Consider the following 72089-nt stretch of genomic DNA (forward strand, 5'->3'; position numbering starts at 1 on the left):
AGCACAGGGGCAGTCACTGATGGGCACTATCCACACTGGTTCCAGCAGAAATCTGGCCGAGCTCCTAGGAGGCTCATCTACAACACCAACAATCTTGAATCAGGTGTCCCTGCCCGGTCCTCAGGGTCCCTCCTTGGGGACAAACCTGCCCTCGCCCAGCCAGAGGATGAGGCTGACTGTTACTGTATCTTGTGGTACAGCAGTGCAGCTCAGAATCACGGTGATAGATACAGATGAGGAACTGAGACAAAAACTTAGTGCCCCAAACTTGCCAATGCTGTAGACCTTACCCTTTTAGAACTGAGGGGAGTGGACAAGGAAGGAACTGGGTTGTTTATTAGGTGTCCCTGGCTCCATTAGTAAAAAATGGTGTGTTAAGTCCAAATTACTTTATAATGCAATATATCAAGTTCCATAACACTCACCTGTGGGAATTTGTAGAGGTCAAGCAGGGTCCCCATCTGAGCAGAGTTGAGGTGACTCCTCCAATGACAGCCACAGACTTGTCCTGCTCCCAGCAGCTGTAGTTAGGGATGAACTGGCCCTGCCCAGACAGCCACCACAGGGAGCTCTCCAAGGTCCTCTCATCACTGTGGTAGGTGTTGTAGAGATGGAATCCCACAGGAATGTTTGGCAACAGATTGGGATCCCTGTTAACCTCCTCTACAGCAAACTCTAGAGCCAGGGCCTGCTGGTAATTTTTGTGCAGCCACCTGTGGGGTGGGGAAGGGTCATAGAACATTAACACAACCTTCGACTAGAATACTTTTCAGAAGAATCGACTCCCCAGCCATGGGAGTCAAAACTAAGGACACCAACAGTCCTTTAGCTTATTTCATCTGTATTTAAAATGAACCTTGTTCTTGTATTCTTCTCTTCTAGTGATTCCTGAGATTGGAATGACCATTGACTTTAGGTTATTATGTTATTTTGCTTTACTGAGTCACTCACTCATACCACAAATAGGTATTGAACATCCAGTATGGACTAGATATGGTAGAGAATCTGCATTGTCCTTGACCCCAGAAGGACTATGGTTTAGTGAGAAAGAAAGAACAGATACACCAATAACTATAATACAAGGTGGCATGGGATATGTTCAAGGTGAATGTCCCTGAGATCTAAAAAAAGCTGAGCAGAGGGAGGCCCCATCCTCCTAAAGAAATAAAGGGAAGGCTTCATGGAGGGCATCATGGCCCATGAAAACTCAAGATAATTTTGATATTAGGGTATTTGGGGAAGAGGCCATTCCAAGAGGAGGAAATTACACAAACAAGCTCACACAGCTTGTTCACACAATGGAAAAGGAGATCCTGCACATTTAGGCCCCCAGTATCTCACTCAGTTCCTGTCTGATATCTCCAATGAAAGGTGAGATCCTGACTCAGCCTTCCTTCCCTCCTCACTACCTTCCTTTTCCATACAGCGACTGTAGGGATTGTGAAGAATAGAAAACAAGTCATTTCCAAAATTCTGACTTTGTACCAGGAAGTACTCTGTACTTTTAACCAGGAAGCCAATAACAAAGAAAATTTTCTTTCTTGTTCTTGGCAATATTTTGAAAAGATACATAACCTAGGAAGATTTTTTCCAGCACTTACCACCTCTCAGACAAACTGGGATTGTTTTAATGGAGGCAGAAAGCGACCATGACAGAATCCCAACTCCTGGTTACTTCAATTAGTGTGATAGGTTCCACAGAATTTTTAATTCTGTCTTCAGACATCTTTTGCTACTGAGAATTGAAGACTCTACTTCCATTCTTTCCTTCACTCATTTTCCATTGAACTAGAATCAGACAAGACAGGATGATTCCCTCTGTGCACACCAAGGAGTGCTATTATCAAGATAAAAAGCAAAGACTGCATAGATTTTATGAGGATATTTGAAGTAAAACAAGGTTCTTGTTTAAAGTTTCACCAACGGATGGTAGGACCTTCTTTTCTCTGTAAGTAAAACCACTAATTCTGCTTGGTTGGTGAATAATAAAAAAAGAAAAGAAAATATGAAAAAGTCCATTAAAGCATTAAAAAGACAATCAATGATAAAATGATTTGTTAATTTGTTACTTTAGATGAAAAAGAGAGAGAAATACTTTGTATTTATAAGATATAAAAGGAATTAAAACAAATGAGAGAGATATATAAAATGAAATATAAGATAGAGAGAAGGTAGAAAATATAAAATAGATATAGAAAAGCATTTGGCTACAAATTTGGCTATAAATGAAGTTAGAATGTTCATCTACCAAAGACATAGCCAATGAATCTCATAGTCTGTTTCTCAAACCAGAAACAGACTCAGCTGCTAAACCTGTTACTGCTCAGCTCTCACCAAGGGAAACTGTTCAGGAGTTGGTATATTTTAGTCTGAATCCTGTTTCCACAGAGCAGACTAACAGAGGCTTATGGTGAGTGTTGCATTGCTATACACAGAGCTCCTGCTGTGTAAACCTGGGTTTCTGTAAAGGGAATTGTTAGAGAACAAAACACAAAATAAGGCCTGGCCAGCAGCACGAATGTCAGTCCAGCTTCTCTTGGATACCTCCAGTTCAACAAAACTGATTTAGAGAAAAAGCAAGCCCTCCCATGTCACCTGGATACTCCAGACATCACCAAGCAATACCACGCATTGCATAAAGACATTTGTAAATCTCACCAAGCACTTGGCACACCTGCAGCCTTGAAAAACATCTTTCTGCCCAATAAACTCAAATCTCCTGAGTCCAGGCTGGTCTAGCCAGCTTTGTGGGGTTTCCTGGGTTGGACTCCTCTGACTATCATGACCATGTAACTTTTGACAAGAATAGAGGAAAATGATAAGTTCCCACACGCATGAGAGGGAGGAGGTATAACAATATATTTTCCACTCACAGGGAAAGGGAGAGGAATATAAAATCTTCACTGAAGAAGGAGGTCCTGTGACTCCCTAAATGGTTGTGCTCACTTTTTGTCAGATGGGCAAATGTAGAGAGGAAATATGGGAGCTTTCATTCCTGTGGATGGGATAGAGTATTGCTTGCCCTGTATCAGTACACTCAATAGCAATAACTTTATCTCAGGATGGAAGAAGGTCACAGGTTTCAAGAATTTCTGCTTCTTCAAAGTATTAACTGAATTCCAGGGGGCCTGGCAGCTAAGGACCCTCATTACTTCCACTGTTTAAATATCAACATGAGGTCAGGGCAGGGAAGAAATGTGATAAAAGACTGAACCTGCTCAGGACCGAAGCTTGCTGGGTATGCACTTTTTAGAGAGGAGTACGAATGGGGACATAGAGGGTAGAAGTTCACTCTGTTTAAATTTGAAAGTCAATCACACACAAGGTTAACTGACAAGGATGGGGAAAAATTCAGAAATGAGAAAGTGGGACAGCACCCATTGCCTCATGCTGCCTGGGCCTTCCTTTCAGCTCCATCTATAAGGACCTCTTTTTAATCATCACAATGAAAACAAGCCCAGACAGACAGAGAGACACTTGCTTATAAGATTTACAAGCCTTGTTAGGTGGACTTCCAAACAGTTCTCCTCCTGTTATGCAATTCACTTCAACTGAGAACAAGGACAAAAAGATACCAATCAGCAGGTCTCCATCTTTGGAAACTATAGGGTTAATCTGGTGGAAGCAGGAGAGCTTCTCTGTCCTGCATCCAGAGCCTGGAAACTGCAGCATAAATGAAATGAGAAGGGAAGAAAGCAGCTGAGAAACACTTTGCTCAATATGGGGCATTATTTCTCAGAAAATTAGCCTAAGTTCCAAGCCTGGGGAAACCAAGAAGCCAGTCAGACCAGAGCCAAGTCAGATGCCTCAATAATGGACTGATGAGGAACTGTCCAGCATCAGAAATGACCTCTCCTTCTGGAGATGCCCAGGCTCTGGTCTGCCTGCCACACCTGAGGAAGCACAGTTGGACGTTACTTAAGCCCATGTCCAAGACAAGGACAATCGTGCAAGATGAATGGATCATTTATAGTTTCATGAGTGTTTGGAGTGAAGTCTGTCTCCCAGCACCCATATTGTTAAATAGTGACAGGGCCAACTCCTCCTTCTCCAGCTTCCACAGAGAAGTCTTGGCTGATGAAAAGCTCTGGGGACCAGACTGCCTGGGGGACCTCCAGCTGAGCCTCTGCATCCAAGGGAAAAACGTGAGTGCAAAATTGTGTTTGGGAATCTCTTTCCTTTGATCCCAGCAGGGGTTATAGTACAGAAGTGCCTTCCTGGGAAAGTAATTTCTGTGACCTGGGTTCAGTAAATGGCCAATGTGGACTGAACCTCATGGAAAATTCCCCAGTAGGAGATAAAGTTAAAAAAAACTTCCATGACAGCAGTTTCCCCCATAGCCTTACACCCTTAACATCCCCCCACTTCCCTATGCTAGGCATAATGTAAGCGTCATACTCAGGACTCAGTGTAATCTATTCTGAAGTTCTGTTATAGTATGTTGGTTGGTTGGTTGGTGTCCTTCACTCTCAAAGAGGACCAAAATGACATCATGTTGGAGTCAAATTGCAGGTGTCCTGCTGTGGCCGATCAGCTGAATATGAGCTTGGAAGGCTCTACTACAAGTCAGATACAAAGAGTCCATACAAACATTTGGAGTGGAGATGTCTCTAAATTTGAGAATCTCACGTTTCTTTTGAGCTACTACAATGCACATAAATCCGCTCTCCTACTTCTCTATTCGCTCTTTGGACAGGATCATAGTATTGCAGCCTCAGAGATTAAAAAAGGGCCCCAAAGGTTACTTTGTCCAATAGGTTTGTGATAGAATTCCGCTCTCCGATGACTGGCATTTCAGACACATGCAGACTCATATTCCCTACCTGAGTAAGGCTATGATGACACTATCTAGGAATGCACATTTTGGTCTTTTGATGATGGGAATGAAGAATTTAGAGTTGTTAGAGACCCTGGAGGTAATCTGGTTTAATGCCTTTATTTTAGAAATGAGGAAACTGATAACCAGGAAAGTAAAATGACTTGTCTGCATTTACATAATATAGAGCAGATGAATTCTGGTCTTTTGATTCCAAAGCTAATACTCTTTCTATGACCCACTACTGCCCCCTAGAGAAGTGCACAAGCCTAGCTCATCCACTCAGAATTCAAGTGGACCTGCATCTGTCTATGAATCCCCATTACAAGTATTCCATCGTTTGGGATCACCAGAGTTAGAAGGCACCTCAGAAGTTATTAAGCACAAGACAGCATAACTATAGCATAACTATAACTAGGATTTGGGTATAAATTCAGCAGAGGAGGAGAAGGAATACAAACCTTGGGATAGCCTGAAATCACTGGTTGGGGGACCAGGCTATCTCAATATTGCCACTGATCATAGGCATTCCACATGGCCTGAGGGAGGAAGAACAAGGACAGTGGTGTGGGGGGCAGCGAGGTGGCGCAGTGAGTAGAGCACTGGCCCTGGAGTCAGGAGGACCTGAGTTCAAATCTGGCCTCAGACAAATGACACATGTACTAGCTGTGTGGCCTTGGGCAAGTCACTTAACCCCAATTGCCCTGCCTTCCCCCCTCCAAAAAAAAGACAGTGATGTGATTGAATGACTGGATGAATGGAATGAATGAATGAAAATGAATTTTATTATTCACTGTGCTACATGCTGGTGACATAAATACTAAAGTAAAGACAATCTTTGATTTCAAGATGTTTACATTCTAATAGGGAGAGACAACACATGTAGAGGAATAGAGGCCAGGGAAGCATATTTTACCATGGACAGTGAAAGGGATGGTAAGTTGGAAATGAGTGGCAGGTAAAGTGAAGCATGACTGTATACGAGCCTAAACACAGTAAGTGACTTAAGCCATCTCCAACCTGGAGAGCAGCTCTGCAGGACTGGAGTGAAGATGTGAAGTGGTTAATCTTCTGGCACAATTTTCAAGGAGACCAATAATTGAAGCAGTTTTCCACGAATAAGTGCAGTTGAGCCTGAGTTGTAAAGAAGCCCAAAACTCCACTTTCTCCTCTTCAAGGAAATCCACAGGCATACTATGGTCATCACATATGGTAAACATGTTAGTGATCCTGACACCTGTGTAATTGAATCAGTGGTTCGAGTCTGTAATTTTTCTACTTCATGTGTATGACTGTATATTCTGTGATTTGCAGTGACAGAAATCTTTTTACCCTAAAAGAGAATGAGGAATAAAAGATGGCTAGGAAGGTGGGAAGATGTGCAAATATGTGTGTGTAGACATTTATGTGTGAAAGTGTGTGTTGTTGTCCTTGGTTCTCAAAGAGGACCAAAATGATATCACTGTGCTAGAGTCAAGTTTCAAAGTGTCTGACTGTGGCTGATCAGACCAATATGAGATTGGAATGCTCCACCACAGGTTCTGGCACAAATAATCCATATGAATATTTGGGGTGGATTCTCTAAATTTGCACATCCTGTGGTTCTTTCAAGCTATTTCAATTCTGCTTTGCTCATAGAGCACAGTACCTTCTCTGATGTGGGCATGCCATACTGAGTGGTCCTGTGCCAGTGTCTCCCATGTTACACACAGGCAATTCCAAAGTTCTTAAGAGAGACCTTGAGAGTGTCCTTGTAACACTTCTTCTGACCACCATGTGAACACTTGCCCTGTGTGAGTTCTCCATAAAACAGTCTTTTTGGCAAGTGTACATTTTACATTCAAACAACATTGCCAACCCATCAGAGTTGTGCTCTCTGAAGCAGAGTTGGAATGCTTGGCAGTTTAGCTCAAGAAAGAACCTCAGTATCTGGTACCTTATACTGCCAGGTGATCTTCAGAATCTTCCCAAGACAATTCAAATAGAAGTGATTTGGTTTTCCATCATGGAGCTGGTAGACTGTCCAGGTTTCACAGGTATACACCAATGAAGTCAGCACCATAGCCCTGTAGACCTTCAGTTTGATAATCATTCCAAAACCTCTTCTCTCCAATACCTTCCTTCAGAGGCTCCCAAACACTGAGCTAGCTCTGGCAATGCATGTGTCAATGTCATTATCAAGGTGTACATCCCTGGAAAGTATACTACCAAGGTAAGTGAACTTATCCACAGTTTTTGAAACTTCTCCATTTGCTGTAACTGAGCGTTCCACATATAGATGGTGTGGTGGTGTCTGATGGAGCCCCTGTGTTTTCTTGGTGTTAATTGTAAGGCCAAAGTTAGCACAAGCAACAGAGAAGTGATCCATACTTTGATGCATTTCAGCTTCAGAGGCTGCATTGAGTGCACAATCATATGCAAACAGAAAATCATGCACCAACACTCCCTCCACTTTGGTCTTGGCTTGTAGCCTTTTCAAGTTGAAGAATTTACCATCAGTGTGGTAGCTGACCTTGATGCCATGTTCATCCTCACTGAAAGCATTTCACAACATGGCTAGAAATATCATTCCACTAGGTGGTGCAGTGGATAGAGTGCCATGCCTAGAGTCAAGAAGAGGCATCTTTCTGAGTTCAAATCCAGCCTCAGACACTTCCTAACTGGGTGACTCTGGACAAGTCACTTCACCCTGTTTGCCTCATCTGTCAGATGAGCTGGAGAAGGAAACAGCAAACTGCTCCATCAACAGTAAAGTGCAAGTCAATCTTAGAGAGATGCAGAATTCTTGGCTCAGTAAAAAAAAAAAAAACCTGATAAGATTCAGTTTTAGGCTGCTAGTAACAATCCAAAGGTTTTTATGATGGCTCGAAGGCTATTTATGGGCCAAAGATCTTTGGTGAATCTCAATTATTCAGCATTGCTGGCCACGGCTCAGTAATAAGAACGTGATCCTGGAAAGACAGGCTGAACACTTCCATTGTATTCTCAACAAACAGTCACCAACCAACCAAGAAGAGAGTTTGAATGCCATTAGACTCCTCTCATGTGGCGAAGCACTTGCTGCTCATTTCATTCCAGCAGAGATCTACAAGGCTGAAGGTCCACTGCTCAAACAAAAGCTGATTTAAATCTTCCAGCTTATGTGGCAAGAGGAAGTTATCCCCCAGGAAATGGGGACACCTCCTTTGTCCATCTATATAATGAAAAAGGGAACAGGTTGCCCTGTGACAAGTGCAGGGGAGTCTTTCTCTTAGTCTATTCCCAGCAAAATTTCTCTTAGTCTCACTTAATAGGCTCGTTCTTCACCTGGACGATGGTCATCTACCCAAGAGCAAGGGTGGCTTCAGAAAGGACAAAGGAACAGTCCATGTGCTGTTTGCTGCCTGACAACTCCAGGAGAAATGCCTAGAGCAGATCAGAGGTATGTACACAATATTTGTTGATTTGACCAAGGACTTTGATACTGTCAGTCATGAGGGCTATGAAAGATCATGATGAAATTTGGTTGCCTGAAGAATTCCATCAGCACTGTGTGCCAGTTTTATAATGGCATGCTAGCATGGGTTCTGCTTAATGGAGGACATTCTCTCACTTTCTCAGACATCAATGTAGTGAAGCAGAGTTGTGTATTTTCTCCCATGCTGTTCAGCATGATGTTTTCAGCCTTCATACCTTCAGTCACACACCTTCCACAAGGATGAAAATAGCCTCAAAGTCAGCTACAGCACTGATGGTAAATTATTCAACTTGAAAAGGCTACAAGCCAAGACTAAAGTAGAAGAATTGGTATGTGACTTCTTGTTTGCAGATGAGGAGGCATTCAATGCAGCCTCTGAAGCTGAGATGCTACAAAATATGCGTTGATTCTCTTCTACTTATGCTAATTTTGGCCTAACAATTAGAGATTGTTAGAAAATAGAGATTCTCCACCTGCCTGTACCACAACATCCATCAATTAAAGCAAGTGGGGAAATTTTGAATGTTGTGGACAAGTGGCAGTCTACTCTCCAGGAATGTCCACATAGATAACGAACCTGAAGATAAGGCGCCGTGCACTGAGGTTTGTTTTTGTTTTTTTTTGGGAGCCGAACTGCCTATCATTCAAACACTACTGCAAAGAGTGAAACTCTGATGGGCCAGTCACAGAGTTCTAATGCCAAACATACATGTACCTAAAATACCATTTTATGGAGAACTCACACAAGGCAAATGCTCACATGGAGGTCAGAAGAAGTGATACAAAGACACTCTCAAGGTCTCTCTGAAGAACTTTAGAATAGATTGTGACACATGGGAATGCAGTGGCATAGGCTGCTTAGCATGCTGAGCCCACATCAGAGGAGGTCCTGTGTTCTATGAGCAAAGCAGAATAAAAGCTTAAAAGAAATGTGTGATGTGTAAATTTAGAGACATCTCCATTTCAAATGTTCATGCAGGTACTATTGTACCTGCCCTATATGGTGTGTGTGTGTGTGTGTGTGTGTGTGTGTGTGTGTGTGTAGGGAGGAGGGAGGAGAGACTGAAACAAGGTGGGGATTGAGGGGGCCTAAGTCTAAAGACCCCTAGAGTTATATTTCTCTTCAAACTAGGGAAAAGAAGTAGCTAATGTGAGGTCCTGATGAGAGCTGGAATCTTTCAGATGAAGCTTTATTGACCTCTTGGGGGGAAGGAGATGGTGTGCGTCATGCTCCCGAGTGGATCGATAAACTGCAGTAACCCTGTGTGTCTGTAACCTGTGCTGGTTGATTTGTGAAATGGCTAGCAAGGACCCTGAGCTTCCTGAAGCAGAGTGAAGGTGTAATTCACCTGAAGCCTGGGCTCCCTTCCCAAAGTGAGGAAGAGTCACTGTGTCCCTAGTGCTGCCAGAGTGTCTGCTGCCCACGCCTGCCACACCTGCGATAATTGGTAAGTACAACAAGCCTGATTTCTGTTTAAAATGTGACACAAGGTTTGTTCTTTTAATTGATGCACTGGGAAATTTGCAGGAAAAAAAACTACTAATTTTAAGGAAAAATTCAATAGTTTGGTACCTTGAGGGCAGAAATCACTTCTTCCCTGGTGCCCTCATCAATCATGTCAGTACTTGGACAAGTCTCGGGGTTACATTAGTGGCATGGCCACAAGGGGGCAGTGTGGGACTGCTCTTTGGGCTTCACCAGCCCCCATCAGCCATTCCACATTCTTTAGTACTTAACCCATCTTTCATGCCTGCACCAGCCTCAGGGAGACATCTTAGAGTGAGCCACCAGGTGGCAGTGTGGCACTGGGTTTGGGATCCAATAAGTTTTTTGCTAACCATCCAAGGGGCTGTCAAGACCCTGTCATTGGGTCACTGGGCTATATGACGGTCCATCAGCTGCTTCAACCCACTGCTGTGTCCCTCCCATGGCGAGAGAGGCTTTCCCATACTCAGAGGCTCTGCACTGGTAGCCATCCCCTCCTCTTCCCACAGTCCTCCCCTGTCTCTAGCCTCAGACTAGGGGCCATGACTGGGGTGGGAGACAAAGAGCAGATTTGCATGAAGGGTTGTCAGATGGATAAAAGGGATGAGAGACTTGGCAGAGTCCACCTGCAGCTGAGGCCTCAGGGAGCAGAGCTCTGGGGGCTTCTCCACCATGGCCTGGATTCCTCTCCTGCTCAGCTTGTTCACTCTCTGCCAAGGTGCCAGCCTCAGGGGTTTTGAGAAAGGGGGCACTTAGGGCCCAGAGGGGCTGTCTCCTCTCTCTCTCTCCTAGGTGAGGAGGGGAGAGAGAGAGGGTCCCTGGCCCCTGACTCACAGCTCTCTTTCTGTCCTTCCAGGTGCTTGGGCCAAGTTTGTTCTGACTCAGCCAGCATCAGTGTCTGGGTCTCTGGGGCAGTCAGTCACGATCTCCTGCACTCGAAGCAGTGGCAACATTGGTAGCTACTATGTGAGCTGGTACCAACAGCACCAGGGCCAGGCCCCCAAACTCATCATCTATGAGGATACTAAGCGTCCCTCGGGGATCCCAAAAAGATTCTCTGCCTCCCTAGACACCTCAGCCAACTCTGCCTCCCTGAGCGTCTCTGGTCTCCAGGCTGAGGACGAGGCTGACTACTACTGTTTATCCTATGACTCTAGTAGCTATAGCACAGTGATCCAGGCCTGTGGGGAAGTGAGACAAAAACCCCTGGGCTCCACTTTTCAGTTCCATCAGTGATGCAGTTACCACCAGGGTGTGAATGCTGCTCTCTGGGGGCAGATCAATGATCTGATACCTGGGGGAAGGACAGGAAACAGGAGACACGAGTCCAACTTCCTGGGCCAAGGTCTATATGAAGCACCTCCTCTATGTACGTCCCATGTACTACAGTGGTGGAAGCATGGGTTTTAGAATCAGAAAATCTGGGTTCAAATCTTGCCTTTGATGTTTATCAACCACATTCTTTGCCAAATTTTTATCCACTTAATGTTTCATTTTCCTTAACAAAAAAGGAAAGATTTGGATTGGCTAGCATCTGAGACCCCTTTCTGTTCTCAGACCATGTTCCTATGAAACTTCAGTCAAGCAGCATCAGCCCTCCTCATGGCTCCTCTCCCTTTGCCTCATCCCTCTTCAGTGTCCTCTTCTTCCCAGTGACCTCCACTCTGCGATGTCCGTGGCCATCACTCACCTCTGCTCTGGTTTCACTTTCTTCTCTTCCAGTGTGGACCCTCTAACCTGTTCCACTTCACATGCTGTTCTCCTCTCAAACACTTGGCCCCCTTTCCCTATGGTTGGTCATGCCCTGCCTAACCTCAGTCCTGGATGACCCTCACCTCCTCCTGTCAGTCTTCCTAACATGCAGCCTCTGAGCACTGCTGGAAGAAGTCACACAGCTGTGCTGAGGGGTCCCCTACCAATTGATGTCACCTAATGTGAACTGGGTCCTCCAAGCCACTAAACCATCCTTTGGGAAATAGTTAATTAACTCTATTTGCAATCCTCATAGAAGGTATTCTAATTCTTCTCTGTTCAGTCTTCCCATATCACCTCCTCCCTCCTCCTTTACAGCTGAAAACTTAACTTTACCTCTGAGAAAATAGAGAACACTTACTCTGAGGTCCTCACTTATCTTCTCAAGACCCCTTCATACCATGCCTCATTCCCTCCTTTAGTATCTCCTGAAGAGGTTGTCCAAGCCCTTTACATGTGGATCACAACATCCTGAACCCCAATCACACTTTTAGGTAAATCTGACATGAAGAAAGGCACTGAAAAATTGACATCTATCCAACAATACACTAAAGAGAAAAATGCGAGTGGATGTTCAAAACTCGATTACCTGGTAACCAAAGTTCCAGGTAAACAGTCTCTCAGGGGCATCCTCACAAAAACCAGTGGTCCAATGCTTATTCCCAAGGAGGCCACCACCACCTGTAGCACAGCCTCTAGGGGCTTCTAAGCCAATTTTCACCATCATTGATGGGTTCCTCACATGGCTTTCTATGACCTAGACCGGGTCTGTCCAAATTTAGGTTATCTTAGGGTCTCATTAAAATAAAATAATTATTTGAGGGCCACACCCAGAATAAAAAAATACATTACACTAATAGAAAGTGAGGGAATGTATGTCATCAATACAGCAGGAGAAGGCATGAAGTGTGAAAGCAAACACAAAACCACAAAGCGACAATACAACAGTATAAAGGTAGGTGCATACTGACTAGTTTGCATTGTCCAGATGGAATGTGTCCCACAGATCGATTGAAAATTCCATGTACTATGTTCCATCTGTAATACCGCTTAAAAACATGAAGGAAAATTAACATCAACGAGATTATTTATGAGTGATTGTGTCAGTAGGCAAAATGGCATTTGTTTTCTTTGAGTAACTCAGTTTATTTCATTAAGCCTTACTAGGTGCTGGGCCCTTGGGGCCCAAGGTAGGGCTAACTCCAGGGAGGGCCTAGTTTACAAGTCTGGGACAGCAGAGGCTTTTAGACCACGTGGGTTTAAGTCCACCTCTTTGTGACGATTCATGGGGCTGGCTAAGGGGAGGTGTTAACTGCAGAGCCATGCCCTATTGGGTGTTAACCTAATCTGTGTGGATGTGAACCTCCCAGGGTCCTAAGGGGAGGGACCAACTCAAGAACCAATTGGCTCCGGTCATTCAGGCGACGCTTGATGATGTCAAAAACTATATGAGGAGAGAAGACAGCTTGAAGATTCCTTTTTCTGTTGGAGCAGTAGCAGTGGCAAGTATGACTCTGGGCCAGCCCTTGTTCCGAGGTCCCGGGCTGAACCTAGATGTTGGTAACTATGAATTGTATTGGGTCTGTCTGTTGATGTTTGTAATTTGTTTGTATTTGTTCTGAAGTTCAGGGTGCTGGTTTTTTCCCCTGAAGTAACTGAATGCTGTCTGTATGCTCCCCTGAACTACCTGAATGCTGTCTGTATGCTGGACTAAAGTAAGCTTGTCAACCCCTTCACCTTGCTTTCCTTGGTTAAGCAGAACCTGTGCTTTCCTGGCATGTCAGCAGCTTTCTGGGTGCTGGCTGTGGGTGGATCTTACACCCCCACAGAAGCTGCTAACCGGATTGTTAAAACAGTGATGGAATTAAAAAATCTAACATGCATTCCATGCAAATTATTATTTTACTTTTTCACTTGTGAAAATTAAAACCCACAGGCAGGTCACATAAAATCGTACTATGGGCCACATGTGGCTGGCAGGCCATATTTTGGAGAGCCCTGACCTAGAATGATGATTCTCAAAGTGTGGTCCATGGATCCCCGGAGGTCCCTGAGACCCTGTCAGAAAATCAGGGAGGCCACAATAATTTTCACAATAAGAAGATGTCATTTGCTGTTTTCACTCTCGTTCTCTCCTAAGCAGGCAGCGGGTTTGCAGAAGCTCCATGACCTGGGACTGAAAGCCTTAGCTGCAGATGTGAAGACTCCCTTCTGCAGAATTATTACTTTTGTCTTATGAATGGAGGACAATAGCGATGGGGCTGCCCTTCCTGCTGTCCTCTTCATCGTGTAGCAGCACCAGCCAATTCGCAGATTTTTTGTGAATGCTTGACCACACACGCAGCTGGCTCTGAAACATTCCTAAGATTGAATAACTTTATTGGATCTCATGGTTTATTCTGGAACAACTGTGTTAACATTTGCAGTGATGGTCCAAAGTCAATGGTGAGTAAAGCATCTGGTGCCTTGGCACCCATGAGAGTGACTCCAAATCTTATTAGGGTTCGTTGGATGCTTCACTACAATACACTCGCAGTTTTTCAAATGGCCATTTCCCTTCAAAATGTCCTGGATGAAGCGGCGAGGATGACTCATTAGACTATATGTCAACCTTTCAGCATCTGTCTTTTCAATATTCTGGGAAGAAATGGGAAGGATGCCTAAAGCCTCTGGTCCCTAGATGGCTTCTGAAGTCCCTTCCAGCTCTCCAGCTATGTCCCCAGAAAATCTCCATGAGCTATTGATCTCTCCTTTTGCTTCATTCCTCCTCCATGTGCTCTTCTTCTTCCCAGTGACCTCCACTCCCCTCTCCCCTCAATGGTCTCCCAGCCCACCCCTGGAAGATCATGCAGCCCTGTCCTGGCTTCACTTTCTTCTCTTCCAGTGTGGACCCTCTGAACTGTTCAACTACAAACCCTGCTCTCCTCTCAAAATCTTTGTCCCTTTTCCCTAGGGAGGGTCATGCCCTGCCTAACTTCAACCATGAATGACCTTCACCATCTGTCTTCAGGCCTCCTCACCTGCTGCTGCTGAGCACTGATGGAGGAAGTCCTCTACCAACTGATGCCATCTTATCTGAACTGGGCCTGCAAGGCAGCAAAACATTATTATTATATTATTTTATTTTATTATGTTATATTATTATATTATAAATATTATAGCAATTTTAATTAACTCTATTTGGCATCCCCACAGGAGTTCCTCCAGGGCTTCTCTTTTCTCCCCAATCTTTCTGTATCACCTCTTACCTCCTCCCTCACAGCCAAGAACTCACCCCTTCTCTGAGAAAATATTCTAACCCCTCTCTAGCCCCCTTCATACCATATCTCATTCTCTCTTTTAGTTTCCCCTGAAGAGCTTGGCTAAGCCCTATACATGAAGATCACAACCTGGGCCTACTCTCCCAATCCTCTTTCACACTTGCAGGTGAACCCAACATGAAGAAAGATATTGAAAAACTCACGTCTATTACAACAATAGACTAAAACAAAAAAGAACACATGATAGGGAATCCTTGAAACTCAGGCATCCAGGAACAAAGTAGACAATCTCTCAGGGATATCCTCTCAAAAACCAATGTTCCAATGTTTATTCCCAAGGAGGCCACCACCACATGTAGCACAGGCTCTGGGGTGTTCTAGGCCAATTTTTATTGACACTAAGTCCCTCAAGTGCCTTTCTAAGACCTAGAGCAATGTCAAAGTGTGGTCTATGGATACGTGGGTGACCCCATCATAGATTCACTGAGCACACAATTATTTTCACAATAATAAGTTGTGTTTGGTCATATCAGTCAGAAAGCAGTAATTAAAGTTTATTGTTTGTCACATGCAGTCACCAGAATCCACACTATAATCTGAATTCAGGCATGTGGGTAGCCCTTGAGAGATACTACAGAATTTCCCCAAGTCATTCCAATTTTTATGCCCTTGTTCAAACAATTCTGATTTCTTCTCTTTACCAAACATTGTTCCTCAGTTGACACCATATTGAATCAATATGAACAAAGTCTTTTTTCTTATCCAGGAGACATTCCCTTTTTGAGAATATCCAGAGATCACTTATACAAATAATCCTGCAGTTTTTGAGATACTCTGTTGCCTCCTTTTTTTCTTCTGCAGCCTTGTGGGTTAGAGTTAACCTTATAAAAAGCAGAGCTAGAGGAAGAATGTCGAAGTGAGGTACTTAGTAAGGTCCCTTGTATGTGTATCTCATCATGATAATTCAGAGGAGCTAGAACACTGCAAAAACAAGATTCAATATAAAAGAAAATTACATTTTTACCTGCTATGGTTAGAAAGATTTGTTACGAAAGGAAGAAGGGTTGCAACCATGTCAAGAATGTTCCTCTAGGCCTGAACCTGAAGACACAGAGTGACTTAATAAAAGCATAACACCATAAAGTATCATTGGTTCTGTTTGATTTCAGGTAAGAGTCTTAGTTAACTTTTTTTGAAGAGCCAATCATATATTGATTTTCTACCTTATTTACAGGTTATACTACCCAGCCTGAGGATTAACCAGGTGGGAAACATTTCTTTTCAAAAAGAAAAAACACAATGGGGAAACTGAGTCAATAGGATTCTGTAATTAAGACCATCTTCTCAACTTTCCCAGGCACAGACATTCCCCTCTAGCAGTTTTTGGATCACATACCCTTTGTACGGCTCATGGAATTTGCCTCAAAGCGTGGACTACTGGCTTCAAGATAATTCAGATAATTATACCTGAATTCAAAATTCAAAAAAAGAAAAAGTTTGACTAAGCACACCTCAGAGTCGGGTACAATCATTATTACTTCTCTCAAGTCATTGCAGTCACAGTCAAAAACAAAAAGTTCAACAGGTCTTTCCAAAATAAATAATATACTCCACATCCTTTTCTTCTTTTCCCCTGTAGTATAAATTCATTCTGTTGTAAGAATTAATTATTAGAATTGAGTAGAATAATCTCATTCTGGAGTTACATGTAGATAACGAATCAATGACAATTACTCGACATCCACTAAGTGCTGAGCATTTACTGTAAGCCTTCAGACTGATAACTGGGCATTCATGTCTTAAGGTATTGTATTTTAATCCCCTGAGGCAAAAATAAATCCTTGAGACTGGAGTATGTTGAGACTAAGTTGACTACAGAGGTTACTTCAATATACATTGTTCGGGATATAATTTCATAATTTTCTTAGACACAAGTCATCATATAAATGGCTTCTAGACTCTAAAGCAATTTGGAAGTCTCCCCTCACCTCATTGTGGTGTTGTGTTTTTGTGAGACAAGAGAGAGTCTAAGTTTCTCTGAAAACCAATTCATTACTTTAGCATTTCGTGATATTTAGTGACTTCTTTCCCTAGGCCAGTGAAATTTCATGCATTTGCCAAAGTAGAAGGCTCTGAGGAACCTGGCAAGTTCACGGATGAAGAGATTTTACAAGACCTTCTTTTCCTTATAAAAACTTTTCGCACCCACTAAGTAATTACTATTCTTTCTTTTAAAACAAAATATACCCAGTTAAATATTTGATTGGTTTCAACATTATGACAGTAACTACTTATAATAAACAGCTTCATAGTATCCAGATCAACAGTGCTAAATGATACAGATTCGTCACCCCTTTAACAGCATTTCTTATGCAATGGTTTCCCAAAATTCCCAATGCAAAGCAACTGGGGAACACAATAATAGCATACGCAGTATGATGGACTTAAATGACATCAATTCAATTGAATGCACCTCCAAATTGTCTTACATAGAAAATCACTTCATTTATCTTATCAGTTTGGGCCTTCTGGACTGATTTCCTTCAAGACCTGTCCAGAGTAATTTTTACCTAATCATACTTCTAACAAAACTTATTTTTCCAGTTTCTTGACATATTGTCTTATTGCCAAATTTCAGTGTGTTTTTCATTAAGACTTTATGACCTTATAGAGGATTGAAGATTACAATTATCCTAATATGAGAACACATCTCACTTCAAATGAGACTGGAATATATTCAATCAAATCTTGACCTTACAAATAGTGTCATTTAGAATCTCCATTTTTTCCAAAGGCCATTTATTCCCAGCATTGCCAGTTACATGGACCACTGAGTCTACTGCCAATGGTTCCAAGGGGCAATCTTGCCTACTCTCCAACCACTCCCTTTGAGGGGCCATGACAATATTCTGAAATGCAGACATTGTACACATAACTTCTACCATGTAGTAATGAAACTGTGAACTATTATTCCTCACGTAATTACTAATATGTACCCTTGTAGTGGTCCTTCAAATTCAGAATTCTAATACCCTCTCTTCAAATAATTCCATGTTGTAAATGTGTTACACTAGTTTCCATTAGGTAAATGTTGTAACTGGGTAGAATACTGTCAAAACAGGCATTTTTTAAAAATTCTTACACCATCGTTTTCTCAGCGAGATCAAAAACGTTCCTCAAACCTCTTTCCAAACTCTAAGCCCTTTAATTTTCTAACCTTCCATTCCCATTGTCAATACAGACAGATAGCAACTTTGTTTAAGCTTGCACCGATTCTCCTCTGGTCCCTATTTGGTCAAACACTCTCTCTTATATACCCTTCCAGCGAACTGTGTTGGTAAACAAAATGGGCTCTTAGCACTCAGTTCAACCAAGTGCCCTTGAAGAGTTTGACCTTTGCTTCCTTGATTAGATAAAGAGTCCTTGGCGACCTCCTTGCCTCAGGGGAGGACCTAGTTTACACATGAGTTTGAGTGACATGTATGGGACATCAGAGGCTTTTAGATCATGCGGGTTTAAGTCACCTCTTTGTGACGATTCTAGGTCACATGGGTGAGACGCATGTGTGACTCACCCTTGACCCTGAAAAAGATATAAAACCAGGGGTTGGTGTTCTCTTTTTTGGAACTCTTACCCACAGCAGTGGTGGTGCTAGTGACTCTGGGCTAGCCCTTGTTCTGAGCTCCCGGGCTGAACCTAGATGTTGGTAACTATGAATTGTGTTGGGTCTGTCTGTCGATGTTTGTAATTTATTGGTATTTGCTCCGAAGTTCAGGGTGCTGGATTTTCCCCTGAACTAAGTGAATAGTATTTGTATGCTGAATTAAAGTAAGCTTGTGAACCCCTTAACGTTGCTTTCCTTAGTAAAGCAGATCAAAAGAACCTGGGCTTTTGCAGCGTGCTGGTAGCGTGCTTGTTGTTGGGCTTGTGTTTGTCTTTCACCTCCACAACAGCTGCTAGCCGGATTGTTGAAACATGAACTTGGTCAGCCGTGTGGTGCAGTGAATAGAGTGCTGGGTCTAGAGTCAAGAAGACCCAGTTTCAAATCCAGCCTCAGACACTTTCTAGGTGTGACCCCAGGCAAGCAACTCAACCTTGTTTGCATCAGTATCTTCATCTGTAAAATGAGCTGGAGAACAAAAAGGTAAACCACTCAAATATCTTTGCTGTGGAAACCCCAAATGGGGTCACAAAGAATCAGGAAAGAGTGAAACAAATGAACAACCATAAGTGGACTTTGATTAAACCCCTTCCAAACTGCAGCTCTCTTGTTTTGTTTCCTGTTCTGACCTGACACTACACTTACAATCTTCTACTTTTTCATTTCCGTCTCATCTTCATTTTACAATCACTTTCTATACTTTATACAAAATTACCCTGCACTCCACTGAATTTCTCCTTCACAAATTAGCACAAGTTTTTATTGTTCAATACCAATTAATTGCAATACTTTTACCATTTAGAATTACTATTCTGGATTTTTAAGAGTTTTAAGAGGCATGATCTATTCCAATTTTTTAGGTGACCTTGCTCCTGGTATGCCTAAACAACTAAGTCCTGTTATATCATTCACAGGAAAAAATACAGTAGTAATGCAAAACATTCTCCCAAATTAAATTTTACTTATTTTCAAGGTGCTTCCTAATTTTAACAAGCCTTTCTCTTTTCGTGGTCAAGAAAAGAGTTAATAATAGGTGGTTTTTAAGCACCAGATAAATTTCGATGGCAACGTGCGTATCCTTTTCACCCCTCTGTGTTTTGGATATTGTTGATAATACTTTTAAACTAGATTTGTTACACCCAAATGAAGCCCACCATTAGAAGCCCACCATTAATCCCTTTTGAACCCACCATCAATCCCCTTCATATTCTTGTCTTTGTCTCTGTCCATACCCTGAAATGGCTAGAAACAGCTTAAGACATAATCCTGGGTAGATTGCCCAAGGCTAGTACCCTGATCTCCCCCCCACCAGGATTAAGAATTCTGTACATTCTCTCTACATCAACATTATGTGCAAGGATCAGTTGCTAGGGTAAGGTATGGGTTTATTTTGGGGAAGAGCTCCCCGCCCTAGTTGCCAGGTGGCCCCATGCCCTGGGTTATGGTGCAGCTATTCTGCTGACCAAACTAGGTCCCTCCACCCAGACCATAGCCGATCAAGTAGAGGTTACTTTCTGGGAAATTCCACCCTGAATCCTCCACCCAGTTATAGGAAACCAATTACAACCTACGAAGGCCATCCATTCTAGGAAACTGACCACCCTGTGTCACAGGATGGTTGCAACCCTGAATCTCGCCATATTTCCAAACTAGCTCTGAGCTGATGAATTCAACCAATGGCTGATCTTTGCTTCTGTATGTCATTGCTTCTGCTAGCTACCCTCCCTAATTGTGTAATTGTGGTTTTTGCCTTTATGAGCGTTGTAGTCCCTAATTCGGGCCTGCCTGATTTGAGTATACTTTGGGTATGTACTTCAGGTATCCACGCACCTGGCCGATAAACCCACCCTTAAATTTACCTTGAACCCAGGTCTCATCTCGCTGTTATTTTCTACACAACAGAGCCAGTTCCGTTTTATTTTTTTCCTTTCCTTACTTACTGAAATGAACTTCTTTTTTTGAACTGAAATACTAACTCTGTCACTGTTCAAGGAGAGAGTGATAGAGCATCTAAGTGCTGTTTCCATGTAATTTTTTACAATGATTGACTCTTACTTATTATATTTAAAAAAACCAATTCTACAGAGTGGGACCCAAAACTCACCAAGATAGTTCAACATTTATTAAAAAAAAACATTCAAACCACAATTTGGAAATTCACAGTTGAGAAATTACAGTTCAGTAACAAATTTAATCTTTAATTATTTTCCAGTGACATAAATTTCTGTCAGTAATTTCATCAGCAACTCTATTGCCTCCTTTTTCTAGTTGGCACCCTTGTGGTTCTGCATGAATTCTTTTCCCTTCTTTCAGCATTCTCTTATACTAACACACAAAATTTTACCCTTTGTATGTCGTTTGCCTTCTTCACTCTCATTCTCTCTAAAATTCGCAGCAGGGTTTTCCAGGGGCTCCATTACCTGAGAATGAAAGCTTTAACTGCAAACATAAAGACTCTCATCTACAGAATTGGAATTTTGCCTTATGAGTTGAAGAAACTACAGACATGGTCTTGCTGATTTACTCATATTGTTATACCAAGAGCAAGTGAGACACGCCACAGAGTATAAGTTTTAAGTGGAGAATTTATTAGCCGGCGTCCATTCGGGGTTCCACCCACATCAAATGACCCCGGATTGGGGTAAAGAGGTAGTTTATATAGAAAATACAGGGTGCAGTGGTTAATTATCTCTTGAAATTTACAGGCCACGTCACAGGGTGGGTGGGTGGTCCCGGGGAACAGGAACAAAGGTCCTAACAGATCAAAAAATTCTGACAGGTTATCGTTAAGTGGGATAATTTTATTGACATTCCTCAGTGGAGTCATGGAGCCCCAGGGACATTTGCAAATGCCAAAAGGTCTGAGTCCATTCTTTATTATGCAAACTGGGGTTTCTCAGTGGTCTCCTTAGCAATAACTGATTTTTCCAGTACCACACTATTTCTCTGATAGCAACACCACCTAATTATAAAAGATCTTTTTTGTGAATGTTTGTTAATGAACACAGGTGCTACTGTAATATTCCAACCGTTGAATAACTTTGTTGAATCTCACGGTTTATTTGGTAATAACTGTGTTTGGGGTATATGGGGTGTTCAGGGAGAACTAGTGCCTGGGGCATAAAGGCTGCTGAGCCCTTTCCAGGGCTTGTCATCCATCTTTCACCCTGCTCTCACTGGTGGCTCCAAAAAGCTGTAGCATGTACAGGGGTCACACTCCAATAAAACCAACTCAGCAGATGGGCTAAACAAGGTTGAAGATAACCAAGGGGCCTCAAACACATTGGCGAGCTAGGGAATAGGTACCCCAAGCACGCAAGGACATCTCTGGCAGAATAGGTGGATGTGAACATTTTGTTTTATAAGCCATGAAGCTGGCAGAAACAGACACTCTGGACCACTTAGAGCTTGGTCAGAGAAGACACCAAGGTCACCCAGAGCCATCACCAGACATCTTGAATTTTGTCTTGCCACTGGACTTCAGTGATTTTGGAAGAGAGAGAAGGCTGACAACTTCATGGAACTCTGCCTCACTTAAATTCAATTTACACGGAAATAAAAAGACATCACTCAAACACTTTAGCATTTCATTATGTTATTATTTTACTATTTGATAGCTTGACAACTTAATTCAGTAATTTTACAATCTTATTATTCTTACTATCTAACCATTCCACTTTTTGTTATGTTATTATTTTACTATTTTATCTTCCTTAAGGTCCTCTAGACAGCCTAGTGACGAAGCAGCGGGTGTGGATACACTAGGAGGTGTAGTCACAACCCTGCACAGAGGTGGCCCGGACCATAGGGTCATCTTCTCACTGGACCGAAGCATCACTGGTATTCAGCAGCCCCCTGGCTGTCTTCACAGCTTTTCTCAATGACCCCCTTGCATGAGGAAGGGGCTAGAAAAAAATGCCCTAAAAATTGTCTGCTTCACCCAGCCCTGGCCTTCTTACTGAAGCAGGCAGGGATCCCATCCTGCAGGCAAAACACACCAAAAAATGTTTATGATTCCCCTCATCTTTAGTACATAGAATGTACACACCCTTATGGACACCAAGAAAGACAATAGACCTGAAAGACAAACAGCTCTTGTTGCAAGAAAATTCAGCAAATATGTCATCCCAATAGCAGCCCTGAGTGACACAAGACTGGCAAATGAAGGCCAGAGTTAGAGCTGGCACACTTCTTTCTGGAGTAATCAGAATGACGGGGAGCTCCATGAAGCTGGTGAAGGATTTGGAATTGAAACTAATCTAGTCACCAAGCATATATGACTCCAGAAAGGAGTGAACAACAGGCTCGACAATGTGATTTCCACTTACAGGAAAGTGCCACTGCACCAGCATCAGTGTGTAAGCTCCCACATGATGAATGCTGATGAGGTCAAAGGAAAAAAATTGTGAAGACCTGTTGACCTTCATCATCAATGTGCTGAAAGAGGGCAAGCTTGTAATTGTGAGTGACTTTAACACCAGAGCAGACACAGACTATCAGGCATGGCGGGAAGTCCTTGGGAGGAATGGAGTTGGAACTAGCAATAGCAGTGGTCAATTACAACTGAAGACTTGTATGTCTCATGACTTTCCAATCACCAACACTCTTTTTCACTTTCTTAAATGCAGCAAAACTTCAGGGATACAACTTTGGGGCAGATATTGGCATTTAATGGTGGAGGCTCACTCTGTTTTGGGGTCAGAACCACAGTGCTGCTCGAAGAGGACCAAAACGACATCACTATGTTACAGTGAAGTTATAGGGTGTCTTACTGTGGCTAATTGGACCAGTAGGAGCTCAGAATGCTCTACCACAGGTAGGGCACTAATATTCCCTGGGAACATTTGGGGTGGATTCTCTAAATTGGATTATCTTCAGTTTCTTTTGAGCTCCTTCAATTCTGCTTTGCTCATAGAGCACAGCATCTTCTTTGATGAGGACATGCCATGCTGGGCAGTCCTGTGCCGGTATCTCCCATGTCACATAATCAATTCCAAAGTTCTTAAGAAAGACCTTGAGAGTGTTCTTCTATTGCATTTATGACCACCATGTGAGTGCTTGCCCTGATTGAATTCTCCATAAAATAATCTTTTTGGAAAGTGTATGTTTGACATTCAAACAACATTGTATACTTGGCAGTTTAGTTCAAGAAAAGACCTCAGTATCTAGTAGGACCTCTAGGCCTGTTCTAAACCCCTGGGCTGGGTCCACAATTCATCTCTGGGGTTAGATCGACTCTTCTATAACTCTTTTAGCAATATGGGGGATGGGTCCATGATCCAAGCCCCTTCTCCTCTCTTCTACAGCTAATGGCAAAAGAGAAAAACCACCAACCTTTCAGGGGTATCCCTAGAAGAATGAGGGGGAGGTCTACCCAGCCTTACTCTAGTGGAACTGATTCAAGGTGACTGGGTACTGTGATGAGGACCAGCCTGTAAAAGAACACATCTATTCTTAATGCTTTTCAATCAATATTTCATCAGTCACTCATCTACATTTAGAACCTGGCCAGTGATGGGTGGAGAAGGAACCTATATCGACAAGATGGGAGGGAGGACATCCAGACATTTAAAGGCAGACTGTCCTTAGGGACCAGTGGAGACATTGCAGCTTTTGGGGAACAGTATTCCACTTTAGAACCAGAGCGGCTATGGAGGGGCCAATGTGCCTTTGGGGTATGGCATACTACCCCCTGATGGACAGCTCAGATATTGGACTCACTCTGGGAGACTGAAGTGGCCTTCTGCTTACTTAGGTTTAAGGCAGCTAGCACACAGACATGGACTTCAGGTATTCAAGTGTGAGTCACATCAAGTGACATGGATATCACACACTATGTAACACTGATAACCTTATGTTATAAACGACTCTTCAGTCACACCTAGCCCATACATGCAGAGCCCATCCACCCTCCCAACACCTCCCCAGGTCCTTTTCCCACCTGAGAGGTTTCTTATCCAGGAAAAGGTACTTCCCATCTCTGTTTGATCAGTCTGCACATCTAGGGAAAGGCTTGGTCCCCTAATCCAGACTCGGAAGTATCTGACCTTTAGAGGGAGAAATCACCAGATCAGCTTCCTTCATACGGCCCCAGAGACCCTGAAGAGCAGCCCTACAAAGCATGGATCTGTCCCTTTGGTGGGCCCACTATCATATCTAATGTTGTTCTTTGTGCCCCTGGATATCCCTTGGTCCTGATCCTCCCTTGATTGCAAATCTCTTCCCCTTCTTGCCCTTCTCTCCCTCCACTGGATTCCCATTCTCAGACTTTCTTTCTCCTTTGTTTCCTATTGAGTCTTAATTCCAAATGAGAAAAAGGTTGTGTTGTAACAATTCAGCTAGCAGCTGTTATGGGGGTGAAAGACCAACACAAGCCCAATAAAAAGAAAGCTGCCAGCACATGTTCTTTGATCTGCTTTACTAAGGAAAGTAACGTTAAGGGATTAATAATCTCAGTTTAATTGGACATACAAATGTCATTCACTAAGTTCAGGGGGAAAAGCCTGCACCCTGAACTTCAGAGCAAATACAAACAAATTACAAACATTAACAGACAGACCTTGTCTGATTCAAATCTCAATGCACAGTTACCAGGATTTAACAAAGTCCCAACATCCGGGTTTACAAGCTGGAGGGCTCTTAACTACAGTTGCCAGAGTCTCCACATCAACACACGTCCAAGAGTGGGAACCCCAAGGGAGAATGCCAACCTCTGGGTTTATATATCTTGTTCAGGATCAAAGGTGAGTCACATATGTGACTTGTCCACGTGACCTAAAAGTGTCTCAAAAATGGGACTTAAACCCACCTGGTCTAAAAGCCTCTGATGTCACAAACATGTCACTCAAACCCATGTAAACCAGGCTTTCCCTTGAGGCAAGTGTTGTACCAGAAGTGAGTGAGACACACCACAGAGTATAAGTTTTAAGTGGAGAATTTATTAGCCAGCGGCCATTCGGGTACTGCAACCAGAAATCAATGGCCATGTGTTGGGGTGATGGCTTGACTTATATAGGACATGTGGCGGTACAGTGATTAATTATCTCCTGGAACCTACAGGCCAGGTCACTGGGTGGGGGGAACAGGAACAAAGGTCCTGGCTGATGAAAAGATTCAGTCAGGTTATCTTACTAGTGGGATAATCTCATTTACATTCCTTGGTGGAGTCACGGAGCCCCAGGGATATCTGCTAGAAAGGGTCTGCCAGGTTATCCTTCAGTGGGATGGTCCTATCTATTGACATTCCTTGGTGGAGTCATGGAGTCCCAGGGGGGTTGCTAAATGCCAAAGATATCTGAGTCCATTCTTTCTGGGAGTGCTTGTCAGTAGCTAGGGGTTTCTTAGGGGTTCCTAATTTTCCCTGTGTTACACAAGGAAGTAATCAAGGACTCCTAATTTAATCAAGGAAATAAAGGCCAAACTCTTCAAAGGCACTTGATTGCATAAGTGCTAAAAGCCCTCCTTAATTACCAATATAGGATGCCAATAGGAGAATGCAACACATGGTGTCCAGGTATTGATTCCATCTGTAAGGAAGCAGGAAATCAGACTGGGCAAGCAGTACGAGGGTGGGTGAGGAGACCTTAGGCCCAGGGGCTGAGCAGGCAAGGATGGGTTGTGGGGTGCTCCTTGGGAAGCAACATTCAAATCAGTGAGACAGTGGAGACTTTTGAATGTCTGATTCTGGTATAATAGCCTTGTTTAAAAAATAACCATAAGTTTACCAGGAAAGGCCCACAAAGCCTTACCACCCTGAGGGACTGGGGACTGTTTTTCTAAACTGTCTAGGTGGCTCTGCCCCACCCACCATCCCCACCCCAGACACCTACACTAAGATCATTAGGCTGTTAGTTACCCCAGCAACTGCTTCCTCCCCTCCCACAGGGCACAGTCAGAGCCTCTGTACTGTTAGCCATCCCTCCTCTGCCCTCAGTCATCCCCTGGCTCTAGTTCCATTTTCAGGGCCCTAAAAGTATAAGAAACAAGGAAGTAGAAGATTTGCATGAAGGGCTGGGGGAGGGGTTAGGAAGATAAGAGAGGCTTGGCAGAGTACAGCTGCTGCTGAGGGGCCTCAGGGAGCAGAGCACTGGGGGTGTCTCCACCATGGCCTGGACTCCTCTCCTGCTCAGCCTCCTCACTCTCTGCCAAGGTGCCAGCCTCAGGGGTCTCTGAGAAAGGGGACACTCAGGGCCCAGAGGGGCTGTCTCCTCTTTTCCTCCTGAGTGAGAAGGGTAGAAAGAGGGTCCCCAGACCCTGACTCACAGCTCTCCTTCTCTGTCTTTCCAGGTGCTTGGGCCCAGTTTGTGCTCACTCAGCCAGCATCAGTGTCCGGGTCTCTGGGGCAGTCAGTCACAATCTCCTGCACTCGAAGCAGTGGCAACGTTGGTAGCGACTATGTGCAATGGTACCAACAGCACCAGGGCCAGGCCCCCAAGCTCATCATCTATAGCTACAGTAACCATCCCTCGGGGATCCCAGAGAGATTCTCTGGCTCCAAAGACACCTCAGCCAACTCTGCCTCCCTGACCATCTCTGGTCTCCAGGCTGAGGATGAGGCTGACTACTACTGCCAATCTGCTTACTATAAAAGTGGCTACTACACGTGCACAGTGGCCAAGGCTTATGAGGAAGTAGGACAAAAACCTCTGAGCTGTCCTGGTCTGGTTCCTCACTGGCTCAGTCACCAGCAGGGTCTGAGGCTGCTCAGTGTCCTGTGGACAGAGTCCTGGTCTGACCCTGAGGGAGGGAGAGGAAACAGGAGACAGTAGTCTAGCTTCCTGTACCAAGGTGTATGTGGGGCACATCCTCCAGAGAAGCAAGTGCAGGGTGGTACAGTGGGGAAACCATTCATCCTTGAATCAGAGAATCTTGGTTCAAATCCTGCCTCTGATGGTTATCAACTATGTGACTATAGCCAGGTCAGTTAATCTCCCCAGTCCTCAGTTTCATTATCTATACAATGAGGAACCTCTAAGGTCCCTTCCTACTCTCCATTAATTGTCCAATGACTTCTTCAAGCACCATGAGCCTTCCATTCTTCCATGTCTCCATTTAGGTCATTTTTCCTAGATGTAATATCCTTCTCCTTCTCCTTCTCCTCCTCTTCCTCCTCCTTCCCCTTCTCCTCCTTCCCCTCTTCCTCCTCCTCCTTACCCTCCTTCTCATTCTCCTTCTCCTTCTTCTTCTTATCCTTCTTTTCCTCCTGCTTCTTCTTCTTCCCAGTGAACTCCCCTCAGGGGTTTCCCAGGCCATCACCCATCTTCATCATTTCCCTTCATTCCTCCTCACAGGCTTCTGCTGCCCACAGCTGCAGGGAGTCACCAGCTGAGCTGAAAGGCCCACCATACAATGATGCATCTAACCCAAACTGGGCCCTCGAGGCAGCCAAGCCATCCTTCACGAACTCTTCTTTAATCAACTCTATTTTGCAATCCTGACAACAATTATTCCAAGATTTCTCTTCTCAGTCTCCTGCACTGAGCACTTTCCTTATTATGTCCCTAAGAAAATAGAGCCCATTCTCCTGGAGCTTTCTCTGGATTCCCTACCCTCCATCTCCAAGTCCCTTGATTCCATGCCTCATTCCCTCCTTTAGGCTCTTGAGCAGTCGGGCCAGGCCCAATGTGACTCACAAGCTCTGGGGCTACTCTCCCAAACCCCACTGACTCCAGCACATGATTCTGCCATCAGGAAGCCCAGTGGACAATGGCCTTCCTCATCCGGGTCCGCATTTGGATGAATTGGAGAATGCGGTCTACTGAGGCAGAGTGAGGACTGGCTTTGAGGGCTGCTGAGACTCCATACCTTCCCAGGGACTCCTAGGCCCTCAGGTTTTAGACGTGCTCACTGGGCTATGTGAGGTTGGGCAGCTGCTTCCTCCCCAGCCCATCCCATGGGGACAAAGTCAGAGCGCTCTGTCCTGTTATTCACCCTCTCCTTCACTCAGAGATCTGGGTGGCTCTAGACCCAGCCTCTGGGTCCTGACAGGGATGAATCACAAGGGAGTGGATGGAATGCAGGGCTCTGGGGAGGGATGAGAGAGATCAGAGATACTGGCAGAAACACCTGCTGAGGGGCCTCTGGGGGCAGAGCACAGAGTGTATCTTCCACCAGAACATGGACTTCTCTCACTGCCAGAGTGAAGGGGCTCATAGAGAGAGGGCTCTCAATAGCTAGGGGTGGCTCTCACCCTCACATCAGCCTACATGGGGAGAACAGGGAGGGAAGGTACCTGGCTTTACACTCGCAACTTGACTTTTCTCAGTCTTTCTAGATTCTTGGGCCCAGTTCATGCTGACTCAGCCTGCATTAGGTTCAGTATCTAAGAGTTACTTGGTCACAATCTTTGGCTCTGAAAGGGCTGGCAACATTGGGACCAGCTATGCAGACTGGTATCAGCAACACTAGGGCAGGGAACCCAAGCCAATCGTCTAGTCTATGGAAGCAGTTTCTCGGGGATCTGTATTAGGAGGGCAGAGTTTATAATCTCAAAGAGGATCATAAACATGTCTGAAAGGTTCGGAACCGCCGGATATAAGAAACTCTCAAAGTAGAAGGCAGAAGAATCAAAACATATATTTAGGCTCCACAGTAACCAACCCATGAACCAGCAACCCCATTTTGATATATTGATCAAAAGCTTCCAGGCCCAATAAGTACACCTTGAAAGAGTAACCAGGAGGCTACAGAGAAGCATGATTGCATAAAGCAAAATCATGCTTCCCCCTCTATGGTAAAAAGATTACCCACTGGCCTGAAGTCTTTGTTCAGCTTCCTCCCGTAGGTCAGCTCTGCTACTGGCAGCTCCTGCTTCGGCTGTGGCTGTAGCAGCCTCTGGCTCCAACGGGAGCTGCTTTTAACCATCCAGCTTCTGCGGGGGGGGGGGGGGGGGGGGGGGGGGGGGGGGGGGGGGTGTAAGGTACGCCGGGGAAAGCACAGGTTCTTTCAATCTGCTTAAGCAAGGTGAAGGGGTTGACCGGGAAAGCACAGGTTCTTTCCATCAGCTTAAGCAAGGGAAGCAAGGTGAAGGGGCCGACAAGCTTACTCCAGTCCAACATACAAACAGCATTCAGTTCAGGGGAAAAAGCCAAACTAGTCAAGGCCACTTGTTGACTAAGTGCTAAGGAGCCCATTTTTGGTTGCCAACACAGGATCTCAGAGACAGTCTCTGGCTCCAAAGACATCTCAACCAACTCTACCTCCAGCCGAAGTATTAGGCTCATTGTTCCCACCAATCCTATGACATCAATCTCAGACACACAGTGGTCCAGGCCTGTGGTCAAGGGAGACAAAATCCTTCTGTGAGCTTCCCTTTCTAAATTACCTCCAGGCCCTGGATGATGCTCCCAGGGGGAAGAGGTCTGTCCTCAGCCTTGTGAGAGGGAGAACAAAGTGGGGGCACAGGCCCTGCCTACATGAGCCTCAGGCACATTGTATAGATGAGATGCTTCCTCTTTGGAAACATGTGTGGGACCTGAGGTCAGCACTGCCCAGCCCCAACAACTCTCAGTCAACTGCCTCTGGCTACATGAGTTGGAATTTCCCATTTTTTCCCTGAAGAAACATAAGGAAGTTTGCTCACTTGTGGAATAGGCCTCCCATGCCTCCCATTTCCGCTTGAACTTGTGAAGGCCTGACTATCCACATGCATGGACTCCTTCTCCTGCAGGCCAAATCTGGAGCTTATCAAAGTCTCCAGATGTCCATTACACTGCCCACTGAGGGCTCTTGAATTTTTTTTTAAATTGGAGGAATAAGATGTTTGATCATTTGGAATCAGTAAGATTTATTTCTCTCATCCAAGAGTTTTCTACATGTCCAAAGTCACCACAACTCATTGGTTTGGGGCAGGAAGGGGCCTCACTTACCATCTAGAACAGTCCTCTCATTAAAAGAATTTTAATATGAGGCTCAGAAAGTTCAGTGATTGGTCCAGCCTCATCCTAGAAAGCACCACAGATGGGATTTGAACTGAGGACTTTCTGACTCCAGGACCACCACTCTATCCACTTCTCTATGCTGCCCCTTTAATTATGGAGAGTTTCCAGCACCATAGGTCACAATGCACAGGGCAGCACAAAGTGTATCACGGTGCCATGTATAGGAAAAGTGCCAGTCTGGTCCAGCATTCCATTGCCCATGCTTTTACTTCCCAATTGTCAAGGCAGCACAGTGGCCTCTTGGAAAGGAAACTTGGGCTCCTGGTCTTGTATGCACTTCTCACTCCATCATGATGCATCTATTTTCCAGCCCAGGCACCAAAAGACAGCTGGTGGAAGGAGGATCATTTTGATGCTACAGAGTTCAAACACATGGGTGTTGCAGGAAGTCCCAAACTCTCAGCTGCATGTCCATTTGCCTGTGACCTCACTCCCTGGTTACCCTAGACAGCCTTCTCCTTCTATGGTATCACCACAGCCTCAGGGTCAGATGGTCAGTGGGACGTAGCATCTGCAGCCATATTGGCTTTACACAGGTGATGGTGCATGCTGAACTCCTAGAACTGGGGTTTCCATTCATGTGAGGCAATGGCATTTAAATAGATGCTGGACACAACAAAAATTAACATGTGCCATTAGGTTGTCCAGCCAGAAACTTTTAGTGTGTGCATGGACAAAAAATGGAGCCTGAATCCTGAGGACCAGCCCAGATACTATGGAAAAACCCTGCCATCTCCCCACTCCTTTCTCGCCCTTATTCACTTCCTTCCCACTGCCCTCTGAATGTTAACTCTGACAGGTCTTCACCTTGCCAGAAATTGTTTGATTGGGGTCTAATAAGAGATGGAGTCTGCACCCCAAAGATCAGCCCAGCTAGTATGCAGAAGCTCAGCACCACCACCATACCTGCCTCCCATCTCTAGCCCACTTCTTCCCTCCACTGCCTCTGTGTTCACTCCTCTTTATCTGTCTGGATGGGACTAATGAGCCCAGCCTGTCTCCATCATCAAACCCCTCAGGCCCTCAGTATTACCTTACCACTTTTTCCATTAATTCTTTGCTATATTTAACATTTTGTACTCCAGATGAATTTTGTTTTTATTTTGTCTAGTTCGCTAAAGTAACCTTTGACTCGTCTGAATGGTATGATACTGAATACATAAATTAATTTAGGTAGTACTGTCATTTTCATTATATTGGCTTGGCCTAACCACGAGCAATGAATATTTCTCCATTTAGGTCTGTCTTTATTTGTGTAAAGAGTGCTTTCTAATGGCGTTCACATAGTTCTTTTGTGTGTGTCTTGGCAGGTGTACTGCCATGTGTTTTACAATGTCTGACATGATTTTAAATGGAATTTTTCTTTCTTGCTCTTCCTGAAGGATTTTGTTGGCAATATACAGGAAAGCTAATAATTTGCCCAGGTTTCTTTTATATCCTGCAACTTTGCTGACATTGTCAATTGTTTTAGTTTTTTAGTTGGCTCTCTAGGGTACTCTAAGCAAACAATTGTTTCATCTGCAAAAAGTCACAGTTTTTTCTCCCTTTGCCTATCTTTATTTCTTCCATTTCTTGTTCTTGTCTTATTACTAAAGCTATCATTTCCAGCATTGTGCTGAATAATCATTACAATAAACGTGGATAACTTTGCTTTACTCTTGATCTTGTGAAGGGGTAAAGGCTTCCATCTTATCCCTGTTAGAGACAATTCTAGCTCCAAGTTGGAGGTAGATACTATTTATCATTTTAAGGAAATTTCAGTTTATTCCAATGCCATTCAATGTTTTTGGTTTGCTGTTTTTTGCTTTGTTTTGTTTTAAAGAAATGGGTGTTGGATTTTGTCAAGTTTTCTTTAATCTACTGAAATCATCACATGATTTTAGCAAATTTGTTATTAATATGGTCAATCATATTTCTAGTTTGTCTAATATTGAGCCACCTCAACATTCTTGGTATAAATCCTTAGTGTCATCATGGTGTATGATTTTTGTGACATTTTGCAGCAGTCTCATTGCTAATATTTTATTTAATTTTGCACTAATATTTAGGAAGGATATTAGTCAATTACTTTCCTCTGTTTTGGTTCTCATTGGTTTAGGTTTCCAGACCATATTTTTGCTCTAGAAGGAATTAGTAGGACTCCTTTTTACCTATTTTTTAAGTAATTCATATAGTACTAGAGTTAATTTTTCATTAAATGCTTTGGTAGAATTTACATGTAAATTTTTATGGCTCCATTTTTTTTTCCTTTGAGAGTATATGGTGTGTTAAAAAATTTTTCTCAGATAAAGTTAAGTACTCTAATTCATGTTATTTTAATTTGGGTAGTATATAGTTTTGCACATACTCATCCATTTCATTCAGTGTCACTTTTATTGGCATATAGTTGAGTACCTTCAGGAGACAGTAAAGACACCTATTTACCAAAGTCCAGTCTAAGTTCTCTGTGGAACCTGGCCTATTTCATACTAAGGAAACTGCCATGTCAGGGTGAACCTTTTGGGCTGACTTGAACTTTCCTCTTACGTAGTTGTATTGTTCAGTTGGGTTGTTCCTACCCTTTGCTCTCCTTAGACGGGGGGCATGCCTGCCTTCCATTCTCAGTAGGGTATACTGAGACTAGATGCAGGAGAGAAATGGAGAGGGAGGTCAGTCACCCCATCCCTCTGCATTACCATCACCCTAACTGCCATCCCTTCCACAGCACCCTGTGTTGTAAGAAATCATGAAGGGGCCAATTTCAGAGAAACCTGGGAAGGAAGACTTGTATGAACTGATGCAGAATGAAGTAGGCAGAACCAAGAGAATCATTTATACAGTGAGAACAATATGGTAAAGACAAAGAATTTGAAGATGGAGAAAGTCTGACCAGCGTAATGACCAATCACAGTTCCAGAGGACAAATGAAGAAACATGCCGCCCATCTCCTGATCAAGAGGCAAAGAACTGGGAGTAAAGAATGATTTTGTACATATATGTGTGTGAGTGTGAGTGAGTATACGTATACATATGCATATACATAAGCACACAAACACACACGCAGACACACACACACACACACACACTCACATACACATGCACTTTCGGAAACAGCCAGTGGAGATATCTGTTTTCTTTGACTCTACATGTTACAACTAGGTGGTTCAGTGGATAGAGTGCTGGGCCTAGAGTCAGGAAGACCTGAGTTAAAATCTGGCCTCAGATACTTACTAGTTCTGTGACTCTGGGCAAGTCACTTCACTTCTTTTTGCGTTAATCCATTGGAGAAGGAAATGGCAATCCACTCCAGCATATCTGCAAAGCAAACCCACAGGCAGTATGGCCAACGGAGTCATGAAGAGTTGGAAATGACTGAGCCACAAAAACACATGTTCATAAGGGGGACTTTGTTTCTTCTTTCTCTCAGTTGGGGGGATGTTAGAGGGATGGGAGGGAGAGAAGGTCAATTTCTGCTGACTAACAAAAGTGAAACATATTTTAAACAAAGATATGTAACTAGAATGAGAGGAAAATTCTGGTTGATCATGTGTAATTAATGTTAATGCTCTTTTAATTTAGTCTAATGATGTTTCCTTGTTTATTCAGTTTAATTTTTTAATACTTGTCAATTTTGGAGATTGAAGAAATTAAAATGTGTTTTAAAACAAAGATGTATGGGAAGCCCTCTTAGAACAATGAACGGAAAGCTCCCCTTGATCACGTGGAATCGATGTCATGCATTGTTTTGGAGTTGGGTTCCAAAAATATACCCTAGCTCTTATTAACTGCCCTGAAAAGGTTAGATTGCCAGTACAAGGAGAATGACAATTATTGCCTAAAATGCAGAGAACAGTATCAGTCTGTATCTCTTTTCATAAACGTACCAGCAGCCTCACGATGGCAGAGAGGCTGGCGCCCTTTCCATACTTACGTTAGCAGCTGCTGATGTTGGGACCTGCAGACCAGCTTTCCCTCATCCCTGATCAGGGCAGCACCCAGGGCCCTCCAACTTTAATGACCCCTACCTTCCGGGGTCATTTTGAAGATCCCCTGAGATCATAGCTGTGGAATGCTTTGCAAACCTTAAAGTGAGATGTGAAGGCCACCTATTTCTAGTGTTGCTACTACCACAGGGATACCTTGTAGTGGACACTGGAGGGATGGAGTTGGTGACCCTGGTCAGCTTGGCTGGCTGGCCTGTTTTTTAGGACTGTGGCCAGAGGAGAGGGATGGGAAACCAAGGCCACAGCCCAAAGCAATAGGGCCATAGAACCAGGTGACTGGCAAACCCAGGTACCTGCTCTAAGTTTCTGTCCTTAGTGATTTCTCATTAACAAGAGATGACATGAGGGCTTGGCTCCAGCAGGGGTTACTGTGGGACTACTGTGGGTGCGTGATGGCAGGGCATGATCACAGAAGGGAAATCATGAAACCACAGCCAGAGTTGGCATTGAGGGTTCATGAATGCTTGCTACTCCTACAGCTGTTTCCTGGCTGCGCCCAGCGGGGGAACCTCAGGGCCCACCTCTCTCAATATTACCTCTACAGCCGGTGGGAGCCCTAACTCAGGGCCCCAATAAGTACAATTTCAAGAGTTATTTGGATGAAGAAATGCTCCAGCCTCCCAGACTGGGGTGGGGTAGGGGATAAGAGGGGCTGCCAGGAGCCCAGCCCAAGCTCTGGGGCCCCAGGAAGCAGAGCATGGACACCATGGCCTTGACTACTCTTCATCCCACTCACTCTCTGCAAAGGTTGAGGACAAATTCTTTGGGGTCTTGGGGGAGAAGAAAGGGTGCGCTGGGCGTGAAGCTGAAGGCCTTGGCAATGTTGTTTCTGTCTCTGTTTCTGATCTATGTGTCTGTCTTGTTGGTTTCAGGGACCAATGCTCAGGCTGTGGTGACTCAGGAGCCATCTCTGACTGTGATCCCAGGGGGAACAGTCACCCTGACCTGCAGCTCCAGCACAGGAGCGGTCACTACTGGGCATTATCCAAACTGGTTCCAGCAGAAATCTGGCCAGTCTCCCAGGCAGCTCATCCATAGCACCAACAATCTTGCATCAGGTGTTCCTTCCTGGTTCTCAGGGTCTCTCCTTGGGGATAAAGCTGCCCTCACCATCACGGGGGCCCAGCCAGAGGATGAAGCTGATTATCACTGTACCTTGTGGTATGATGGTACTCGCACAGTGAGAGACCCAGATGAGGAACTGAGACAAAGACCTCCTCCTGCCCAGCCTGTACCCAACTGCAGAGGTTGCTTGAGATCTGTCAGATTTCCAGCTTCTGCTAAGACTTAGGGGTGTTTGCACAGTCACCCTGAGGTCCTCTTTCCTCAGCCTCAAGTATTCCCTGGCTCAGGACTAGGATTGGGTCCCCACAGGAGAGGCAGGAGGCACAGGTTCTTTAATCTAAAGAGACTTTCTGCAGTCTTCCATCCTCAGCACCTTTTGTGGTCTTCCTGCCCAACCAGTGAATTAGGTCTTGCCAAAGTATGACAGCTGCAGTACCTTTCCCAGTACTTTGTTTGGGTTTGCTCTCTCCCTTTTTGTCAGGTATATAAAGGTGAGCCTGGCATTGACGATCTTAAAACTAAATGTGCCCCTTGTCTATGAGATGAAAGACATTGCTTGTGAGAGAATACTGCGGGCTCCTTATGAACCTTTACTCTGTATTCTGGGAGGCACCATCCAGGGTGGCTCAAGACCCACCATAGCTTTAGAGCTAAGAGACCTTACGGTATGGTGGTATAAGAGCTACAAGCAGGGAAGCAGGGTGGTCCTGTGGCTAAAGCACTGGCTGTGGAATCCAGGAACCTGGGTTGCAATCCTGTCTCTGATGCTTAATATTTGTGAGATTTTGATGGTCACTTCACATCTGAGGTCCCTTCGAGCTGCAGATCCATGATGGCTTGAACAAGAAAGTCACAAATATAACAAGTCATGGTTACAAACACCATCTTACCAGAGACTCACAAGAGATCCTTGCAAAGGAGAAGTGATGGCTGGAGGAGGGCTAGGACAGATAGAAAAGGGCAAAACTTCAGAAGATGCCAAAGTCTGATGTGTCATCTGGCCTGAAGGACCAGTTTCAGGACCCTCGGCCTGGTTTCCTTTGTTCCAGGTTTCCCATCTCCCTGCCACTAGACTTTGTCTTGGATGAAGACACTGGCCCAGTGTTTAAACAATCCAGCTAGCAGCTGCTGTGGAGGTGAAAGACAAACACAAGCCCAACAACAAGCACGCTACCAGAATGCTGCAAAAGCCCAGGGTCTTTTGATCTGCTTTACTAAGGAAAGCAACATTAAGGGGTTAACAAGCTTACTTTAATTCAGCATACAAATACCATTCACTTAGTTCAGGGGACAAAGCCAGCACCCCGAACTTCAGAGCAAAATACAAACAAATTACAAATATTGACATATAGACCACATACAATTCATAGTTACCAACATCTAAGTTCAGCCCGGGAGCTCATAACAAGGGCTGGCCCAGAGTCACTAGTGCCACCATGGCTGTGGGGAAGAGCTCTGAAAAACAGAAAGCCAACCCCTGGTTTTATATCTTTTGCAGAGTCAAGGGTGAATCACACATGTGACTCACCCACGTGACCTAAAATCATCACAAAGAGGCGACTTAAACCCACGTGGTCTAAAAGCCTCTGATGTCCCAAACATGTCACTCAAACTCGTGTGTAAACTAGGCCCTCCCCTGAGGCAAGGAGGTCACCAAGGACTCTTCATCTAATCAAGGAAACAAAGGCCAAACTCTTCAAGGGCACTTGGTTGAACTGAGTGCCAAGAGCCCATCTTGTTTACCAACACACCCAGGGCCAGCTCCCAGCCATGCAATTGGGCTGACCACTCCATCTCAGGCCTCTGGAACAGGCTTTCCTAGCTTGTATTACTGGTATGAGTGGGAAGGGTACAGGGGGTGTCTTTCCTCTCACAGTGACCCAAGCAGATCATTCTAACATTACCTCAGCTTGAAGCACTGGCCACAGTCTATGAATGGCTCCCCTGTCCCACCATCTCCCAGGGACAAAGTTTCTTCCAGAGGTAGCTAGGTGGTAATGTGGACAGAGAGTGGGACTTGGAGTCAGGAAGACCTGAGGTTACTAGCTGTGTGACCCTAGGCAAGTCACTTAATGTCTCTGTGACTCAGTTTCCTCATCTGTGAGATGGGGATAATAACCTCCCTCAGAGGGTTGTGTCAGGATAAAATGAGTTAACTTATGAAAAGCATTCTGAAAACTTTAAGGAACTAAAAAATCTTAGGTAGCATTAAATTGTAATTGTTATTATTAGTCCAAGACTCATACATTTTTCTATTTATCTCTCTTTCATCAGTTATTGCCACATCCCTATAATCTGACTTCTGTGAAAAAGTGACAATCCTGGTTTAAAATAATTTGAAGATAAGGTAGCGCCTATGTTGACTGCATCTGAGTGTTGTGTGCATTTCCAGGTCCCACAATTTGAAAAGGCATTCCATGCGATGGAAGCCAACCAAGAGCAGGAAGAGATTGGAAGTAGCACCACTTAAGAAGCAGTTAGATTGAGAGAAACTTGGGGTTTTTGCATCATAATATATAATGTAAAGAAGAGGATTGGCCAGTGGGAGCTCCAGCCTTGAGCCTTGTCTAAGTGCTGCCAGAGCAGCTCAGGGGGCAGGTGGTGGTGGGGTTGGCAGGGGGCTCAGCTTCTGTAAGTATGTGATGGGGAGTAATGGAAGGCCTTAATCTCCACTCCGGAGCATGCACAGGTATTTGGCAATGCCCCTTAATGCTCCTGCCTTCCCTCCACCGATTATTCCCTATTTATCATGTATATGGAGAATTTGTCCATAGTTGTTTGCATGTTCTCTCCCTCAGACAGTGAACACGTCAAAAGCAGGAACATTTTGCCTTTCTCTGAACCTTTAGAATCTGGAACAGTGCCTGGCCAGAAGCAGAGCTTAGTAAATATTTATCAAGTGACTGAATAACTGATTCTTTCTAGTCTGTTGACCACAGGTTGCAAGAATGAACTTTTGACCAGTTGTGTCTGGTACCCACAGAGAATTTTCATTGTGACTTCAGGATGTTGGTCCTTCTCTGGGAACCCCAGGCCCACTAGTGTGAGGGAAGATTTGACTGAGTAAGCCAGCCAAGAAGGCAAGAATGAGTAGGCCCCATGCCAGATGCTGCACTGGGATCCTTGAAGACCCAGTCAACGATCTCCTCTAGGAGAGCTAACCTGGGTTGTATAGAGATAAGGCTCATTACTTTGAATGTGTTTCCCTCCCAGAATTTGTCCTCCCTTGGTTTGTAATCTCACTGCTAGCACTCCAATGGGCAGAAGTGGAACAGATTTGAATGACAGAGCCAGTTTTCAATACCCTGACATATAGGTTCTAAGAAAACATTTCAAATAATAGATATTACCCAAATGGCAGTTTAAAAAGGACCTATGACAAACTGTGAGAGGAGAATCAAACACAGCCCATTGGGCTTCCCTTCCATTCTTTTCACCTTTGTGAAATATTCCACAGTGTGGAAAGCAAGAGGCAGCTAGTAGATGAGGGTAGTCACAGAACCTCCTCCTCCCCAAAGGGCAAATCCATGCACAGGCAGCTTCGCCCAGTATCTTGGATGGTCCCAGGCCAGTCTGTCACTGGCTCCTCAAGGTTTGCTTATATTCCCAGGGAGCTGTGAGGCTCATTGGTGCTTTTCTCAATGTAGGTTGCTGGACTTCATATAATAGACTCCAAAGTTGATGGTATTCTGGCTTCGAACTTCACCATTGACCCCCACCCCCATTCTCCTGTTCACAATCACTTTCCTCTCTCTTTGAGGCTTTCTCTCTTGTTAGAGACAGCTACATGATACAGTAGATAAAGCCCTGAACTTGGAGGCAAGTTCAGCTCTAGATTCAAATAGTTGCTAGTTGTGGCCTTGGGTAAGATACTGAACCTCTGTTTGCCTCAGTTTGCTCAACTGTGAAATGGGAATAATAAAGGGAATGATACATTGCAGAGCAGTTGTGAGAATCAAAGGAAATATTTATAAAGGGTATAGCACAGGGCCTGGCACATGGAAGGCATGATATACGACTGCAAGCTATTATTATTCTTGCTTGTGTTTTATTCTATATTCTGGCCTCCTTCAAGGTCAATAGGTTGGGAATCAGGCTTGCAGATGGCCCTTGGTGAGAGGCTATAGTCACAGAAAGAACAATGCCTCTTGGCTCTGGTAACCACACTGAGAGAAGATGACAAAACTGTGGAAAGATGGCGAGGACACCAAGTGACCCAGGAAGCATCAGAGCAGGGCTGCCCTGTGAGTGACTAGGTGGTTACAAGTAAGCAGCCAGGAAATGGGAGCCGAGGGTGGAGAGCTGATTTCTCTTTGTGTTGTGACTTAGACATTACAGGATCACTTGGAGATCTTCCCTGAAAAGATCTTTGTTAGAGCCAGCGGAAAAAGAGATTCAAGACACTTGTTGGGGGTGTGGGGGAGTCCTAGAGATTTCAGACTTTGACATTGTTCCTTTGGAACTTTTATCTTGAAATTCACTTCTCAATTTTGATTAAGTGAACATACAAAAATTTCCTGTCAGCAAGAGATATCAAAGGTTTGGGACAGTCATCACCACCCAGTCCTTAGGTGCATTCGGTGCCTTAGTACTGTACTGTGTAATGTAGCAGACTAACACCAGAGATTGATATGATTGATGGAAACTGCCTGAATGACATTCAACAAACGTAGACTGTGGCATATATTCCCCAAACATGATAAGATTTTATTATCAAGGGCTCCACCTGCCAATAAAATGTGTCGATGGCTGCAGCAGTTTGGCCAAAGGCCCCAAAGTGAAGATTCAACTTCCTTTCTATGAGCACAGATCAAAGAGCAACAGTTTAAGAAATAATACTTCTCTACAGCTCTTTCCAGACTCTTGTTAAAAGGCTCCTTGAAATATGGGCAATGGTTCTTCAATATAAAGGCCCTTCTTGGTGAAATTACTAAAGGTGGCAGTGTAGTTCAGTCATCTGTCAATCACGTAAAACCATGCATATTCATTCACCGAGCAATACCACTAATAGGTCTGTATCCCAAAAGAAATTAAAAACAAAAAGGAAACGGGCCTATATGTACAAAAATATTTATAGCAGCTCTTTTCTGGGGGTAAAGAATTAGAAATTGCATGTCTATCAATTGGAGAATGGCCGAATAAATTGTGGTATATGATTGTGATGGGACGCTGTTGTACTATAAGAAATGACGAGCAGGATGCTCTCAGAAAAGCCTGGAAAGATTTATGTGAGCTGATGCACAAGGAAATGCACTTCGTACAAAGTAACAGCCATGTGCTAAGAGGATCACCTACGAATGACTTAGCTATTCTCAGTAATACCTAAGCAATATCCAAGCAAGATTCAAGATAAAAACCCCCAGAGAAAGAACTAATGGTATCTGAATACAGATTGGAGCATATTTTTAAACTCTCTTTCTTGTTATTTTTTTGTCTCTGCTTCCTTTCACAACATGACTATTATGGAAAGTTTTGCATGACTGCACATCTATGGCCTGTGTCGAATTGCTTGCCTTCTTAGTGGGGGTGGGGAGTGGGGAGGGAGAAAGGCGCAGAATTAGGAACTCAAATTTTTGAGAATGAATGTTAAAAACGGTTTTGATATGTAACTGGGGAAAAATAAAGTACTAAATAAAATATGAAAAAGGAGATAACAGAAATTTAAAAATCAAACCTTCTAACACAACACAACCCAGAGACATATTAAGTATATGCTGAGGAATGATGGTAGGAAAATATGAAAAGTCTTTATTTTCCATAATTAAACTATTATGTTTCTGTAAGAGCAGGAAGCTTTGTATGCACAGCAAAAACACTACAATTCATCAGGTACAAATCTGATCCAAAGTATTTCTGGCAGCATTCATTGGCATTGCATGGCATGACAACATGCACAGGGCCAAGTGCACATGCTTTGTGTTCAGGACCAGGGCTGCAGTGAAGTCCCACGATGCAACATGGGCAAGGGTGGCCAGAAACACCTTGGCTCCATTATGTGTTTGATTTGGGATTAATTTTGGTCATTGCATGCTCAGAAACCTTTTAAAATTGACCAGTTTTTCCGGACCCACAGTCATTTTATGAGTCAGATGACTTGGAAGTTGAGCAATACTTCCTCAAAGATGGACGATGGGTTGATTTGGCAAGTATTGGCAATGATATAGCTCTACCCCTCTCTATCTGGGGAGGACATGGGTCAGAGCTAGTGGGCAACAGAATTAGGAACTCCCAGCCCCTCAGGTAACCCTTGTAGCCCTGACATTAAATAGCATCTGTCCCTCTGGGGATCTACACTGTGAGTGAAAGTTGGGAGAGTGCCCCCAGGGCAGGTCACACAATCCTTTTCCATTCTGGCCCCAGGAAACCTCACGAGGGGAGAGAGGTTGGTGCCCTACTTTCATGACTGGAATCTGCATGTGCAAATCCATTTCCCACCTTCTTGATTGTGGCCATATCCAGGCACCTTCCATGTCTGAAAGGCCATGTTTCTGCATAGTCTGTAGCTGACAATGGAACAAGAGAGTTTGTGATTGAGCAGAGGGCTGAGTGTGCTGAGAGAGGAGAGGAGCCAGGGACTCCAAGGGGATGAGTGGGCAGTTCAGTTCCCTTTTGTAGGCGCTATCTCTCACGTGTGTCCTCAATGACATTAGGTGTCTTAGGGTCCTGTCTTCAGCAGGGGGCACTGTGGGGTTGCCTTGGATGAGTCCTCCTGAGGTCCATCCTAGCTGATTAATCACACAAGCCTATCTAGGGTTGGCAGGTGCTGCCTGCCATGCCAGCAGCTGCTTCCTGACTGGGCTCAGTGGGGTAACTCCAGGGCAAGCCCTGCCATCTGGCCTAACCAGGCATGTCCCTTTGTCACCAATTGTGGTGAAGAGAAGCATTTGCATGAAGCAAACCTATAACCTCCTAGAATGGGCAGTGGGGGGATAAGAGGCACTGGCCAGAGCCCAGCCCAGCTCTGGGCCCCAGGAAACAGTATCTGCACCATGGCCTTGACTGTCCTCCTCATCATGCTGCTCGCTCTTAGCAAAGGTTTTGGGGGAGAAACCTGGGGGAGGCTGAGGGGAGAGCTGAACATGAAGCAAGGCAGTGATGCCTCTGGCACCATCCTGATGTGTCTGTTTATCCTGTTTTTTTCAGGGGCCAGTTCCCAGGCTGTGGTTACTCAGGAGCCATCTCTGACCGTGATCCCAGGAGGAACAGTCACCCTGACCTGCAGCTCCAGCACAGGGGCGGTCACTACTGGGCACTATCCACACTGGTTCCAGCAGAAATCTGGCCAGCCTCCCAGGCAGCTCATCTATGATACCAACAATCTTGTATCAGGTGTCCCTGCCCGGTTCTCAGGGTCCCTCCTTGGGCACAAAGCTGCCCTCACCATTGAGGGGGCCCAGCCAGAGGATGAGGCTGACTATTACTGTTCCTTTTGGTACAACAGTGCAACTCAGAGTCACAGTGATTGACACAGACAAGGAACTGAGACAAAAACTTAGTGCCCCAAACTTGGTGCTACTGTGGACCTTACCCTTTCAGAGCTGAGAGGAATAGTCAAGGGAAGAACTGGGTTTTTTATTACATCACCATGGCTCCATTAGTTAAAAAGATATTTTAAGTGCAAATTACTTTATAATTTTATGACATTTTCCTTGGTCCGTATTCCTTTGGATGTCACTTCAGACCATCATAGAGAGATATGTCTGAGTGCATGGGAGACCCTATGGCAGTCTGGACATTTCTGTCTCTCAGCTAGAAATGTTTGGATTTAGACTAGTGTGAAATTAATAAACATGGTTGAGGGCAGTTGTGTCATGTCTGACTCTTCATGACCCCATTTGGGGTTTTCCTGGCAGAGATACTGCAGTGGTTTATCATTTTCTTTTCCAGACTTTTAACAGTTGAGGAACTGAGGCAAACAGGGTAAAGTGACTTGCCCAGGGTCACACAGCTCATGAATGTCTGAGGCCAAATGTTAACTGAGGAGGATGAGTCTTTCTGATTTCAGGTCTGGCACAGTACTGTGCCACCTAGCTGCTCCATTTTGGGCAGACATGACCAAAATGTAGAGTTCACTATGAACGTTTTCTCTTCAAAGCTAACTATGGCTCTTGGACTCCTCCCTTTGACATCACCAGAAGACTGAGACCTTGATCTCTGAGACCCTATGGGTATAAAAGCCAGCTGAAACCCCTATGCCCTGGAGCTCCCGTGACCTCAGAGTGGCCAGACCACTAACCAGTGGGGCAAGTTATCCCTCTGCAATGCCTTACCCCACAATGAACTGAAAAGAGAAAAAAGGACTCTCAAGGAAGGGGGCATTCTCCCTTAGTCATTACTGGCAAGATTCTTACTAGAGCCATCCTTAATAGGCTGATCCTTCACCTGGAAGATGGTTGTCTACCCAAGAGCCAGTGAGGCTTCTGAATGGCTGAGGAAGGATCACCAATGGAGTGAAGCAAGGCTGGGTGCTTGCTCCCATGGGTCTTAGCATAATGTCTTCAGCAATGCTGTTGGAAGCCTTCAGTGAGGATGATCACAGCATCAAAGTCAGCTACTGCACTGATGATTATTCAACTTGAAAAGGCTAACAATGCTAAAGTGGAGGGAGATTTGATTCTCAACTTTTTGTTTACAGATGATTGTGCGCTCAGTGCAGCCTCGGAGGCTGAGATGCAGCACAGTATGGATCCATTCTCTGCTGCTTGCACTAATTTTGACCAAGAAAAGTGAGGTTCTCCATCAGCCAGCAGCACACCATCCAGTACCATCCATTACTGCAAATGGAGGAGTTCTGAATATTGGGGATAAGTTCAGTTACCTTGGCAGTGTACTTTCCAGGCACGTACACATTAAAGATGGGGTTGATGCACACGTTGCCAGAGCTAGCTCAGGCTTTGAGAGTGAAGCGCTATTAGACTCTTACCAAACTGAAGGTCTACAGCCCTGTAGTGCAGACCTTGTTGTTGCATGTTGTTGTTGTTGTATGCTGTGAAGCCTGGACAGTATCAGCGCCATGCCAGGAAATGGAATTGCTTCCATTGGAATTGTCTCGGGAAGATTCTGAAGATTACCTGGCACGATAAGGTACTGGACAATGAGGTCTTTTCACAAGCTAAACTACCAAGCATTTAAGCCCTACTGCAGGGAGTGAAGATCTAATGGGCTGGCCACATTGTTCAAAGGCCAAATACATTTGTTTAAAGGATTATTTTATGGAGAAGTCACATAAAGACATCTCTCACATGCAGGTCAGAAGAAATGATAGAAGGACACTCTCAAGGGCTCTCTGAAAAACTTGGGCACTGATTGTGAGACAAGAGAGATACTGGCACAGGACTGCCTAGCATAGTATGTCCTCCTCAAAGAAGGCACAGTATTCTATGAGCAAATCGCAGTAGCTCAAAAGAAACATGAAATGTGCAAATTTAGGGACATTTCCATTGCAGAAGTTCATATGGACTATTTGTGGCTGACCTGTAGGCACACCCTTGTGAGCTGTGTGGGTCTCTTCAGCCATGGTCAGATGCACTCCACACGGGGCCTGACGGAGCGATGTCATTTTGGTCCTCTTTGGTTACAAAGGGCAAGAACCAACCAACCACAAGTGTGTAAATCCATACATATGTGTGCGTCTGCTTGTGGACAGGGCTATTGAAAACATTTGTTTGTAAGAGGGATTTTGTTTCTTCTTTCTTTCTCAGTTAGGGCCAGGTAGAGGAAAGGGAAGGAGAGAGGGACAATTTTGCTGATTGAAAAAAAAATGTGTTTTAAAGCAAAGACGTATGGGGAGCCTGTCAGTAGAACGAGGGAAAAGTTCCCATTGGTCATGTATAACTGATGTCATGCACTTTTTGGGAACTGAGATCCAAAAACATACCTTGGCTTTGATTAACTGCCTTGAAAAGCTTAGATTGCCAGTACTAGGAGAATAATAATTACGGCCTAAAATGCAGAAGTCGGTGTCAGTGTTTATATTGAGTCCTAAACATACAGGCAGACTCATGATGGGAGAATGGCTGGTGCCCTTTGCAGACCTACATCAGCAGATGTTGGGACCTGCAGACCAGCTTTCCCTCATCCCTGATCAGGGCAGCACCAAAGTCCCTCCAACTTTAATGACCCCTACCTTCTGGGGTCATTGTGAGGATCCCATGAGGTCATTGATGTGGAATGCTTTACACACCTTTAAGTGAGATGAGAAGGCCATCCATTACTAGTGTTGCCATTACTATTAGGATGGTTTGTAGTAGACACCGGAGGGGTGGAGTTGTTGACCTTGGTCAGCTTGGCTGGCTGGGCTCTTCTTAAGGACATGTTCAGAGGAGGGGGATGGAACCCCAAGGCCACAGCCCAAAGAGATGGGGCCATGGAACCAGATGACTGGCACACCCAGGGACATGAGCTAAGTTATCTATCCATGGTGGTTTCTCATTAGCAAGAAATGGTGGAATTGCATTCTGGGAAAATGATAGAGTCACAAGGAGGCCTCATGACAGTTCACCTCAGGAACATTCATTTAAGAGCAGAAGATGCCAAATGAGGACAGATTGAGGAAGCCCTTTTTGTTTCCAGAAGTGAGGCCTAGCAGTGCTGACCAGATGTGATCCCGGACTGAGGCTGCAGGCAAAGAGGAGCAAGCACCAGGGACCAAGAACTTTTTCAGGACAGTGGGGCTGGGGCTTGGGGGAGGAAGAGAGGAGGCCCTGAGGTAGAACCCAAGAGATAATTCAGAAAACAAGAGTGAGGAGGACCTGAGACCTAGGGCAACATTACCCACAACTCAGGATTAAAACGTGATTATAACAATATCAAGCTGCTAAAAATAAAGACAAATTACCAACAAAAATGAATACACAAAGGAAAAAGAACCTAGCCATTGATAGGTACTTTGGTATAAAAGAAGTTCTGGGAGGGCAGAACCAAGACAGAGGCTGGAAAACAGAGACTCGCTTAAGCTCTCCCCCAAATCCCTCCAAACACCTGTAAAACATGTCTCTGAATAAATTCTAGAGCTACAGAACCCATGACATAACAGAGGGAAACAAGTCTCCAGCCCAAGATGGCCTGGACATCACTGGGAAGGGTCTATTGCACCATGCTGGGGGTGGAGCACAGTGCAGGTAGCTCCAGGACTGACCAGACAGGGAGTCAGGGGGCCCCGAATCACTGAGCTGTGGCAGTTACCAGACTTCTCAACCCACAAATGCCAAAGACAATGGAGCAGGTTAGTGGGAAAACTGCTGCATCTGGCTAAGAGAAGTGCAAGGTTGTGTGGGTAAGCAAAATGAGCTCTTAGCACTCACTTCAACCAAGTGCCCTTGAAGAGTTTGGCATTTGTTTCCTTTGATTAAGTCAGTGTATTTCATTGAGTCTTACTAGGTGCTAAGCTCCAGGCCCAAACCCCTATTAGGTGCTAAGCCTATGTGGGTGTGAAGCTCCCAGGGTACTAAGGGGAAGTGCTAACTCAAGAGCCAATCATAGCAGCCTAAGTTCTGGTCATTCAGATGACGTTTGATGATGTCTGATCTGAAATGGTATAAGAAGAAAAGACAGAGCCATTTGCTTAGGGCTTTCACTTGTGGTGGTGCACTGATACGGAGACTCCAGGCAGCTGTAGCTAAGAGCCCTCCAGCTTGTAACCTGGGTGTTGGGACTTTGTTAAGCTCTGGTAACTATGTATTTGGATTTGGTCTATTTCTAATGTATCGTTGTATTTGTATTTACTCTAAAGTTCAGGGTGCTGGCTTTTTCCCCTGAGCTAAGTGACTGATGTCTGTACATTAGATTGAAATAAGATTGTTAACCCCTTAATGTTGCTTTCCTTAGTAAAACAGATCAAAAGAACCTGGGCTTTGGCAGCATTCTTGTTGTTGGGCTTCTGTTGGTTTTTCACTCCCACAGCAGCTGCTAGCCAGATTGTTGAAACAAAGGTCCTGCCCCAGGGGTGGTGGAGGTGGGATGGCAGCAGCAGGAAGCTCCTGCTGCTGCTTCCACAGCTCCAGCATCAGCTGAATCTGGAGTTCCTGGCCCACACAGTGGGAGGAATCAAGTGGCGGATCAGAGTGGGAGTGAAGGGATTGTTTTGCTCCAGCAGAGGCAGGGTTCTCTTGTTTTTGGCTGCCTGGATCTGGGTTGTGGTCCTGGTTGGTGGTTCTTGGGGGAGGAGGAGCACTGCTGTGGCGGAGCTTGTGGTGACCATGGAGTAGAAGGAGTTCTGAAAACAGCAGCTCAAGGCCCCTAAAACTTAGGACAAAGTATTCTCTGCTCTAAAAACAGTCATACCCTTACAAAAAGCTCAAGAGTCAAGTAGTTGGCTGGGAATATGAACAGGCAGCCTGAAAGGACTCAGACTATAGAATCTTTTTTGGTGCAAAGAAGATCAAAACATATAGCCAGAAGAAGCCAACAAAGTCAAAGAGCCTACATCAAAAGCCTCCAAGAAAAATAAGAATTGGTCTCGGCTATTGAAGAGCTCAAAAAGAATTGGGAAAAGCAAGTAAGAGAAGTAGAGGAAAAATTGGGAAGAGAAATGAGAGTGATGCAAGAAAATCATGAAGAACAAGTCAACAACTTGCTAAAGGAGACCCCCTAAAATTGAAGAAAATAACACCTTAAAGATAGACTAACCCAAATGGCAAAAGAGCTCCAAAAAGCCAAGGAGGAGAAGAATGCCTTAAAAAGGCAGAATTAGCCAAATGGAAAAGGAGGTCCAAAGGACCACTGAAGAAAATACCACCTTAAAAATTAGATTGGAGCAAGGGGAAGCTAGTTCCTAAGAGAAATCAAGAAATTATAAAACAGAATCAAAAGAATGAAAAAATAGAAGACAATGTGAAATATCTAATTGGAAAAACCACTGACCTGGAGAATAGATCCAGGAGAGATAATTTAAAAATTATTCGACTACCTGAATGCCATGATGGAAAAAGAGTCTAGACATCATCTTTCAAGAAATTATCAAGGAAAACTGCCATGATATTCTAGAATCAGAGGGTAAAATAGAAATTGAAAGAATCCACTGATTGCCTCTTGAAAAAGATCCCCAAAAGAAACTTCTTAGGAATATTAGCCAAATTCCACAGTACCTAGGTCAAGGAGAAAATACTGCAAGCAGCCAGAAAGAAACAATTTGAGTATTGTGGAAACACAATCAGGATAACGCAAGATCTAGCAGCTTCTACATTAAAGGATCAAAGGGCTTGGAATATGATATTCTGGAGGTCAAAGGAGCTAGGATTAAAACCAAGAATCACCTACCCAGAAAAAATGAGTGGAATACCCAAGGCAAAATATGGATTTTCAATAAAATAAAGGCCTTTCAAGCTTTATTGATGAAAAGACCAGAGCTAAATAGAAAATTTGACTTTCAAATACAAGAATCAAGAGAAGCATGAAAAGGTAAACAGGAAAGAGAAATCATAAGGGACTTACTAAAGTTGAACCATTTTGTTTACATTCCTACATGGCAAGATAATATTTCTAATTCGTGAGACCTTTCTCAGTATTAGGGTAGTTGAAGGGAATATACATATACATAGACAGAGGGAGCAAGGTTAGTTGAATATGAAGAGATGATATCTTAAAAAAATAAAATTAAGGGGTGAGAGAGGAATATGTTGAGAGAGGGAGAAAGAGAGAGATTGAATGGAGTAAATTATCTCACATAAAATTGGGAAGAAAAAAGCAGTTCTGTTGGAAGGGAAGAGGGGGCATATGAAAGGGAATGAGTGAATCTTGCTCTTATGGGATTTGATTTAAGGAGGGAATAACATACACACTCAATTAGGTATCTTACCCCACAGGAAAGTAGGGGAGAAGGGGATAAGAGAGGGGGGATGATAGACAGGAAGGCAAATTGGGGGAGGAAGTAATCAAGAGCAAACACTTTTGAAAAGAGACAGGGTCAAGGGAGAAAATTGAATAAAGGGGGACAGGATAGGATGGAGGGAAATATAGTTAGTCTTTCACAACATGACTATTAAGGAAGTGTTTTGCATAATGATACATGTGTGGCCTATGTTGAATTGCTTGCCTTCTCAAGGAGGGTGGGTGGGGAGGGAAGAAGGGAGAGAATTTGGAACTCAAAGTTCTAAAAACAAATGCTCAAAAAGTTGTTTTTACATGCAACTGGGAAATAAGATATACAGGCAATGGGGTATAGAAATCTACCTTGCCCTATGAGAAAGTAAGAGGAAAGGCAATGTTGGGGGAGTGGGGTGACAGAAGGGAGGGCAGACTGGGGAATTGGGCAATTAGGATACATGTGATCTTGGAGTGGGGGGAGAGTAGAAATAGGGAAAAAATTTGTAACTCAAAATCTTGTGGAAATCAGTGTTGGAAACTAAAAATATTAAATAATAAAAATATGAAAAGAAAGAGAAAAAATAAAAGAAATTCTGGGTCATATTCAGAGGAAGATAGTGAGGTTAAAAGAAGCCACTCCTAACTAGGATTAAAGCCCAGAATCAGCTATGCAACAAAACTGGTTTTAATCCTTCAAGAGAAAAAAAATGACCTTTAATGAAAGGAATATTCAGCATTCTTGATGAAAAAAAAACAAAGCTAAATTGAAAATCTGACTTTCTAATACAAGAGTCAAGTAAAGAAGGAAAAGTAAAAGTGAAAGAGAAAAGGGAGTCAGTAGGCTTAAAACCATTGAAATTTCTTCCCAAATATGGGAAGATATTGCATGTAGCTAATCATTCTTATGGTGCTCTCAGCATACCTTACCATACCTTAGCAGACCTTTGCACTCCCATACCTGCACCTTCCACAGCTGTGCTCATAGTGACCCTTCCTTTTGTAAATAACACTCTACTCAACAAATAAGGACTAACACAATTGACTAAACTATTTTGAAAAGTGAAACACATAAAGTGAGATATAATGGATTGGCGGATCATTCAACTGGAAGTCTGGAAAGTAAATTCTAATCCCAACTTTTGAACCACTGAATTGTGTATTGTTGAGTAAACATTTTAACTTCTCCAATGTCCAATGACCTCATTTATGTAATGAGCAAGTGTATCCACGTTTCCTGGAGATCCTTTCATGGGCTGGAAGCTAAATGACTCCAATCCTACCCTTGGCTTACAAGCTGGGTGATGTTCCAGCAGCGGTTCACCTTTGCTGATGATTGAGGCAGTAGCATGATGCAGGGGATAGAGAGTTAAACTGGTGTCAGGGAGACCTGAGGCCAAATCCTGCTGCAGGAACTAGTTAACTTTATGATCTTGGACAAGCAACTTAATGTTTCTCAGTCTCTGTATACTCCTCTGCAAAATAGAGGTAAAAGTTGCACCTGCCTTATGGGTTTTTGTGAGGAACAAAAGAAATATATGTTTGTGTGTGTGTGTATGTGTGCGCGTGTGTGTGTGTGTATGTGTGCGCATGTGTGTGTGTGCGCGCGCGTGTGTGTGCGCGCGCGTGTGTGTGTGCATGTGTGTGTGCGCGTGTGTGTGTGCATGTGTGTGTGCGCGCGCGTGTGTGTGCATGTGTGCGTGCACGTGTGCGTGCGCGTGTGTGCGCGCATGTGTGTGTGCGCGCGTGTGTGTGCATGTGTGTGTGCATATGTGTGTGCGCGTGTGTGTGCGCATGTGTGTGTGTGCGTGCGCGTGTGTGTGTGTGCGCGTGTGTGCGCGCGCGCGTGTGTGTGTGCGCATGTGTGTGTGTGCGCGTGTGTGCGCGCGTGTGTGTGTGTGCACGCGTGTGTGTGTACGAGTAAATCACTTTTAAAATCTTCAAGCACCACCTAAACATTAGGTATTGTTGCTTTTATGTTATTACTCTTACAATAATTATTATTATTCCAGTTGATAAAAGCATGCAATATATCAAGTTCCATAACACTCACCTGGGGAAATTGGTAGATGTCGAGCAGGGCCCACATCTGGACAGACAAAGCTGATGTGGCTCCTCCAGTGTGAGCCACAGACTTGTTCTGCTCTGAGCAGCTGTAGTTAGGGATGAGCTGCCCAAACAGCCACCGCAGGAAGCTCTCCAATGTCCTCTCATCACTGTGGTAGGTATCATAGAGGCAGAATCACAGGGAAATGTTGAGCAACAGACTGGGGTCCCCATTAATCTCCTCTACAACAAACAGTAGAGCCTGGGCCTGCTGGTAATTTTTGTACAGCCACCTGTGGGAGTAGGGGAAGGGTCAGAGAACATTAACACAACCTTCAAGTAGAATACTTTTCAGAACAGTGATATCCCTAGCCATGTGGATCAAAACTAAGGACTCCAAAGGTACTTCAGCTCTCATTTCATTTGTATTTAAAATATCTTCCCCATGTACCTTGTTCTTATATTCTTCCCTTCTAGTGATTCCTGAGATGGGGAGGACCATTGGCTTTAAATTACTATGGTATCTCACCGTCTGAGTCACTTACTCATACCACAAATAGATATTGAGCATCCAGTATGGACCAGAAACAGTAGAGAATCTGCATTGTCCTGGACCTTAGAAGGACTATAGTATAGTGAGAAAGAGAGAACATATACACCAATAATACAAGGTGGCATAGGATATGTTCAAGGTGAATGTCACCAAGATCTACTAAAGCTGAAGAGAAGGAGGCCCCATCCCCCTGAAGAAGTAAGGAAAGTCTTCATAGAGGGCATCATTGCCCATGAAAATTTAAGACAATGTTGATATTAGGGTATTTGGGAAAGAGGTCATTCTAAGAGGAGGAAATTACACAAACAAGTTCACACTGCTTATTCATACAAGAGAATAGGAGATACTGAATATCTATGCCCCCAGTACCTCACTCAGGTCTTGTCTGATATATCCAATGAAAGGTGAAGTCCTGACTCAGCCTTCCCTCCCTCCCCCACCGCCTTCCTTTACAACACAGGGACTATATGGATTGAGAAGAATAGAAAACCAAAGTTATTTCCAAGATTGTGAGTTTTCACCAGGACACAAAAGCACAAGATATCATAGATATACCTGAGGGATGTTGTGGCTAAATTCAGCAGAGGAGGAGAAGGAATATGAACCTTGGGACAGCCTGAAGTCACTGGTTGGGACACCAGGCTATCTCAATATTGCCAATGATCATGGGCATCCCACATGGCCTGAGGGAGGAAGAACAAGGACAATGATATGAATGAATGACTGGATGAATGGAATAAATGAATGAATGTCTAAATGAATGAAATAAATGACTGAATGAATGACTAGATGAAAGGAATAAATGAATAAATGACTAGATGAATGGAATTAAGGAAGGAAGGAAAGAAGGAAGGAACGAAGGAAGGAAAATGAATTTTATTATTCACTCTGTTACATGCTGGTGACATAAATACTTAAGTAAAGACAGTCTTTGGCCTCATGATGCCTACATTCTAATAGAGAGACACAATACACATAAAGGAGTAGTGGCCAGAAAATTATATTTTACCATGGAAAGTTAAAGGGATGGTAAGCTGGAAATGAGTAGCAGGTAAAGTGAAGTATGGCTGGCTACGAACCTAAACACAGTAAGTGACCAAGGCCATCTCCAGTCTGGGAAGGAGATCTGCAAGGTAAGAGTGAAGAAGTGAAGTGGTTAAACCCTCTGGTACAATTTTCAAGGAAGGACCAATAGGTGAAGCAGGTATTTTTCCCTCATCAAGTGGATTTGAGTTTGAGTAGTAGAGAAGCCTAGAACTCCACTTTCACCTCTTCAAGGAAATCCACAAGCATACTATGTTCATCACATATGGTAAACATGTTAGTGATCCTGAGCCCCAGTCACACCTCCAGGTAATTCTGACATGAGTAAATGCTCTGACAAATTGACAGTCTCAGAAATGCAGATGATACCACTCTGATGGCACAAGGTGAAGAGGAATTAAGAAACCTCTTGATGAGGATGAAAGAAAAAAAGTATAAAACCTGGCTTGATGATTAACACAAAAAAGTTAGATCTTGGCAACTGGCCCATCACTGCCTGGCAAATAGAAGCAGAAAAAAATAGAAGAAGGGTCACATTGTATATTCTTGGGTTGAAAGATCACTGCAGATGGTAACTTCGGCTGTCAAATTAAAATACACTTGCTCCTTGGACAGAAAGCTATGGCAAATCAGGACTGTAGAGACAGAAAAAGAGGCAGAGACGTCATCCTGCCCACAAACGTCCATATACTCAAGATATGGTTTATCCAGTAGTAATGTATGGTAGTGAGAGCTAGAGTATAAGGAAAGCTGAAGGCTACAGAAGTTACCCTTTCAAATTATGATGCTAGAGAAGACTTTAGAGAGTCCCCTGGACAGCAAAAAGATCCAGTCAGTTAATACTTAAAGAAATTAATTCAGGTTATTCACTAGAAGGTGAAATACTGAAGATGAAGCTTAAATACTTTGGCCACATAATGAGAAGACAGCACTGATTGGGAAAGACCCCAGTGTTGGGGAAAACTGAAAGCCAAAAGAGAAGGAGAAGGCAGAGAATGAGACGGATGGATAGTGTCATGGAAGCAATGAACATGAGCTTGGATAGACTTAGGGAGGTAGTGGAAGCTAGTCTTGTGTTACGGTCCACAGGGTCACAACGAGTTAGATGTGACTGAACAATTGAACAGCAACAACAACATTGACAACAAAGGGGCTGGGAGGTTCATGAGTTAGCCCACCTAGCTGAGAACAGGGACTGTTTGTCATGTGGGAGAAGCCCAAGATTCTTATCAAGGTGAGATGGGAGACAGAAGGCCTTGGGAGCGTAGAGATGAAACATATGAATGATTTATGGTCAGCCCCAATTAAAGAAATGATTTCCTAACAACAGGTTGGGGGTTGGGTTCCCTTGCCAAAGCTAGGAAGAGTCACTTTCTCCATAACACTCCCAGAGGTTTTTAATGCCCACTCCTGCCACACAGCAATGCACCCAATCAGGACCCAATCTGTGGGCCTAGCTGGGACCTCAGTTGTTCATGAGAAGACCATGTAGTTCACTAAATCACAACTGACAGTAAACAAGCTTAGAAATGGGCACCAGTAGTAACCATCTGAGGGCCCCTAAGTGGCACCATGAATAGAACACACGACTTGGGATCAGTAAGACTCATCTTCCTGAGTTCACATCCGGCCTCAGACACTCACTAGCTGTGTGACCCTGGGCAACCCACTTAACTCTTTTTGCTTTAATTTCTGCATCTCTAAAATGAGCTAGAGAAGGAAATGGTAAACCACTCTAGGATCTTTGCCAAGAACACCCCAAATTGGGTCATGAAGAATAAAGCATGACCAAACCAACCAAAGAAGAGAAGAAGGAGAGTTCACTTGTAGTCTTACCACAAGTCTTACTATTAGTCTTCCTATTCTCAGAACAGAAGAAGTAAGTGGCACTAATGATTTGTATATATCATCCAAACTTCTGAACCCCTGCACTGCATCCACAATTCCTCTGTGGGGTACAGTGACTGTGTTGTGGTTAATTTGAGTGGTCTAAGGGATGAGCTCATGATCCAGACCCCTCCTCCTCTCTTCCATTGTTGATGGCATTAGAGAAACCCCACCAACCTCTCAGGGGTGTCACCAGAATAATAAAGGGGTGGTCTACCCAGCCTTGCTCCAGGGGAACTCATTCATTGTGACTGGGAGTTGTGATGAGGAGCAGCTTGTAAAAGAATCCATCTATTCTTATTGTTTTTGAAGCAATATTTCATCATTCTCTCATCTACATTTAGAACCTGGCCAGTTCGAGGTTGAGAAAGAACCTCCACTGACATAATGGGAGGGGAGAAAATCCAGGCATTTGAAGGCTGACTGTCCTTCGGGACCAGTGGGGACACTTCAGCTTTTGGTGTAGGCTATCCCACATAAGCACCAGAGCAACTGTGGAGGGTCCAGGTTGCATTTAGAGTGTGGCATACCACCCTCTGGTGGACAGGTCAGATATTGGACTCCCTATGAGGAATTAAAGTGGCCTCTTGGCTACTAGTTGACTTAAAGCAGCCAGCAAACAAACTGACATGGGCTTCTGAGACTCAAATGTCAGCTGGGGGGTGGACACATCAAGTGACTGGGACATCACACATTCTGTCACACTGATAACCTCATGTTATGAATACTACTCTTCAGTCACACCTAGACCATATATCCAGAGCTCAGCCACCCTCCCAACACCTCCCCAGGTCCTTTTCCCACCTGAAATGTTTCTTATCCAGGAAATGGTGCCTCCGATCACTATGTGATCAGTCTTCATATCTTAGGGAAAGGCTTGGTCCCCCCAATCTAGACTCAGGGAAGCATCTGTCCTTTGGAGAGAGAAATCATCAGATCAACTTACTTCCTAGGGCCCCAGAGAGCCTGAAGAAGAGCCCTACAAAGCATGGATCTGTCTCTTTGGTGGGCCCACTACCGTATCTGATGTTGGCTTTTGTGCCCCTGGATCTGGCCTTGGCCCTGATCTTCCCCTTGACCCCAAAACCCTTCCCCTTCTTCCCTTCTCTCCTTCCACTGGATTCCCATTCTCAGACTTTCCTTCTCCTTTTTATTCTTCTTGAGTCTTAAGTCCAAATGAGAAAAACGATGCCTGTAGGAGCATACAGAACATGGCGTCCAGGTCTTGGTTCCAATTGTGAGGAAGCAGGAAATCAGACTGGACAATCAGTACAAGGGTGGGTGAAGAGACCTTAGGCCCAAGGGCTGAGCAGGTAAGGGTGGATTATGAGGTGCTCCTTGGAAACAATATCCAAATCAATGGGACAATAGAGACTTCTGAATATCTGTTGCTAGTATAATAGTCTTGTTTAAAAAAGAACTGTAAGTTACAAGGAAAGGCCCACAAAGCCTTAGCACCTCAAGCTCCCAGGTCATATCAGACCATTGAGCTTCCACCATTGAAGTCAATCCCCACACCAGCCTCAGGGTGATATCTGCCTGTGGGCCAGCAGGTGACACTGTGAGACTATATTTGGGGACTGGGGACTGCTTTTCTAAACTCTGATGGGCTCTGACCCAGCCCCACTGCACCATTAAGAGCATTAAGACACTTGCATTAAGAGCAGTAAACTGTAAGATGGCCAAGCAGCTGCTTCCTCCCCAGACTCCCCCAGGGGGCACAGTCAGAGCCTCTGTACTGTTAGCCATCCCTCCTCTGCCCTCAGTCTTCCCCTGGCTCTACTTCCATTCACAGAGCCTAAAAGGGTGAGAAACAAGGAAGTAACATATTTGCATGAAGGGCTGGGAGAGGGATAAGAGAGATCAGAGAGACTTGGCAGAGTCCAGCTGCTGCTGAGGGACCTCAGGGAGCAGAGCTCTGGGGGTGTCTCCACCATGGCCTGGATTCCTCTCCTGCTCAGCTTCCTTACTCTCTGCCAAGGTGCCAGCCTCAGGGGTCTATGAGAAAGGGGGCACTCAGGGCCCAGATGAGCTGTCTCTCCTCTCCCTCCTGGGTGAGAAGGGTAGAGAAAGAGGATCCCTGGCCCCTGACTCACAGCTCTCCTTCTCTGTCTTTCCAGGTGCTTGGGCTCAGTTTGTACTCACTCAGCCAGCATCAGTGTCCGGGTCTCTGGGGCAGTCAGTCACAATCTCCTGCACTCGAAGCAGTGGCAACATTGGTAGCGACTATGTGAGCTGGTACCAACAGCACCAGGGCCAGAGCCCCAAGCTCATCATCTATGAATGGAGTAATCGTCCTTCAGGGATCCCAGAGAGATTCTCTGGCACCAAAGACACCTCAGCCAACTCTGCCTCCCTGACCATCTCTGGTCTGCAGGCTGAGGATGAGGCTGATTACTACTGTGAATCCTATTACTATAAAAGTGGCTACTACTACACATGCACAGTGGCCAAGGCTTATGAGGAAGTAGGACAAAAACCTCTGAGCTGCACTGGTCTGGTCTCTCACTGGCTCAGTCACCAGCAGGGTCTGAGGCTGCTCAGTGTTCTGTGAGAAGAGCCCTGGTCTGATGCTGAGGGAGGAAGAGGAAACAGGAGACACCAGTCTAACTTCCTGTACCAAGGTGTATGTGGAGCACATCCTCCAGGGAATCAAGTGCATTGTGATTCAGGGGGGGAAACCACTCATTCTAGAATCAGGGAATCTTGGTTCAAATCCTGACTCTAGTGGTTACCAACTATGTGAGTATAACCAAGTCAGTTAATCTCCCCAGTCCTCAGTTTCATTATCTATACAATGAGGAACCTCTAAGTTGCCTTTCAACCCTCAACTAATGGTCCAATGACTTCTCCTTCAAGCATCATGAACCTTCCATTGTTCCATCTCTTCCTTTGGCTCATTTTTCCTAGATGAAATCTCCTCATCCTCCTTCTTTTTCCCAGGGACCTCCGCTCAGGGGTCTCCCAGGCCACCACCTGCCCTCACCATCTCCCTTCATTACTCCTCACATGCTTCCACTGACCACTGTGGCAGGAAGTCACCAGCTGAGCTGAAGGTCCACTGGAGTGGTTGACATGATAGGGAGTTCCTTGAAGCTAATGTAGGCTTGGCAATCCACACTAACCTAGTCAATAAGCGTGTATGACCTCAAAAAGGAGTGAACAACAGGCTGGACACAAAGTGATTGCCACTTGCAGGAAAGTGCCACCCCACCAGCATCAGTGTGTTTGCTCCCACCATGATGAATGCTGATGCGGTCAGGGGACAAAATTACGAAGACCTGTTGACCCACATTATCAGTGTGCTAAAAGAAGATGAGCTTCTAATTCTGGGTGACTTTGACACCAGAGTAGACACAGAGAATCAGACATGGCAGGAAGTCCTTGGGAGGAATGGAGTTGGGCATAGCAGTAGCAACAGTCAATTACAAATGAAGACCTCTACATCTCATGACCTTCTTATCAACAACACTCTTTTCCTCGTCACTAAATGCAGCAAAACTTTGTGAATGCATCCATGTAGCAAAAAATGGCATTTAACATTGTTAATAATCGTCAGTCATGTCTCACTCTTTGTAACCCCTTTTTGGTTTCTGTGTTTGTTTGTTTTTTCTTTTGGCAAAGATACTAGGGCGGGTTGCCATTTCTGTCTCCATTTCATTCTTTACGGATGATGAAAATTAGTCAAACATTGTTGTGTGACTTGCTCTGGGTCACACAGTAAGTGAGCCCAGATTTAAACTGAGATCTTCCTGACTCCAGGCATGGTGCTCAATCTACTGGGCCACCTAGCTGTCCCATGCATTTTGAAGACTTTGTAAAGACACTGTAAAAGGAAGAGACAGACAAGATGTGAGAGTGACAAAGGCTTTGTGTGACAGAGTGCTGGACAGATGAAAAACTTCTTTCCAAGCTAAATATTTGAATTCAGAAAAACAGCAGCCCCAAGACATGACAAAATTTTTTGTTGAACCAACACATAGTTGGTAACAATGATGCAGAAAAGGAGTGGGCATGTTTCAGAAATTTATTGCACAACACCACACTTACTCATATGGGCCAGATAGTATATGTCTACTTTGGTGTTAAAGTCACCCAGAATTACATGCTTGTCCTCTTTTACTTGCAAACATCAGGACTGATTTAATGAAAATAATGCAGAAATTCAGAATCTACTATATGAATAATAAGCACTCTTCTGGGTTTACCGGCAGGATGGTTTCTCAATCTCTAAGATGGCAGCTTTTTAAAAATTAATTAATTTTTTTTTAGTTTACAATACTGAGTTCCACAAGTTTTTGAGTTCCAAATTTTCTCTCCTTCCCTCTCCTCCCCCTGCCCCCAGATGGCATGTAATCTGATATAGGTCCTATATATTCCTTCACATTAAAGTTATTTTCCCAATAATTAAACACCAAAGACAACAGAGAAGGTTTGTGGGAAAACCTGCTGGGGACAGAGTTATAAAGGAGTTCGAGGTTTGGCCACTGCCCCGGGGGGAAGAGGAGGTGGGGCAGCTACAGAACTACAGCTGCAGTTCCGGCCCAAGGCCCACGTGGTGGGAGGAATTAAGTGGTGGATCAGAGCAGGAGTGAAGAGCCTGCTGAAGATCTAAGTCCAGTCCGGGTTGGGGGTTCTTGGGGAAGGAGGAGCACTGGTGTGGCAGAGCTGGCACATCCCCCCAGGCTTGGAACATAGTTCTCTTAACTCTACAAGCAGTTGTACCCCGCTGAAAAACTCAAGGGTCAAGTTAATTGGCTGGGAATATGGCCAGGCAGCAAAAACGCACCCAGATTCAGTCTCAGACTCTGGAATCTTTCTTTGGTGACAAAGAAGACCAAAACATACAGCCAGAGGAAGTCAACAAAGTCAAAGAGCCTACAACAAAAGCCTCCAAGAAAAACATGAACTGGTCTCAGGCCATGGAAGAGCTCAAAAAGGATTTGGAAAAGCAAGTGAGAGAAGTAGAGGAAAAATTGGGAAGAGAAATGAGAAGGATGCGAGAAAACCATGAAAAATAAGTCAATGACTTGCTAAAGGAGACCCCAAAAATACTGAAAAATACACTGAAGAAAACAACACCTTAAAAAATAGACTAACTCAAATGGCAAAGGAGCTCCAAAAAGCCAATGAGAAGAAGGATGCCTTGAAAGGCAGAATTAGCCAAATGGAAAAGGAGATCCAAAAGACCACTGAAGAAAATACTACCTTAAAAATTAGATTGGAGCAAGTGGAAGCTAGTGACTTGATGAGAAATCAAGATATTATAAAACAGAACCAAAGGAATGAAAAAATGGAAGACAATGTGAAATATCTCCTTGGAAAAACCACTGACCTGGAAAATAGATCCAGGAGAGATAATTTAAAAATTACTGGACTACCTGAAAGCCATGATCAAAAAAAGAGCCTAGATACCATCTTTCAAGAAATTATCAAGGAGAACTGCCCTGATATTCTAGAGCCACAGGGCAAAATAGAAATTGAAAGAATCCACCAATTGCCTCCTCAAATAGATCCCAAAAAGAAATCTCCCAGGAACATTGTTGCCAAATTCCAGAGCTCCCAGATCAAGGAGAAAATACTGCAAGCAGCCAGAAAGAAACAATTTGAGTATTGTGGAAACACAATCAGAATAACCCAAGATCTAGCAACTTCTACATGAAGAGATCAAAGGGCTTGGAATACCATATTCCGGAGGTCAATGGAGCTAGGATTAAAACCAAGAATCACCTACCCAGCAAAACTGAGTATCATGCTCCAAGGCAAAATATGGCCTTTCAATAAAATAGAGGACTTTCAAGCTTTCTCAGTGAAAAGACCAGAACTGAATAGAAAATTTGACTTTCAAACACAAGAATCAAGAGAAGCATGAAAAGGTAATCAAGAAAAAGAACAAGAAAAAGAAATTGCAAGGGACTTACTAAAGTTGAACTGTTTTGTTTACATTCCTACATGGAAAGATGACATGTATGATTCATGAGACCTCAGTATTAGGGTATCTGAAGGGAATATGCATATATATATATATGTACATGTGAGTGTGTATGTATGTATATAGTATGTGTATATATATATATATATATATATATATATATATATATATATATAGATAGAGAGAGAGAGAGAGAGAGAGAGAGAGAGAGAGAGAGAGAGAGAGAGAGAGAGAGAGAGGGCACAGGGTGAGTTGAAGATGAAGGGAAGTGTGTTGGTAAGCAAAATGGCCTTTGTTTTCTTTGAGTAACTCAGTGTATTTCATTAAGCCTTACTAGGTGCTAGGCCCCAGGCCCAGAGCCCTATTAGGTGTGGAACCTATGTGGGTACAGATTGGTGACTGGGGTGGGGCCCAAGATGGGGCTGGCTAAGGGGAGGTGTTAGCTCCAGAGCCATGCCCTATTGGGTGTTAACCTAATCTGTGTGGATGTGAACCTCCCAGGGTCCTAAGCGGAGGGGCCAACTCAAGAACCAATCACCAGAGCCTGGGCTCTGGTCATTCAGACAATGCTTGATGATGTCAAAAACTCTATAAGAGGAGAGAAGACAGCTTGAAGATCCTTTTCTGTTGGAGCCAGAGACAGCTGCAGCTGAAGCAGAAGCAGGAGCTGCTGGTAGCAGAGCCGACCCATGTGTAGACCGAGGAGTGCTGAGCAAGGACTTGAGGCCAGTGGGTAATCTCACCGGAGAGTGGAAATGGCCTCAAAGTCAGCTACAGCACTGATGGTAAATTATTCAACTTGAAAAGGCTACAAGCCAAGACTAAAGTAGAAGGAGAACTGGTATGCAACTTTTTGTTTGCAGATGATGAGGCACTCAGTGCAGCCTCTGAAGCTGAGATGCAACAAAGTATGCATTGATTCTCTGCTGCTTGTGCTAATTTTGGCCTAACAATTAGAGATTGTTAGGAAATAGAGATTCTCCGCCTGCCTGTACCACAACATCCATCAATTAAAGCAGGTGGGGAAATTTTGAATGTTGTTGACAAGTTCATTTACCTTGGCAGTCTACTCTCCAGGAATGTCCACATAGATAACGAACCTGAAGACACTAAAGATCACCTGGCAAGACAAGGTACCAGCCACTGAGGGGTTTTTTTCTGGACCTGAACTCGCAATCATTCAAACACTACTGCAGAGAGTAAAACTCTGATGGGCCAGCCACAGAGTGCAAATGCCAAACATACATTTGCCTAAAAGTCTATTTTATGGAGAACTCACACAAGGCAAATGCTCACATGGAGGTCAGAAGAAGTGGACACTCTCAAGGTCTCTCTGAAGAATTTTAAAATTGATTGTGAGACATGGGAGACAGTGGCACAGGACTACTCAGCATGGTAAACCCACATCAAAGACAGTGCTGTGTTCTATGACCAAAGCAGAATGGAAGTAGCTTTAAAGAAACATGAGATGTGCAAATTTAGAGACACCTCCATTTCAAATGTTCATGCAGACTATTTGTACCTGCCCTATATGGTGTGTGTGTGGAGGGGTGGGGGGAGATTCCATCAAGATGGGAACTGAGGAGACCTAAGTCTAAGGACCCTGAGAGTTATAAATATAACTTTGGAGCCAGAGAATCTCTCTGGGATCCCCAAGGGACGGTTACTCCAGTCATACATGATGAGCTTGGGGCTCTGGCCCTGGTGCTGTTGGTACCAATACACATAGTAGCTATCAATGTTGCCACTGCTTCGAGTGCAGGAGATTGTGAGGTCCTGATGAAAGCTGGAATCAGATGAAGCTTTATTGACCTCTTGGGGGGAAGGAGATGGTGTGCATCATGCTCCCGAGTGGATCAATAAACTGCAGTAACCCTGTGTGTCTGTAACCTGTGCTGGTTGATTTGTGAAATGGCTAGCAAGGACCCTGAGCTTCCTGAAGCAGAGTGAAGGTGTAATTCACCTGAAGCCTGGGCTCCCTTCCCAAAGTGAGGAAGAGTCACTGTGTCTCTAGTGCTGCCAGAGTGTCTGCTGCCCACTCCTGCCACACCTGCAATAATTGGCATATACAGTGAGCCTGATTTCTGTTTCAAAGGTGACACAAGGTTTGTTTTTTTAATTGATGCCTTGGGAACTTTGTAGGAAAAAAACCAACTAATTGAAAGGAAAAGATTGAATAATTTAGTACCTTGAGGGCAGGAAATCAATTCCATCCTGGTGCCCTCCTCATTCATGTCAGTACTTGGGAAAGTCTCAGGGTGACATTAGCGACATGGCCACAAGGGGGCAGTGTGGGACTGCTCTTTGGACTTCACCAGCCCCCATCAGCCATCCCACACTCTTTAGTACTTAACCCATCTTTCATGTCTGCACCAGCCTCAGGGAGACATCTTAGAGTGGGCCACCAGGTGGCAGTGTGGGACTAGGTTGGGGATCCAATAGGTTTTTCACTAACGATCCAAGGGGCTCCCAAGACCCTGTCATTGGGTCATTGGGCTATATGATAGTCCATCAGCTGCTTCACTCCACTGTTGAGACCCTCCCACGGGAAGAGCCCCTCCCATAGTCAGAGCCTCTGTGCTGGTAGCCATCCCCTCCTCCTACCACAGTCCTCCTGTCTCTAGCCTTAGACCAGGGACCATGACTGGGGTGGGAGACAAAGAGCAGATTTGCATGAAGGGTTGTCAGATGGATAAAAGGGAGGAGAGACTTGGTAGAGTCAAGCACCAGCTGAGGGACCTCAGGGAGCAGAGCTCTGGGGGCTTCTCCACCATGGCCTGGACTTCTCTCCTGCTCAGCCTCCTCACTCTCTGCCAAGGTGCCAGCCTCAGGGGTCTGTGAGAAAGGGGGCACTCAGGGCCCAGAGGGGCTGTCTCCTCTCTCTCTCCTGGGTGAGGAGGGTGAAGAGAGAGGGTCCCCAGCCCCTGACTCACAGCTCTCTTTCTCTGTCTTTCCAGGTGCTTGGGCCCAGTTTGTTCTGACTCAGCCAGCATCAGTGTCCGGGTCTCTGGGTCAATCAGTCACAATCTCCTGCGCTCGAAGCAGTGGCAACATTGATAGCTACTATGTGTATTGGTACCAACAGCACCAGGGCCAGAGCCCCAAGCTCATCATCTATAGCTACAGTAACCATCCCTCGGGGATCCCAGAGAGATTCTCTGGCTCCAAAGACACCTCAGCCAACTCTGCCTCCCTGACCATCTCTGGTCTCCAGGCTGAGGATGAGGCTGACTACTACTGTAGCTCCTATGACTCTAGTGGCAATAACACAGTGATCCAGGCCTATGGGGAAGTGAGACAAAAACCCCTGGGCTCCACTTCTCTGTTCCGTTGGTAATGCACTGACCACCAGGGTGTCAATGCTGCTCTTTGTGGGCAGATCCATGGTCTGACACCTGGGGGAGGGACAGGAAAGAGGAGACACAATCCAGCTTCCCGGGCCAAGATCTAGATCAGGCACCTCCTCTTTGGAAATAAGTATGGAGTGCTACAGTGGGGAATGCATGGATTTTAGAATCAGAAACTCTGGGTCCAAATCTTGTCTTTGAGGTTTACCAACCATGTCATTTGCCAAGTTTTATCCACTCAGTGTCTCATTTTCCTTAATAAAAAAAAATGAAAGATTTGGATCTGAAATCCCTTCCTGGAGTCCATTTTCCCATGAAACTTCAGTCAAGCAGCATCAGCCCTCTTCATGGCTCCTCTCCCTTTGCTTCATCCCTCTTCAATGTCCTCTTCTTTCCAGTGACCTCTACTCTGCCATGTCTGTGGCCATCACCCACCCCTTCTCTGGCTTCATTTTCTTCTCTTCCAGTGTGGACCCTCTAACCTGTTCCACTTCACACCCTGTTCTCCTCTCAAACACTTGGCTCCTTTTCCCTATGGTTGGTCATGCCCTGCTTAACCTCAATCCTGGATCACCCTCACCTTCTCCCATCAGTTCTCCTAACATGCAGCCACTAAGCACTGATGGAGGAACACAGCTGAGCTGAGGGGGTCCACTACCAATTGAGGTCACCTAATGTGAACTGGGTCCTCCAAGCAACTAAACCATCCTTTGGGAAATCTTTAATTAACTCTATTTGCAATCTTCATAGAAGGTATTCTAATTCTTTTTTGCTAAGTCTTGCCACATCACCTCCTCCCTCCTCCCTTACAGCTAAAAACTTAATCTCACCTCTGAGAAAATAGAGAACATTTATTCTGAGGTCCAGGCTTATCTTCTCTAGACCTCTTCATACCATACCTCATTCCCTCCTTTAGTATCTCCTAAAGAAGTTGTCTAAGCCCTTTACATGTGAATCACAACCTCCTGAACCCCGATCACAATTCTAGGTAAATCAGACATGAAGAAATGCACTTAAAATTTGACTTCTGTCAATACCCTAATACTCTAAAGAGAAGAATGCTACTGTGTTTCAACAATCTGGCTAGCAGCTGCTGTGGGGGGTGTAAAACCAACAACAACCAGCTCACAGAACGCTGCCAGCATAGGTTCTTTTGATCTGCTTTACTAAGGAAAGCAACATTAAGGGGTTAACAAGCTTACTTTAATCCAGCACACAGGGTAGAACCTATGTGGGTGTGGATTGGTGACTAGGGTGGGGCCCAAGGCGGGGCTGGCTAAGGGGAGGTGCTAACTCCAGAGCCATGCCCTTCTTGAGTCTTACTAGGTGCTAAGCCCTGAGAGCCCAAACCCTTATTAGGTGCTAAGCCTATGTGGGTGTGAAGCCCCCAGGGTACCAAGGGGTGGTGCTAACTCAAGAACCAATCATAGAAGCCTAAGTTCTGGTCATTCAGATGACGTTTGATGATGTCTGAAGCCCTATAAGAAGAGAGGACAGAGCCATTATGGTAGGGCTGTCACTTATGATGGTGTGCTGATGCAGAGACTCCAGGCAGCTGTAGCTAAGGGCCCTCCAGTTTGTAACCCAGATGCTGGGGCTTTGTTAAACTCTGGTAACTATGTATTGGGATTTGAATCATACAAGGTCTGTCTGTTGATGTTTGTAATGTGTTTGTATTTGTTCTGAAGTTCAGGGTGCTGGCTTTTTTCCCCTGAACTAAGTGAATGATATTTGTATGCTGAATTAAAGTAAGCTTGTCAACCCCTTCACGTAGCTTTCCTTAGTTAAGCAGATCAAAAGAACCTGTGCTTTTGCAGCGTGCTGGTACTGTTCTTGTTGTTGGGCTTGGGTTGGTCTTCCACTCCCACAGCAGCTGCTAGCCGGATTGTTCAAACAAGATGATAACACTCTGATGGCACAACTTGAAGAGGAATTAAGAAGCCTCTTGATGAGGATGAAAGAAAAAACAGTATAAAAGCTAGCTTTATGATTAACACAAAAAAGTTAGATCTTGGCAACTGGTTCCATCACTGCCTGGCACATAGAAGCAGAAAAAACAGAAGGGTCACATTGTATATTCTTGGGTTGAAAGATCACTGCAGATGGTAACTTCGGCTGTCAAATTAAAAATGCTCTTGCTCCTTGGATGGAAAGCTATGGCAAATCAGGATTGTAGAGACAGAAAAAAAGGCAGAGACGTCATCCTGCCCACAAATGTCCATATACTCAAGATATGGTTTATCCAGTAGTAATGTATGGTAGTGAGAGCTGGGGTATAAGGAAAGCTGAGGGTTGCAGAAGTTGCAGAAGCGACCCTTTCAAATTATGATGCTAGAGAAGACTTTAGAGAGTCCCCTGGACAGCAAAAAGATCAAGTCAGTTAATACTTAAAGAAATTAATTCTGGCTGTTCACTGGAAGGTCAAATACTGAAGCTGAAGCTTAAATACTTTGGCAACATAAGGAAAAGACAGCACTGATTGGAAAAGACCCCAGTGTTGGGGAAAATTGAAAGCCAAAAGAGAAGGAGAAGGCAGAGAATGAGGCGGATGGATAGTGTCATGGAAGCAATGAACATGAGCTTGGATAGACTTAGGGAGGTAGTGGAAGATAGTGTTGTGTTACGGTCCACGGGGTCACAACGAGTTAGATGTGACTGAACAATTGAACAACAACAAAAACAATGACAAAGGGGCTGGGAGGTTCATGACGTAGCCCACCTAGTTGAGAACAGGTACTGTTTGTCATGTGGGAGAAGTCCAAGATTCTCAGCAAGGTGAGATGGGGGACTGAAGGCCTTAGAAGCTTAGCTATGAAACATATGAATGATTTATGATCAGCCCCAATTAAAGAAAGGATTTCCTAACAACAACTTGGGGGTTGGATTCCCTTGCCAAAGCTAGGAAGAATCACTATCTCCCTAACACTCCCAGAGGTTTCTACTGCCCACTCCTGCCACACAGAAATGCACCGAATCAGGACCCAATCTGTGGGCCTAGCTGGACCACAGTTGTTCACGAGGGGAACATGTAGCTCACTAAATCACAACTGATAGTAAACAAGCTTAGAAATGGGCACCAGTAGTAACCATTTGAGGGCACCTAAGTGGCACCATGAATAAAACACACGGCTTGGGATCGGTAAGACTCATCTTCCTGAGTTCAAATCTGGCCTCAGACACTCACTAGCTGTGTTACCCTGGGCAAGCCACTTAACTCTTTTTGTTTTAATTTCTGAATCTCTAAAATGACCTGGAGAAGGAAATGGCAAACCACTTTAGGGTCTTTGCCACGAACACCCCAAATTGGGTCATGAAGAATAAGACATGACCAACAACTAACCAACCAAAGAAGAAAACAAGAAGGAGAGTTCACTTGTAGTCATACCACAAGTCTTACTATTATCAGAGCACAAGAAGTGAGTGGCACTAATGATTTGTGTATATCATCCAAACTTCTGAACCCCTGGCCTGCATCCAAAATTACCCTGTGGGGTACAGTGACTGTGTTGTGGTTAATTGAGCAGTCTAAGGGATGAGCCCATGATCCAGGCCCCTCCTCCTCTCTTCCATATTTGATGGTGATGGGGTGCTTGGGTGCTTGTGCTTGGAACCTAATTCTAACAGCCTGTACTTGGGTGCCTGTGTCTGAACCCCAGTTTGAAAACACATTCTGTTCCAGGCAGTTTCTCTCTAGCTAAAGGGCAATGTGCCCCAGCTTATCTCTGCTCCTTCCCCAGTAAGCAGCTGTGCCTATCTATAGATTGGTTCCCAGATGCTAATAATTGACTGTACACTGAGTCATGATAATATTTGCTACTTACTGATCTTTCTAATATGTATCCTAGGCATAGTATTTTGTCTAACAAGACATTAGATGAGAAGCTATATAGAGATTCCTGTTTAGCCCTGACAGTTAACTTAGCGACGTTTCACAGTAAAAACCACACCCCTTAGTAACTCCCCGCCACCCACGGGCTATTTCCTGGAGAACTCTGGGCCATATGACTGTGCAGTAGATACTAAATATGCATGCTCCTTTAAGAACTAACTACTCCTTAACCATGCTTTAACCCTTCCCTAATTCCACCCCAAAACACCTAACGGACATGTTTCCCTGCTAAAACCCTTTTATAAAAACTTCCCCTGCACCCCTGAAATGTTGCAGTTTCCCTAAGAACCCTTGCCCACAGTAAAGCATGAAAATAAACTTTTGACAACTTGACTTACAGATTGCTTGGGTCTGTGAATTCATTCCAGGTGACCTTGCCCTGGGAACTTTGGTTTGGGATCCCTGAATCCCTGGGTTTTCCCCCTCAACACCTTGACTGCAAATCCCTTCCCTTTTTCCCCTTCTCTCCCTCTATTGGACTCCCATCTTCAGACTTTCTATGTCCTTTTTATTCCCCTTGAGTCTTAAATCCAATAGAGAAAAATGATGCCAGTGGGAGAAAATAGCACATGACATCCAGGTCTTGTTCCAGTTGTGAGGAAGCAAGAAATTAGATTGCTCAATCACTACAAGGGTGGGTGAAGAGACCTTAGGCCCAGGGGCTGAGCAGACAAAGATGAGTTATAAGGTCTTCCTTGGAAATAATATCCAAATCAATGGGACAATAGAGACTTCTGAATATCTGTTTCTAGCATAACAACCTTGTTTAAAAAAATAACCATAAGTTACAAGGAAAGGGCCACAAAGCCTTAGCACCCCGAGCTCCCAGGTTATATCAGACCATTGAGCTTCCACCATTGAACTCAGGGCTTACACCAGCTTCAGGGTGATATCTGCCTGAGGGTTAGCAGGTGGCACTGTGAGAATATGTTTGGGGACAGGGGAATTTTTTCTAAAATGTCTGAAGGGCTCCACCCCACCTTAGACACCTACATAAAGCTCATTAGGCTGCAAGATGGCCCAGCAGTTACTTTCTCCCCAGACTCTCCCAGGGTGCAGAGTCAGAGCCTCTATACTGTTAGCCATCTCTCCTCTGCCTTCAGTCTTCCCTTGGCTCTACTTCCATTTACAGGGCATAAAAGGGTGAGAAACAAAGAAGTAGCAGATCTTCATGAAGGGCTGGGGGAGGGATAAGATAGGTAAGAGAGACTTGGCAGAGTCCAGCTGCTGCTGAGGGGTCTCAGGGAGCAGAGCTCTGGAAGTGTCTCCACCATGGCCTGGATTCCTCTCCTGCTCAGCTTCCTCATTCTCTGCCAAGGTGCAAGCCTCAGGGGGTCTCTGAGAAAGGGGGTACTCAGGGTCCAGAGGGGCTGTCCATTCTCTCTCTCCTGGGCGACAAGGGTAGAAAGAGAGGATCCCTGGCCCCTGACTCACAGTTCTCATTCTGTCTTTCCAGGTGCTTGGGCCCAGTTTGTGCTGACTCAGCCAGCATCAGTGTCCGGGTCTCTGGGGCAGTCAGCCACGTTCTCCTGAACTCGAAGTAGTGGCAACATTGATAGCAACAATGTGGAGTGGTACCAACAGCACCTGGGCCAGGCCCCCAAGCTCATCATCTACGACTGGAGTAACCATCCCTCGGGGATCCCAGAGAGATTCTCTGGTTCCAAAGACACCTCAGCCAAATCTACCTCTCTGACCATCTCTGGTCTCCAGGCTGAGGATGAGACTGACTGCTACTGTCAATCCAACTACTATAAAAATGGCTACATGTGCACAGTGGCCAAGGCTTATGAGGAAGTAGGAGAAAAACCTCTGATATATACTTCTGTGATCCCTCACTGGCTCACTGACCAGCAGGGTCTGAGGTTGCTCAGTGTCCTGTGAGAAGAGCCCTGGTCTGACTCTGAGGGAGGGAAAGGAAACAGGAGACACAAATTAGCTTCCAGTACCAAGGTGTATGTGGGGCACATCCTCCAGGGAAGCAAGTGCAGGGTGATTCCGAGGGGAAACCATTCATTCTAGAATCAGGGGATCTTGGTTCAAATCCTGCCTCTGATGGTTACCAACTCTGTGAGTATAACCAAGTCAGTTAATCTCCCAAGGCCTCAGTTTCATTATGTATACAATGAGGAACCTCTAAGTTCCCTTCCAACACTCTGCTAATGACTTCTCCTTCAAACATCATGAACCTTCCATTGTTCCATCTCTCCCTTTGGCTCATTTTCCCCAAATGCACTCTTCTCCTCCTCCTCCTTCTTATTCTCAGTGACCTCTGCTCAGTTTTTGTGAAATAGTTAGTTCTTATCCCAGAAACTGGACTCTTTGGGCTTATCAAAGTGTAGATTGGTATAGTCACTGACTGCTGCGTCTTGTGTGCCTAACCCATTCCACGGATCCACCACTCTGTTTCTTAGCCAGTTCCGAGTAGTTTTGTTGACTGCTGCTTTATAATACAGTTTAATATCTGGTACGGCTAGGTCGCCTTCCCTAGCATTTCTCTCCATTAATTCCCTTGATATTCTGGGTCTCTTGTTCTTCCAGATGCATTTTGTAATTATTTTATCCAGGCCTACAAAGTAATTTTATCATAGTTTGATGGGTATGACACTAAGTAAATTAATTTGGGTAAAATTGTCGGTTTTGTTATATTGGCTTGGCCTAACCATGAGCAACTGACATTTCTCCGATTATTTGAATCTGACTTGCTCCTGAGTGCAGTGACTGGAATGTGACCAAATATTGTTTGGCATAAGGATGTTTTATTGTACCTTCTTCATGTCAAATCTTATAAACCCAAAGAATGATGGGAGGACCTGTAGGAATGGGGAGGAGTAAGATGTGCAAAGACCAGGAAGGTCAGAGGGGGCCACCTTAGAGAGGGCTTTGAAGGCCAATCAGAGGATTTTTTATTTGATCCCATAGATATGAGAGAGGCACTGGAGTTTACTGAGTAAGGGAAGGACATGACAAAATCCATGTTTTAGGAAAAACTTTTTGGTGGCTGAGTGAGGATAGATGGAGTGGGGTGAGACTTGGGGCACAGCAGATCCACTAAGAAGCTACTAACTACAACAGTCCAGGTGAGAATGCAAAAGGCAAGACATCTCTTCAAGAAAATTATGGATATGAAGGGAACATTTCATGCAAAAATAAACATGGTAAAAGGCACAAATGGTAGGGACTTAACAGAAACGGCAGAGATTAAGAACAGGTGGCAAAGATATACGGAAGAACCAGACAAGAAAAATATTAACATCACCACTGAGCACAAAGGTGTGGTTCCTGAGCTGGAGCCAGACGCCGTTGAGAACGAAGCCAAGCTGGACTTAGAAAGAATTGCTAACAATAAGGATAGCGGAGGTAACAGAATTACAGTTGAGCTATGTAAACTCTTTAAATTTGAGGCTGTTTAAATGTTACACTCAGCAAATCTGGAAAACTCAACAGTGGTCACCGGATTGGAAAAGACCACGTTTCTATTCCATTCTAAAGAAGTCCCATTCTTTGTCCCATGCCAAAGAATGTAAAAATTGCCAAACTCATTTCACATACCAGTAAGGGCATACTCAAGATTCTGTAAGTGAGGCTTCAGCAATATGTGAACTAAGAAATTACCAGAAGAACAGGCTGGTTTTCAAGAGGCAGAGAAACTGAAGACCAAATTGCCAAGGTTTCCTGGATGGAGAAAATAAGGCATTGCCAGGGGGAAAAATGTCTATTTTTACTTTATTGACTAAACTAAAGCCCTTAGCTCTGTGAATTACAATGTATGTGGCAAGTCCTCAAAGAGAAGGGAATATCACATCACCTTACTTATCTCCAGAGGAACCTATGTGTGGGCCAAGAAGCAACAGGTAGAACCAAACATGGAACAACCTATTGGTTTAAGATTGGAAAAGGAGTAGTATGAGTATATGTATATGGTCATCTTATTTGTTTACTTTTTCTGCAAATTACATCATGCAAAATGCCAGGCTGGATGAATCAAAAGCTGGAATTAAGGTTGCCAGGAGAAATATTGACCATCTCAGATATGCAGATGATACCACTCTGATGACAGAAGGTGAAGAAGAATTAAGAAGACTCTTGGTGAGGGTGAAAGAGAGAAAGCGTAAAAGCTGGCGTGAAGATTAACATTAAAAAGTAAGATTTTGGTAAGTGGTTCCATCACT

At 44.4% G+C, this 72089-nt stretch overlaps 1 pseudogene and 4 gene segments (V, D, J or C); all 5 read left to right on the plus strand.

The window, feature by feature from the left end:
- The first annotated feature begins 10396 nt into the window (after positions 1-10396).
- Positions 10397-10995, plus strand: LOC118834117. The segment is given in 2 exon segments: positions 10397-10477; positions 10616-10995. Coding segments are annotated over 2 exon segments (426 nt in total).
- A 31378-nt stretch (positions 10996-42373) lies between these two features.
- LOC118834132 lies at positions 42374-42885 on the plus strand. The segment is given in 2 exon segments: positions 42374-42454; positions 42563-42885. Coding segments are annotated over 2 exon segments (369 nt in total).
- Positions 42886-56648: 13763 nt separating this feature from the next.
- LOC118834141 lies at positions 56649-57803 on the plus strand. The segment is given in 3 exon segments: positions 56649-56730; positions 56870-57216; positions 57693-57803. Coding segments are annotated over 3 exon segments (504 nt in total).
- Positions 57804-63419: 5616 nt separating this feature from the next.
- Positions 63420-64018, plus strand: LOC118834157. The segment is given in 2 exon segments: positions 63420-63499; positions 63639-64018. Coding segments are annotated over 2 exon segments (426 nt in total).
- Positions 64019-69189: 5171 nt separating this feature from the next.
- On the plus strand, positions 69190-69801 carry LOC118834167 (annotated as a pseudogene).
- Positions 69802-72089: the final 2288 nt, after the last annotated feature.

This window comes from Trichosurus vulpecula, chromosome 1 (assembly GCF_011100635.1).
Source record: "Trichosurus vulpecula isolate mTriVul1 chromosome 1, mTriVul1.pri, whole genome shotgun sequence".
Taxonomy (NCBI): domain Eukaryota; kingdom Metazoa; phylum Chordata; class Mammalia; order Diprotodontia; family Phalangeridae; genus Trichosurus; species Trichosurus vulpecula.